The 72,089-nt window shown below is 36.7% G+C and overlaps 2 protein-coding genes and 1 long non-coding RNA gene across 3 annotated transcripts; 1 reads left to right on the top strand and 2 right to left on the bottom strand.

The window, feature by feature from the left end:
• Window positions 1-32,548: 32,548 nt before the first annotated feature.
• Window positions 32,549-35,456, bottom strand: LOC122002035. Its single transcript, XR_006117560.1, has 3 exons — window positions 35,020-35,456; window positions 33,244-33,518; window positions 32,549-32,828 (listed from the first exon to the last, which is right to left on the bottom strand). It is a non-coding gene; the product is annotated as an uncharacterized LOC122002035 (long non-coding RNA).
• Window positions 35,457-51,107: 15,651 nt separating this feature from the next.
• Window positions 51,108-51,944, top strand: LOC121999613. Its single transcript, XM_042554272.1, has 3 exons — window positions 51,108-51,170; window positions 51,300-51,749; window positions 51,933-51,944. The coding sequence occupies exons 1-3, from the start codon at window positions 51,108-51,110 to the stop codon at window positions 51,942-51,944; spliced, it is 525 nt and encodes a 174-aa protein (XP_042410206.1).
• Window positions 51,945-56,709: 4,765 nt separating this feature from the next.
• On the bottom strand, window positions 56,710-57,696 carry LOC122002033 (chlorophyll a-b binding protein of LHCII type 1-like). Its single transcript, XM_042557060.1, has one exon. The coding sequence runs from the start codon at window positions 57,620-57,622 to the stop codon at window positions 56,819-56,821; it is 804 nt and encodes a 267-aa protein (XP_042412994.1). The 5' UTR covers window positions 57,623-57,696; the 3' UTR covers window positions 56,710-56,818.
• Window positions 57,697-72,089: the final 14,393 nt, after the last annotated feature.

The raw sequence follows: 72,089 nt of genomic DNA, 5'->3' as shown, positions 1-72,089 counted from the left end.
AAGCCTTAATTAACAAATAGGTTTAATCTAGATAAGATTTTGAAACCCAGTATAGGTTCTTTCCTACTGAATTAATCAAAAACTTAGGGGGTATATAATTTTTTGGAATTTTTCTAAGTTGTCCTTGATGTTTTCTTATGTACTAGTTTAATTTTTAATAAATCTTAAGTTTTGACTTTTGAAAGTTTGGCTTTAAACATGCATTATCATTTTTCAATTTTTTGATTTCTATTTTTATTTTTTTATTTTCTAATTTTATATTATCATATAATTGTAGGGGTCATTCTTTTGCTAAATTCAATTTTAATTCAGCATTTTCTTTTTCTAGTTTAACTAGATCTCTAGTAAGAATTTTAATGAATTTAAAAGACTATTTGGGAGATAAAGCACGTACCTCACTTACCTCAATTTCTGATGCTCCCCCTTCATTGCAACTTTCTTCTTCTGATCCTCCCCCTTCATCTATGCTCACCTCTAAGCTGGTCCCATCTTCTTCTTGATGGTTGGCCATTAGCACTAGTCCCAAGAAGGTTGCTACCTCGAAATCAAAGGATGAAGAATCATCACATGTGGCCTTCATGGTCTTGTATTTGGAGGAAGTTGGTTTTTTGTGGTTGCCCTTTTCGTTGTCCTTTTTTTTCAATTTTAGGCAGTCATCCTTGATGTGCCCTTCTTCGTTGTAGTTGTAGCATCGAACATTCCTTTTGTTTCGATGATGTCTTCTTGACTGCGATTTAAACTTATTAGACTTAAGAAATTCATTGAACCTTTTTACCAGTAGAGTCGTTTCGTCTTCATCGATGGATGTCTAGGACTCTTGAACTTCCGTTCTTGCCTTTAGGGCAATGCTAAGATTGTTCTTTTCTATTCCTTTTGAATCTCCAATTTGAGATTCGTGAAATTCAAAAGTAGAAAATAGATTTTCTAACGTACTTACCTCAAGATCCTTGGATATATAGTAGGAGTCTACTATAGATATCCACTCAGGTGTTCTGGGGAACGTATTTAGAGCATACCTTTGTGCGTCCCAATTTGTTACCGTTTCTCCAAGGTTTGTTAGTCCGGTGATCATCTCTTTGATTCGTCCATGCAGTTGTATAACTGACTCTCCTTCTTTCATCCGAAGGTTCGTCAGTTGATTCCGGAGCATGTCCTATCTCGCGAGCTTTGTCTCAGAAGTTCCTTCGTGCAACTCCAAGAACTTTTCTCAAAGCTCCTTCGCGGAGTTGTAATCTCCGATCTGATTTACTTCCTCGGGTGGAAGCACACTCAACAAGTCGAACTCGGTTCGTCCATTTGCTACGAAATCTACTTGCTCTTTCTTGGTCCATTGAAATTCCCCCTTTTCTTCTCCTTGGGGGTTTTTGGGACCTACAAAATCATATTTAATTATTAATAATATTTCAAAATTGGTTTTGAAAAATACCTCAATTCTTTTCTTCCACGACGCAAAATCTCCCTCGAATTTAGTTGGAAAGATTGTCGGTCCGGCCATCGTCTTGATCTTGTTGCTTCAGACGGCGGTTAGTCCTTCTGAGGCGGTTGGGCTCTGATACCACTTGTTGGCGTAGCGGGCCAGCAAGAGGGGAGGGGTGAATTTCCTGAAAAAGAAAAAGATACCCTCCTCGATCTTTCAACTCTTTAACTGCAACAATAATAAAATAATAAAATAAAACTAAAGAAGACTCATGGTTTTGACTTGGTTACAACCTGGGTGATTGTTAATGAAGGTGATTGTTAATGAAGGTGATTGAACAACTCACTAAGAATCTTCTTCTTTGAAGGCGGAGAAGCCTTTTACACACTGAAAGCTCTTAAGCGTTACTAGAAAGTTAGTACAAGAGTTTAATAATTATTTCCTAGCTCCAGGGGCCTTTTTATAGCTCTTGGAAAGTCTATCTAAAGGCTTGAGGGCACCTCCCAAGGGGTGGAGGGTGCCTCCAGCCGAGGCGAGTGGATAAACTTTTATCCACTCGCAAACGATCAATTTGACCAGTTTGGAGGCACCCTCAATGGCCTTGAGGGCACCTCGGACGCTATGGAGGGCGCCCTCAAGGCATGGAGGGTGCCCTCCCGCCTGAAGAGGCGGAGGCGCCTTCAACACTGCATTGAGGGGGCCTTCAGCTTGTTTTTTTAGCTCCTTTTCTTCCTCCGAAACTCCGATCGCTTGGGTGATTTCGGCCAACCGAAATAGGGCTCACCCGAACCCAATTTCCAACCTTCTCCTCGAGCAGGCTTCCACTCTAGCTTTTCATCCCTCCAACGTCGCTTACGTTCTTCTTGTCCACCGGTGTACTCTTCCGTAGCTCTTTCGTCCCTCGGACGCACCTAGCCTGTCGACTCCCTTCCCATGTCGGTCTTCTCACGATCTACATCTTCCTCTCGACTTCCTGCACTCCTAAGCTCCTGCACACTTAGACACATGGATCAAAACCAAACAGGACCTAACCTAACTTGGCTGATCACATCAAAACAACCACGGAGTTCAACATGTAGGATGTAGGTACAACAAGGCAAAGCCCAAGTGTGATCTTGGCAAAGGAAAGTTCAAGTGTGATCTTAGTAAAGGAAAGTCCAAGTGTGATCTTGGCAAAGGCAAAGTCCAAGTTTGGAGGCTTGGCGCTGTAAGTTCAAGTGTGTAGTCTTAGTAACATAAGTCCAAATATGACTTGGCAAGGTTAAAGTCTAGGAGCAAGGAGCTCTTGGCAAGGTGAAGTCCTAGAGGTGAGGAGCCTCTTGGCAAATGAAAGACCCTACAGCAAAGGATAAGGTCGAAGGAAGCTTTTAAAGGCAAGACATGAAGGATGAGGAGACATTCGAGGGATGCAAGGCTGATAGAGGAGGCTAGAAGGCAAGGTCGAGGTTGTGCGGCCGAGGATGAGTGCATGAGAGATTGTACTAGAGGTAAAACTCTAGGTTTAGGGTTTACCAATTGATTGGTGACTTTACCAATCGACTGGTGGGAGCGAATAGAGGATTATGTTTGCTCAAACAGATGTGGAGTAGTCTACTGGTCCAGTGATTAGTTGACGAGTAATGAGCCATTGGATTGTAATGGTCGAATTTCCACAGAGGATAGTCGTCTGGTAGTGAAGACACAGCTTTATATAATGGAACTCGGGGTGGATGGCTTAGATGATGGAATTAGAGGTGGTTAATCACTAATTAGAGTCTCCAAGCCCTCGTGATCCAAGTACTCTTGAACGAACCATGTTAAACGAACATGGTAGAGTTTGTCTTCTTACTTTGTGATTTCATTATTCCACTACGCAACTAACAAATTGTAGAGAGATAAGGAAGAGGTTGATCATTTATTCAACCCCCTTCTATCCGGGTCACGATCATCAACAATAGTGACTATTAGTATAAGCAATCTTTTTACCTGAAGTCACTACGGTTCTCTACATAAGAAGTTGTGTATTTTAATATCTACAAATGCCACCTATAACAAGGTCGATTATAAAGTCGTTCACTAGGTATGCAATAAGTTATGTGGAGGGGCATGAGTGATGTAGATGGAATAATCTATTCTATATAACAGAAGTGATGTCTATGAATCCCTTGATTAAGTTGGATTATTGAAATGTATGACCATGCTCAAATAAATCAATATGAGATATTAAGCTTATTTAGTTAAGTAAGTCTACATAGAGATCAAGAAACACATATATTGTAAGTGGATGGCATGATCTATACCTCGTAAATCAATCTAGATATCATGGACAAAATGACTAAATTATACAATAAAATAATCATAGATAGGTTAGGTCAAATCTACAACATTCTCGTCACTTGGGTAGTCATGATGTATTACTAGATGTCACTTATTATTTGTATCTTTAAAATGTGATTTTAGAGTCACTATCAACATTACAAAAACCTATTTGGTCACATACAGAGAGTGTATTGATTTGGAGTTTGTTTTATTTTAGTATGACAAAAATAAAGTGGGCCTAAGTATTGAGTCCGAAATTTATTTTGGATCTTAAACTTATTATATTAATGGGTTAATCTAACTGAATCTTAAACTTGTTGACTTAATGGGTTAATCCAATATGAGTTTGAATTTTTCATTTGAGTTTATTTCAAATAGGTCAAACTAAATAAAGCCCACATTTTTTATTAACGCGTTGTAATTTGGAGACCGTCTTATTAGATAAGACTTCTAGTTGAGTAGGTTACAACACGTCTTATTTGATAAGATCATGTAAGACCACGTCTTATCTTTTGATAAGATAGCATGTGTATATATATATATATATATATATATATATACACACACACAAACCTGCGATGTCTCGGATCGATGAGCACGTGAGAGGGAGGGTGAATCACGTGATTTTAAAAGTATTTTCTTTTTCAATTTTATAAAAGTGAGTGTGCAGTAGAAATAAAAGAAGAAGAAACAAAAAACAAACATAAGAACACAATTAGTTACTTGGTTCAGAGTCTTCGGCAACTCCTACTTCAAGATCCAGATCTCTTGGATCTATTGATGGGTAATTCACTATTGATCGAATGAGTACAAGAATAAAGGACAGTGTAACAACCTACACAGCCTTAGCAATAACATAGACAACTTAAATTAAATTATTACCAACATAGGATTGTCAAAGTTGAGAGCTCAGGTGTTGGTGTCGGTCTGCCGATAGTGATCGGATGTAGCAGAGCAGTAGCGTGATAGTAGCACAACATATTACACATAGTCGGAGCAGCAGAAGGATCATTGAAGCTTTTTATTGAGCTGTCTCATGTTGTTGGTTGAACAGGGCATTTATAGAGTGTTGAGGGTAACTCCACCTCATTCAAGGCGCCTCTAACCTCAAATCTAATCTCATGGAAATCAAACTCTATCTGCTCTGACGCCTGTAGTTTCTATCTGCGTGAGGGCGCCTCCAAGAACTCTGAGGTGCCTCCAATGCATCTTCGAGTAGCCTCTAATGTGCTCCAGGGCGCCTCCCTACAACGAAGTTTTATCCTCGAATTTCTCTGCACGAGGGTGTCTCCAACTGAGCTTCGAGCCGCCTCCCCGTAGCTCCAAGGCGCCTCGGATACTATTCATCTGAGGTAAACTTTTGTCATTCAATCCTACAAGTTTATGTTAGTCCAATAAAAAAAATAACTTGCAAAACAGAGTTCACATAGTTAAAATAAAATAATTATTAATTAGATTCTGTTTTTCCAACACCATAATCTAATTATGGTCTTATTTTAGACATCCGAAATGACTCTAAGCTGGACCGTACCTAAAGTCTCACCGGGACTCGTTCTCACTGGATTACTCTCCTCCGGTGACTTACTTTCACTTACCATTTGCAGTCATTCGACTTTCCTCTTGACTCATCAGGTCTATAGACCCAACTAGACTTCGGCCAACTGTCAGGTCCCACAGACCTAACCAGACTTCCTGCTACATATATGATCACACCTTGACCTATCTGGATTTCATGGCAGTTATTAGATCTTGATACCTAACTAGACTTCAGCCTGGTGTCAAGTCCTTAGACCCGTCAATTCCTACACACTCGGTAAAGAGGTTATATAAATATAATACCTAACTTTAATTCATTTATCATTTATCAAAACTTTACTTTGACTGTTAGTGTTAACTGTACCAACAATCTCTCTATTTTTTATACAATGACAACCTGAGTTAAAGTTAAAAAAAATAGAAAAATAAAAAACAACACTAATATGTATGAGAAAATAATTGAAATTATGTTGTTCTCTTTACTTTGTTTTTGGGTTATGATTTTTTATTCTTCTTATAGTAAATTCTTACCCTTCCCTTTTCAAGAAAAATAATAGGTAAATCTTTTCAAGAAATCTTTTAAAAGATTTTCCAAAAAAAAATTGTCAAGAAATTTTTCTAAGTATTTAAAAGGAATTTTACAACATATTTTTCAAGACATTTTTGAAAATGATTTTAATGAAGTTTATCAAATTAATTTCAAGGCAATTTTCAAAGTGTTTTTAAACTAATTTTCAAAGTATTTATCAAAAAAAATTTCAAGTAATTTTTAAAATAATTTAGAAAGTATTTTTTTAAAGTGAGTTTTGAAAGTATTTTTAAAAACATTTTTCAAAGAAAAATTTTCAAACTATTTCAAAATATATTTTTTTAAAGTAATTTTCAAAACATTCTTAAAGCTATTTTCAAATTAATTTTCAAAGAAATTTAGAAAGTATTTTTTTAAACATTTTCAAAAAAAAAATCATCTTTTCAAAATCTTCAAACATAAATTTTACAAAAATATTCAAAATAATTTTCTTTTAAAATCAATAATTTTAAATAAGGAAATTTAGAAAATTGTTGGCAAGTTTAAATTTTTGAAAATTATTTTTCTAAGCAAATGGTTTTCAAGTCAGAAAATTTTTAAAAATAGATTTGATAAGAACTTCCAAATAAGAGCATTTTTTTTAAATATTTTTCCAAGTAAATTCTTTTCCTAAATATTCTCCCCCTTTAGTTGACATTTCCCCTGAATTTGATATTAGAGTTTGAGTTTGTTTTCAAAGCACTTCCTCCCTCTTAACCTAAGGTCTTAGTATTCAGGTATATATATATATCTTACTATTTTATTAAAAATCTCTCCCCTTTACTAACTAACTTTGGTGAAGCTTAAAATGTATTTACGTTAATGTCCTTTTTTCTATTTACACTACAAATAATTCCAAGGTTTATTAGTAATTCCACAAGCGAAACAATCAGTGATCTAGAGTTCGAGACTCAGCTACAGCGTATTATTATGAATTTTTCTCATCATTAATTTTCTCTGGTTGTTTTATATAAAAAAAATATAGTTCTTTTTAATCCCATATCTTAGAATTGACAACACTATGATCAAAAAAGCTTCTATAAATATTTTAGGCCGACGATGTTAAAAAATATACTTTTCTTAGTTTTTTTTTAAGTAAAACAAGTATAATATTAAATTAAAATAATTTTTTTCATAGGGAACCCCGTTGCAGTAATCATTATTGCATGAGTCTAATGAATCATACCCAAATAATTAATTCTTGGTTTATAAGGGTGATACTAGAAAATCCAAATAATTTTAATTAATAGTAATGTAATTTAATTTTAAGTTTTAACCTAAATTTTAATTTAAATTTAAATTTTAATTAATGTTTCTAATTAAAAATTTAATTTCAGATAAAATTTTTAATTAACATTTTTAATTAAAGTCCTAATTTCATATTTAATTAAGGTTTACACATAGATTTTAATTAATTGAAGTTAAATATTGGTTGATTATATTTAACTAATTTTAGGTCTAATTAAAGTTTTAAGTTAGTTTAACTTAAATTAAGGTATTAATGAAAGTTAAACTAAATTTTCAATTAATGCTAACCTAAATTATTAATCAAGGTTAGATGATTAATTTAAGTTAAATTTATATTAAATTTTAATTAAATTGAGTTGAATTTAGTTTAACATTTTAATTAAATTAAGTTAATGTCATATTTTTAATTAAATTGAATTTTTAATTAGGTTAGATGAAGGTTTTAATTTTAATTATTATTTTAAGTCTAATTAACTTTTAATTGTTTAGTTAATATTTGTTTAATTATTTAGTTAAGTTTAATCAAGTTTAATTAAGATTTAATTTAAATTTTATTAAGGTTTTAATTGAGTTTAACTAAGATTTTAAATTTAATTAAGTATCTAACTTTGAAATAAGTTTTCATTTTCAATTAATTTATTTTTATTTTTTTAAATAATTTTTTGGTTTTTTAAAGATAATTTTAAATGAATTTTTAAAAGATTTTTCATAAGATTTTTGAAATGATTTATAAAGGAATTTTAAAATAATTTTAAATGGTTTTTAAAAGAATTTTAAAAATAAATTTTTAAAGAATTTTTTAACAGATTTCTAAATGATTTAAAATCTTTTAAATCTTTTTTTTTTTAAATATTTTTAAAATAATTTTTAGAATAAATTTTAAAAGGATTTTTTAAAATAATTTTTAAAAGTGTTTTTAAAATAATTTTTAAATGATTTTAAAAGGATTTTTGAAATTATTTTTAAAAGGATTTTTGAAATGATTTTTAAAAGTATTTTTGAAATGATTTTTAAAAGTAATTTTTAAAAGGGTTTTTTAAAAATAATTTTTAAAATGATTTTAAAAATATTTTTTAAAAGGATTTTAAAAATAATTTTTTAAAATAATTTTTAAAAATATTTTTTAAAAGGATTTTTAAAATAAATTTTAAAAGAATTTTTAATTTAATTTAAATTTCAATTTAAATTTTTTAGTTTGATTTAATTTTAATGTTTTAAAAATTAAATTGATAAAGTTTGTTTAAATTAACGTTTAATTGAAAATTTGAATTAAACAATTTAATTACTTTTGAAAAAGTTTAATTAATTTAATAAAAAATAATTAACCTATTAATTTAAAATTTTATTTAATTAAAATTTTAAAATTAATTGGTTTTTTATTTTTTTTAAAATATATTTAATTAATTTTTAAAAGGTTTAATTAATTTTAACAAGTTTAATTAAATTTAACGTTTTTAACTTAAGTATTAATTAAAGTTTATATTTTAAGTATGAATGAGTGATTAGTTAATTTGAAAATGAAAGTTTAAGTAGGTTAATTTGATAATTAAAATAATTTTAATCAAAACTTATATTTTGGACCAAGGTGCACCTAATTTCCCAAACAAGCTATATTTTTTAGGTGTCAATTAATTTAGTATCTCCCCTATGTCATGAACTAGCTATCACGGTGTGTTAGGCCCATGCAGTAGTACAACGCAAGGACGACTCTTCCTCATAAAAAATTAATTTAATTTTTATATCAAATATTAAATTAAATTAATTTAATTTTTTATTAACTTTAAATTTTGAATTTGCCTGATTATCATATTTAATTTTAAATTTGTTAGATTTATTTTTTATTTTATCCTTATATTTATATTTTTATTAATTAATTTAACTTTGTTTTGGATAGAATTTTATAGCTTAATATTCTAATATTTTATTAAGAAACTTATTAATTGTATCCATATTGATTTCGTCATTTTTAAGTTTTAAATTTGAATTTATCTTAATATTTGAGTGAGTTAAGTTATTAATTATTTCTAAATTTTTAGTATTTAAATTCAAATTTGGTGAATTAATTAAATCTGAATTTTTATTTAATTTCATAATTTTTGAATTAATTAATTTGTTTGAATTGATTTGGTCAATGTTCTGTTTGACCAAGTCAAAGTTGATATAGAGTCTTGATTGATTTGATCAAAATCTAGATTATTTTAATTTTGAATTTTTAATTGGCATTGGATATTTCAAATCTACTAAATCATACAAACCTAAATTATCATGTAGATTTATAGAAAAATTTTCTAAACTATCATGCACATTATTTAAATCGCTACTGATAGAAGTATTTTGGTAAATTGTACTAACCTCAAGCATAAACCCTAATTCTATTGACTTTTCTGTCGATTCGGACTTGTGTCTTGGCTCGACTCTAACTTGATCCTCCATCTTCAATGACTCCTCATGAAGCTCGGTTAACTGGATCTAAAGCTCGTACGCATTCTCAAACTTTTCTAATTTGCATAATACATTGTTAGATAAAATACTACAAATTAACTCAATTACCTTTTTATTCATTTCTAAGTCTTGAGAGGGTTTTTTCAATATTAACATATTATCAAAATTTTCACTTCCCAAGAACCATTCCATTCCTTACCTCCAGTAGCTTAAATCTTCTTGATCGTATGGTGGAGGTTCATGGATGCTTCATCCTTCTTGATGAGACAACGGTATACTTGCATAAAATATATACAAGAAGCAATATGCAAGACTTTTGTCTTGGAACAAGTAGTGTGGGAGAAATTTAATGCGAAAAAAACTGAATTAGCTCAAGTGGTATTGTAACAACTTCAAGAAATTTTGAAAAGATAATGAGAAAGTTGTTAGAAGACGTGATTACACCAATTGTGACTCAAGACAAAAAATTGAAAATATAAAATCGGAAGAAAAGCGTGAGAGGAGGGATGAATCATGTAATTTTAAAAACATTTTCTTTTTTGGTTTTATAAAAGTGAGTACGCAATGGAAATAAAAGAAGACATAAACAAAAAGCAAACACAAAAACACAATCAATTATTTAGTTCGGAGCCTTCGTCGACTCCTACTCTAAGACCCAGGACCCTCTGATCTATAGATGGATAATTCACTAATGATCGATGAGTACAAGGATAAAGGATAGTATAACAACCTACATAGCCCAAGCAATAATATAAAAACTTAAATTAAATTATTACCAACACAGGATTGTCAAAGTTGAGAGCTCGGGTGTTGATGTCAATCTGTCAGTGGTGATTAGATATAGCAGAGCAGTAGCGCGACAACATCACAGCAGATTGCACGTGGTCGGAGCAACAGAAGGATTATTGAAGCTTGTTATTGAGTTGTCTCATGTTGCTGGTCAAATAGGGAATTTATAGAGTGTTGAGAGCACCTCCAATCTCATCTGTGGTGCCTCCAACCACAAATATGATCTCGTGGAAATAAGACTATATGCTCCGGTGCCTACAGTTTCTATCCGCGCAAGGCTGCTACCAAGCACTGTGAGGCGCCTCCAATGCACCTCAAAGGCTCCTCCAATGAGCTCTAGGGCGCCTCCCCATAGCGAAGTTTTATCCTCGAATTTCTTTGTGTGAGGGCGCCTCAAATCGAGCTTCAAGGTGCCTCCTTGCAGCTCCGAGGCACCTTAGACACTGTTCATCCAAGGTGAAATTTTGCTATTCAATCCTTCAAGTTCATGTTAGTCCAATAACAAAAAATAACCTGCAAAACAGAGTTAGCACAGTTAAAATAAAATGATTATTAATTAAATCTTATCTTTCCAAGGCGAGCATCTAGTCATGATCTTAGCTTTGACATCCGAGATGACTTTAATCTAGACCGCGCCTATAGTCCCATAGGGATTCGTCCTCACTGGATCACTCTCCTTTAGTGACTTACATTCACATACCATTTGCAGTTACTTGACTTACCTTTTAACCTACCAGGTCTTCCTGTCAGTTGTCAGGTCCATAGACCCAACTGGACTTCAGCAACAATCAGGTCCTGCAAACTCAGCTGAACTTCCTGTCAGATATCAGGTCACACCTTAACTTATCTAGACTTCGTGCCAGTTATCAAGCCCTCAAACCTAACTAAGCTTCAGTCTGATCTTATGTCCTCTAGATCCATCAATTCTTGCATACTTGGTAAAGAGGTTTGACAAATATAACACCTAACTTTAATTAATTTGTCATTCATCAAAATCTGAATTTGACCATTGGTGCTAACTGCACCAACACAATAGGCGAGAGGTATATTTTGGAGATTCCAATTACACTCATGAGATGGGTGGCAACGGTGCTTGTGTGGATACCATAAAGGAGTGAACGTACTGATCGTGTGATGCAAGCCCAACCCATGTAGAAGCCCAATATGAGTCTTCAAACTTCAAACGGACATAACTTTTGCCTTGGAATTCAGAATCAGGCTCTATCTGTGTCACATGTGAAAAATTTAAAAACCTACGTTTGTTACCAGTGAAACTAAAACCATCAAATTTTTAGCCCCAAGTTTCGCTATTTAAACCCTTTTTAGAGCCTTTTTTTATTTATGATAATTTTTTTTTTAGGTATTTAGGGTAATTTTCATATTTCTAGTATTTTTTTAGAGAGGATTTGTCTTGATCCGTGTCTTAATTTGAGTTAAGATTGTTAAGTTAATTACTTTTCTTTTTGGGTTAAAATTTATTTCCTTTCTTTACAAGATTAAAATTAAGATATGTTAATTATAATTTCTTTCCTTATTTGAGTCTTAGGTTGTGGTCTATATAAGAGTCATGTTTAGATATTGAGGGATCAACCCTCTAATTTTAACAAAAAGTTTCCTTCTTGGAGGTTCCTCTTCTTATCTTCTTCTCAATTTTCCTCTTCTCGTTAGTCCACAGGATAATCGCTATTCTGTCTAGTGTTAGTTAGTATTAGAGCCTGAGAAGGTCATCAATAGATCTAATGGTGGATCATCATGGTCATAGTCGCGGTCGTAATAATAAGCAGGCTTTGGCGGAGGAAGTTGAGCACCGTGGTCATAATGTCCAGGACATAATGACGATTGAGGATTTAACCTAGTGTATAACGACGCAAGATCTCGAAGATCATGAGATTTTAGATTATGGATTTGAGTCTTCCTTTGAGAACCGATATCATCGTCGGGGCTCACCTAAGGAACGCCGTGGATAAGAGGAGCTTGCTGGAGAATTCGAATTTCGGGATTTTCTTAAATTTTCTAGTTCATTGCTAGTAGAGGACTTCATTGACTGGATCAACGAAGTAAAGTGGATCTTCAACTATAAGTGAGTTCCAAATTGGATGAAAGCAAAGTTAATTGACATTAGGCTCAAAAGGAAAGCACTAGTATGGTAGGAATAGATACAGCACTCTCAGGACAAGTAAGGTAAATCCTAAATAATAGTCTGGGAAGATATGAAGGAAAACATGAAGAAACACTTTCCTTCACCTACATCCAAACTCTATTCTAGCGACTTCACTCATTAAGATAGGGCGCGAGATTAGTTGATGAATATATAGAAGAGTTTTTCCAGCTAGTGACCCGCAATGACTTATCTGAGATAGAGGACCAGCATGTGGCACGTTACTTATGGGGTATGCACTTGGCCTTACAAGATACCCTCAGTCTTCATTCATTCTCGACGATGTTAGAGGCCTTTCAGCGTGCACTAGCTACTGAAAAGCAATAAAACAAGAAACCAGCGGAGAGAGGCGACCACAACAAGCTCGCTCTTAAAATTCTCATCATCCACAGCAGCAACCATCGTAGCAGCCATCACAATGACCATTGTTGTGGTCACCACAAGTTTACTCTATGGCCCCTGTTAGATGCTATCAATGTGGTGAGCAAGGACATATAACTCACCAATGCATGAAGCCCTCTTCAACTAATCTAAAGGGAAAAACTTGTTGATCGAGGAAGAAGCGATAGCAGATACAACAGTAATTGGATATCTGATGTATGAAGCATCTGACGAAGTGATGTATGGTAATAGTCATGAGACTTTAGTCATTCGTAAGAGTCTGCTGGCTCCTAAGGAAAATTCGGGGGATAATTGGTTAAGAACCAATATTTTTCATACTACCTACACCATCGTAGATAAAGTCTGCAAGATGATAATTGACAGCGGTGGTTGTGAGAATGTAATATCCGTAGAGGCTATCCAAAAATTACAACTGAAGATAGACCTTCATCCTAAACTCTACAAGTTATCTTGACTGGATAAAGAAAGTGAGATAATAGTAGACTGATGATGTCTCATTTCTTTTTTAATTGGCAAATTTTTGATAGTACTTGGTGTGATGTGGTGGTCATGGATGCATGTCATGTATTATTAGGGTGACCTTGGCAGTATGATCGCAGTAGTGTTCATGATGGGTGGAAGAATACCTATACCCTTAACATCAAAGGAAAAAAAATTATGTTGGCTCTACGGCAGGAAGGAACTACTCCAATTCCGATAGCTAAAAATACTAATATGCTTTCTATATCTAGGTTTTTAGATGAAATGGAGCAAGAAGTTGTGTATGCTTTGCTACCATGCCAAAGCATTACTTAGACCATGGATGTTGAGTTACCAGTCAAAGTACAGCAGTTGCTAGTTGATTTTGATGAGCTGATATCGGAGGATCTTCCTTCTAGGCTATCACCTATGCAAGATATCCAACATCAGATTGACTTTATTACAGGGTCGAGTTTGCCTAATCAGCCAACTTACCGCCTTAGCCCTAAGGAAGTGGAAGAATTATAGCATCAAGTAGTGGAGTTACTAGAAAAGGGATACATGTGAGAGAGCAAAAGCCCCTGTACAGTTCTTACCCTACTAGTATAGAAGAAGGATGACTCATGGAGTATGTGTGTCAATAGCAGAGCCATCAACAAGATTACAGTGAAGTACATGTTTTTAATTCCCCGCTTGGATGACATGTTGGATCAGCTATCAGGTTCTAAGTGTTGGAACCCTATGATAGTTTTGATGTGATCAACCAGGTTAAGTTAGGTCCTGTTGTATTTGACCATTGTTTCTAAGTGTGTAGGATCTTAGGAACATAAGAAGTCGAGTGGAAGATGCAGCTAGCCAGAAGGATGACACGGGAAGGGAGTCAACGGACTTGGTGCATCTGAGGGACGAGGTGCTGCGGAAGAGTACACCGGTGGACGAGAAGGATGCGCGCGATGTTCCGAGGGATGAGAAGACAGAGTGGAAGCCTGCTCTAGGAGAAGGCCAAAAAATAGATTCGAGCGAGCCTATTTCGGATGGTCGCGATCAACCAGACAATCGGAGCAGCAGAAAAGCAAAAGGAGGTTGGAATTGTTGTTGGAGGTGCCTTCAAAGTGAATTAAAGGTGCTCCGCACCTTCACTGTGGAAGGCGCCTTCCATGGCTGGAAGGCACCTTCGATGAATAGTATGAAGGTGTCTTCTAGCCCTATGGAAGGTGCCTTCGACCAGGCAAATTTTAGTTGTTGCCAAAGGATAAAGCTTTATCCTTTGGCGCCTAGCTGGAGACGTCTTCTAGCCCTATGGAAGGCGCCTTCAAACCACGGATAAGATTTTCCAGGGGCTATAAAAGGACCCCTATGTTGGTTGCTACTCGGAAAACCTAATGATTCCACTGTAAAAAAATTTTGTACAAAGGTCTGAACCTTTTCCTAGCTACCATGTGTTCTTTTAAATTAAACTTAGATCGCCTGCGGAACTTAACACGTTTGATCCAAAGTTTAATCTATTTGTTCTTTTAGATTTAGACTCGGATCTCCTGCGGAACTTAACACGTTCGATCCAAATCACCTGAGTTATTAATTTCATTAAATATTAGTTTCCAAAATTGGCTTCCAAGATTGCATGGCGAGGCACATGGCCTTCTTGGATATGGGAACAACCACCACCGCCTAGACAAAGCCTTTTAAGGAAAGTTAATATTTAATTTCCTTAAATAACTTTAGGTCAACCAAAAAGAACAATCAAATCACAAGGAAAAGAAAAACAAAAGAACACAACATCGAAAACAAATTCTAAATACTAGAATCGCATGCCTCTTGTATTTGGTATTATTTCCAAAAATAAATAGTATGATGCGGAAAGGAAAAATACTAGTTATACTTTTTAGAAAGACCTCTTGATCTTCTACCGTATTCCTCTTCTAATCTCGGACGTTGTGTGGGCAACGATCTTCCAAGATGAGGACCACCTAGCACCTTCTTCTTCTTCCTTCAAGTTTCGGCCAAGCACCAAAATCCAAGGATGAAGAACTTTTTCCACCAACTATGCTCCAAGGGATGCAAGCTTTCTCTCCTTCTTCTTCTTCTTCTCCAAGTAGTATCCGGCCACCACAAAAGCACCAAGCAAGGAAGAGTTTCGGCCACCACAAAGAGGAAGAGAGGGAGAGAGGATGGTTGGCCACAACACCAAGGAAAAGAAGGAGAGAATAATAGAGGTTGTGTCTCATGAAGGCACCCCAACCCCCTCTTTTATATTCCTTAGCTTTGGAAAATAAGGAAATTTAATTACAATAAAATTTCCTTAACTTTCCTTGACAACAATTAATTAAGAAAAATTAAATAAAATTTTCTAATCAATTATATCATGGCCGACCACCTCAATAAGAGCAAACAAGACAATTTCAATCAACAATTAAAATTCCTTATTTGTCTTCGAAAATTTTAAAAAATAAAATTTCCCTTTGAAATTCCTTCATGGTTGATAAAAAGAAATTTCTATAATTTTAATTTTTCTACATGTGAATAATTTATAAAGAAGAAAAATAAAATATCTTTCCAATCTATAAATAAGGAAAGAGATCTAATCTCTTTCTTTAATCTTTTGTAGATCCTTTTAAAAGAGATATTTTAATTTTTAATCTCTCCAATAAATTATATCTTTCACATAAGAAAATTTTAAAATTAAAATTCTTTTAAATTTAATGGGGGTCGGCCACCTAAGCTTGGGTTCAAGCTAGGGCCGGCCACCCATGAACCAAGGCTTGGCCGACCCTAGCTTGAACCACAAGCTAGCTTGGCCGACCCCTACATCATGGGTACGATGGTGGGTATAGGTGGGTATAGTACTCTATAAATAAGAGGCTACGATATGGACCGAGAGGAGGAATTGGTTTTGGTCTCCCGATAAAATTAAGCATCCCGTGTTCGCCCCGAACACACAACTTAATTTTATCAATAATAATTCATTCCACTAGAGAACTATTATTGAACTACCGCACCAATCCCAAATTATATTTTTGGGCTCCTTCTTATTATGAGTGTGTTAGTCTCCCTGTGTTTAAGATGGCGAATGTCCACTAATTAAGTGAGTTACTAACAACTCATTTAATTAATATCTTAATCCAAGAATAGTACCACTCAACCTTATCATCATGTCGGACTGAGTCCACCTGCTGGGTTTAACATGACAATCCTTATGAGCTCATCTTGGGGACATTATCAACCTAGATTTCTAGGACACAGTTTCCTTCTATAATCAACAACACACATTATAAGTGATATCATTTCCCAATTTATCGGGCTTATTGATTTATCGATCTAAATCTCACCCATTGATAAATTAAAGAAATAAATATCAAATATATGTGCTTGTTATTATATTAGGATTAAGAGCATGCACTTCCATAATAATTGAGGTCTTTGTTCCTCTATAAAGTCAGTATAAAAGAAACGACCTCTAATGGTCCTACTCAATACACTCTAAGTGTACTAGTATAATTTTATAGTCAAGATAAACTAATTCCTAATTACACTACGACCTTCCAATGGTTTGTTCCTTTCCATTTTGGTTGTGAGTTACTGTTTATAATTTATAAGGTACTGATAACATCATCTTCTGTATGTGGCACCACATACTATGTTATCTACAATATAAATTAATTGAACAACTACAACTAAATGTAGACAATTTGACCAAATGTGATTCTTTATTTAAAATAAATGTTTACAAAAGCTTAGGCTTTCAGTATACACTCTAACAATCTCCCACTTATACTAATGACTAAGCTGTCATATCTTCTGCCATACATCTGATTCCCATTCCCTCCACATGCCAATCGAAAGCTTTTGCTGGAAGGGCCTTAGTGAAAGGATCTGCCAGGTTATCTGCTGATGCAATCTTGGCGATGACAACTTCTCCTCGCTTCACGATATCTCGTATCAGGTGGTACTTGTGCTCTATATGTTTACTTGCCTTATGGGCTCGTGGTTCCTTTGAGTTTGCAACTGCACCGCTATTATCACAATGAATTGTGATGATTTTGGGCAAACCAGGAATCACATCTAAGTCCATTAGAAAGTTCCTGAGCCATACTACTTCTTTAGCCGCCTTAGAGGCTGCTACATACTCAACTTCCATGGTTGAGTCTGAAACACATTTCTGCTTAACACTCCTCCATGCAATGGCTCCACCTCCCAAAGTAAACACATAGTCTGATGTAGACTTACTGTTGTCCCTATCTTATTGGAAATCTGAATCCATGTAACCCACAGGGAGCAAATCGTCTGCTTGGTAAACTAGCATATAATCTCTGGTCCTTCTCAGGTATTTTAATATATGCTTTACCGCAGTCCAATGCCCTTGTCCAGGGTTACTCTGATATCTGCTAACCATGCCCACGGCAAAACAGATATCAGGTCTCGTACATAGCATTACATACATTAGGCTTCCTACAACTGAAGCATAAGGAACTGCTCTCATGTCCTCTATCTCCTTTGATGTCTTCGGAGACATCTCTTTAGATAGAGCTACTCCATGTCTAAAAGGTAAGAAACCTTTCTTGGAATCTTGCATGCTAAAACGAGCAAGGATTGTATCTATATATGAAGCTTGGGACAAATACAATATTCTTTTCTTGCGATCCCTTATAACTTTGATCCCAAGAATGTGTGCACAATCTCCTAAATCCTTCATATCAAATTGTTTGGACAACCATACCCTTACATCCGATAATACCTTGACATTGTTGTCAATTAACAAAATATCATCTACGTATAGTACAAGAAATACCACCACGTTTCCGTTACACTTCTTGTATATACAAGACTCATCCGGATACTGAATAAATCCATATGACGGATTACTTCATTAAACCGGATGTTCCAAGACCTTGAAGCTTGCTTTAGTCCATAAATAGACCGATTGAGCATGCATATTAGATGCTCTTTGCCTTTTTCAATGAACCATTCTGGTTGCTTCATATGGATATTCTCTTCAAGACTTCCATTAAGGAAAGCTGTCTTGACATCCATTTGCCAAATCTCATAATCCATATGAGCAGCAATAGATAAGAGTATCCGGATAGACTTAAGCATGGCTACCGGTGAAAAGGTCTCCTCATAATCGATTCCCTCTTTCTGAGTGTACCCTTTCGCAATAAGCCTAGCTTTGAAGGTTTCTACCTTCCCGTCTGCCCCTCTTTTCCTTTTGTAGATCCACTTGCATCCAACGACTTTTACACCATCAGGTGGTTCTACAAGCTCCCAGACCTTATTAGAGTACATAGACTCCATTTCAGAATTCATTGCCTTTTGCCAAGATGCTGCATCTATATCTTGGAGTGTTTCGTCATATGTTCGGGGATCAGGTTCATGTTTACCCGGGATCAAGTCCGAAGACTCTCCCAAAAACATGAATCTATCAGGCTGCCTAACAACCCTCCCACTATGACGAGGCACAGTCTGTGGTTGTGTATCATGTGTGACACGTGTTGCAGTCTCTTGTGGTACTTCATCTTGTACTGTTGGTACTGAAGTAGATGTGTCCTCCCTAAGTTCTTCTAAAACAACTTTGCTACTGGGCTTGTGATCCATTATATAGTGTTCTTCTAAAAACTGGGCCTTGGTGCTAACAATGACCTTCTGGTCTTTAGGACTATAAAATAAACCACCTTTCGTTCCTCTGGGATATCCCACAAACATGCGAACTTCTGTACGAGATTCTAACTTATCAGCATCTGGTTTCAGCACATGTGCTGGACTACCCCAAATCCGAATATGTCTTAGACTGGGCTTTCGCCCATTCCACAATTCTGTGGGAGTAGAAGAAACTGATTTAGAAGGTACTAAGTTCAGAATGTACACTGCTATTTCCAGAGCGTATCCCCAAAACGAATTTGGTAATTCTGAATAATTCATCATCGATCTAACCATTTCCATAAGAGTCCTATTTCTTCGTTCTGCCACACTATTCTGTTGGGGTGTACCAGGTGCAGACAGTTGGGATTGAATCCCGGCCTCTGATAAGTAATTCCTAAACTCTCCTAAGAGGTATTCGCCACCACGATAAGACCGTAGTGTCTTGATACTTTTACCTAGTCGTTTCTCCACATCAGCCTTGTACTCTTTGAACTTATCAAAGCACTCGGACTTGCGGCACATTAGGTAAATGTATTCGTATCTTTAATAATCGTCTATAAAAGAGACAAAATATTCAAAACCACCTCTTGCCTGGACAGACATAGGACCACACAAATCAGAATGAACTAATTCTAACACTTCTTTGGCTCTATACCCCTTGGCCTTAAAAGGCCTCTTGGTCATTTTACTTTCTAAGCAAGATTCACAAGTCGGAAAATTTTCCAACTCTAATGAACCCAAAAGTCCATCGGCTATAAGCCTCTGAATCCTACTTAAGTTAATATGACCAAGCCTTAGATGCCAAAGATATGCTTGGTTCATTTCTGAAGGTTCTTTTCTCTTATTTGAGTTAGAAGATGAGTTATAAATTTTTATGTTTTGCTTTGTGGGAGAAATTGGATTTAAAGTATACAAATTGCCAACTAATGCACCAGAACAGATAATCACTTTATTTCTCTTAATAACTACATCGTTACTAAAGGAAACTGAATATCTATCCAAAAACAGTTTAGAAACTGAAATTAAAGTCTTTCTAAAACTGGGTACACAAAGATAATTTCTTAAAACCAAATTTCTATTCCTATTAAAAGATAAGTAGACATCTCCCACTACAACAGCCGCCACTTTAGTAGCATTGCCCATGTAGACGGTAATCTCTCCTTCAGTTAGTTGTCGGGTTTCCTGGAACCCCTGCAAGGAATTGCAGACATGATCAGTGGCTCCCGTATCTACACACCAGGTGCTGGTAGATAACACCGCTAAACATGTTTCAACAACTAGAGCATGAGATATACCTTTGTTGTTCTGATTCCTACGAGGACAGTCCGCCTTCCAATGCCCTGACTGCTTGCAGATGAAGCACTTGCCCCTCGACTTCTTCATTCCAGCTTTAGGTATTGTACTCTGAGATTTATTCACTTTCTTTGCTGAACCAACTTGTTTCTTCTTCTTCTTTCCTTTCGGTTCAGAAGTAGAACCATTTTCAGCATAGTGAATATGAGAATTGTGACGAAACAATCCTTCTGCTGCCTGAAGTTCTGTCAGTAGTTCCGCCAATGAATATACCCTTTTGTTCATATTGTAATTCAGGCAAAATTGCTCAAAACTTCTAGGTAGTGTTTGGAGAATCATATCGATCTGGGTTTCCCCATCAATTTCTCCTCCAAGGTTCTGTATTTCGTTCAGATAAGCCATCATCTTTAGGATATGATCCCTCACAGGAGTACCCTCTTGCATGGTGGCTATCATTATCTTTCTCATGGCTTCTTGTCTAGAAGCCCGATCCTGATGACCAAAGAGTTCCTTGAGATTGTTCATAATATCATAAGCTGTTGGTAAATCTTGATGCTGATGTTGCAATACATTTGACATTGAAGTCAAAATGTAACACCGCGCCATCTCATCTGCCTTTACCCATTTCTTATGATATTCAATCTCCTCTTGGGTAGATTCACCAGTGGGTGCATCAGGACAAGGCTCAGTCAGTACAAACTTATAGCTTTCAGCAGTAAGAACAATGTCCAGGTTCCTTTTCCAATCTATGTAGTTAGGACCAGTAAGTCTATTCTGTTGTAGTATGATGGACAGTGGGTTGAAAGTCATCCTAAGCATCACAAATAACTTTGGATCAGAACTCTAAATTTAGAATAATATTAATTCCTCAAACAATACTATTTTAAATTAACCAACACCTCAAAACACCGTGAATTTTGTATGTCATGATAGTGTGGGCGTATACAAATTCAACATTTGTAAAAGGAGGGTTTTAACCCATTAATTTTATTATCCTGTCAACCTAACTTTTTGACAAATAAAATTAATAGTTGGTATCCTTTGGTCACACAAATAATAGCAGTGACTCCGATGGGGAGGATACTATTAGTTGTGCCTAAGTGTATACCATTACTTGACACTAAGTCCATTAATAAGATTGTACCCTTCTGATGGGGAAGATCACATGCTCTTAATTAACTTCCTATAGTCATCCCAAATGGATGTTTGTTCTAGTGATCCACAAACAAGCTCATCCGATATGGAGGAAGGCACTCAGAGCCAACGCGCAAGCTTGTTTGCATCACTTACAAACCAGTAATGGAGACCGTGGAATTTATTTAAAATCCCTCTCCCACTTAGTTATTTATAAATGAGGAATTTTAACTATGTTAGCCTACTAAACATGTATACTAACATGCACACACAGCACAATATAAAAGCAATAAATAGAAAATCTAATTTTCAACTATTATGACTTTTATCTATGGTTGTCCTCCATGTGTTGTAATCCCAAGTTGCTGCCATATTTGGCCACCGCCACCGGGTCTAGCTGTCGCATCCATCTTGCTCCTTGTTCCGCTACGCCTCTGGTCCTCAAAAGGTTCCACGCCTTGCAAGATTCGATTCGCGACATAAATAGAATTTTATATTTTTCGATCCTATATTCCTCGAAGGAATGTACATGTAAACTAGATCGAACATAAAATAAAAAATTTACATCCATCGATCCTATATTCCATAAAAGGAATGTACATGTAACTAGATCAAAAATAAAATACTAATAAAACTAAATACAGCTCCTGCTGTATTTTATAATACAATCATGCACACACATATAAATGCCCTTGACATGTCCAAGGGTCGAATCACACACATAATAACTAAAAGTCATAATAGTTGGATCCTGCATCCACAAAGTTAGCACATCCTACTATTAACCTGCCTAAATTATGTATGACATGTGCATAATTAAACTAATACCAAATACACAGAGGCAAAACCCTAGCTCTGATACCAATTGTTGGTTGCTACTCGGAAAACCTAATGGTTTCACTGTACAAAAATTTTGTACAAAGGTCTGAACCTTTTCCTAGTTACCATGTGTTCTTTTAAATTAAACTTGGATCGCTTGCGGAACTTAACACGTTTGATCCAAAGTTTAATCTATTTGTTCTTTTAGGTTTAGACTCGGATCTCCTGCGGAACTTAACACGTTCGATCCAAATCACCTGAGTTATTAATTTCATTAAATATTAGTTTCCAAAATTGGCTTCCAGGACTGCATGGCGAGCCACATGGTCTTCTTGGATATGGGAACAGCCACCACCGCCTAGACAAAGCCTTTTAAGGAAAGTTAATATTTAATTTCCTTAAATAACTTTAGGTCAACCGAAAAGAACAATCAAATCACAAGGAAAAGAAAAACAAAAGAACACAACATCGAAAACAAATTCTAAATACTAGAATCGCATGCCTCTTGTATTTGGTATTATTTCCAAAAATAACTAGTATGATGCGGAAAGGAAAAATACTTGTTATACCTTTTAGAAAGACCTCTTGATCTTCTACCGTATTCCTCTTCTAACCTCGGACGTTGTGTGGGCAACGATCTTCCAAGATGAGGACCACCTAGCACCTTCTTCTTCTTCCTTCAAGTTTCGGCCAAGCACCAAAATCCAAGGATGAAGAACTTTTTCCACCAACTATGCTCCAAGGGATGCAAGCTTTCTCTCCTTCTTCTTCTTCTTCTCCAAGTAGTATCCGGCCACTACAAAAGCTCCAAGCAAGGAAGAGTTTCGGCCACCACAAAGAGGAAGAGAGGGAGAGAGGATGGCCGGCCACAATACCAAGGAAAAGAGGGAGAGAATAATAGAGGTTGTGTCTCATGAAGGCACCCCAACCCCCTCTTTTATATTCCTTAGCTTTGGAAAATAAGAAAATTTAATTACAATAAAATTTCCATAACTTTCCTTGACAACAATTAATTAAGAAAAATTAAATAAAATTTCCTAATCAATTATATCATGGCCGACCACCTCAATAAGAGCAAACAAGGCAATTTCAATCAACAATTAAAATTCCTTATTTGTCTTCAAAAATTTTAAAAAATAAAATTTCCCTTTAAAATTCCTTCATGGTTGATAAAAAGAAATTTCTATAATTTTAATTTTTCTACATGTGAATAATTTATAAAGAAGAAAAATAAAATATCTTTCGAATCTACAAATAAGGAAAGAGATCTAATCTCTTTCTTTAATCTTTTGTAGATCCTTTTAAAAGAGATATTTTAATTTTTAATCTCTCCAATAAATTATATCTTTCACATAAGAAAATTTTAAAATTAAAATTCTTTTAAATTTAATGGGGGCCGGCCACCTAAGTTTGGGTTCAAGCTAGGGTCGGCCACCCATGAACCAAGGCTTGGTCGGCCCTAGCTTGAACCACAAGTTAGCTTGGCCGGCCCCTACATCATGGGTACGAAGGTGGGTATAGGTGGGTATAGTACTCTATAAATAAGAGACTACGATAGGGACCGAGAGGAGGAATTGGTTTTGGTTTTCCGATAAAATTAAGCATCCAGTGTTCGCCCCGAACACACAACTTAATTTTATCAATAATAATTCATTCCACTAGAGAACTATTATTGAACTACCACACCAATCCCAAATTATATTTTTGGGCTCCTTATTATGAGTGTGTTAGTCGCCCTGTGTTTAAGATGTCGAATGCCCACTAATTAAGTGAGTTACTGACAACTCATTTAATTAATATCTTAATCCAAGAATAGTACCACTCAACCTTATCATCATGTCGGACTGAGTCCACCTGCAGGGTTTAACATGACAATCCTAATGAGCTCATCTTGGGGACATTATCAACCTAGATTTCTAAGACACAGTTTCCTTCTATAATCAACAACACACACTATAAGTGATATCATTTCCCAACTTATCAGGCTTATTGATTTATCGATCTAAATCTCACCCATTGATAAATTAAAGAAATAAATATCAAATATATGTGCTTGTTATTATATTAGGATTAAAAGCACACACTTCCATAATAACTGAGGTCTTTGTTCCTCTATAAAGTCAGTATAAAAGAAACGACCTCTAATGATCCTACTCAATACACTCTAAGTGTACTAGTGTAATTATATAGTCAAGATAAACTAATTCCTAATTACACTATGACCTTCCAATGGTTTGTTCCTTTCAATTTTGGTCGTGAGTTACTGTTTATAATTTATAAGGTACTGATAACATCATCTTCTGTATGTGGCACCACATACTATGTTATCTACAATATAAATTAATTGAACAACTACAACTAAATGTAGACAATTTGACCAAATGTGATTCTTTATTTAAAATAAATGTTTACAAAAGCTTAGGCTTTCAGTATACACTCTAACACCCTAGACCTAGGAAATAGACAATAACTCCTGTATTCTTTTCCTAGCAATAGTCTGAGCAATTAATGAGTGTAAGAGACTTCTCCGTCTTCACCGAAGGAGATTTTTAGAGCTTTCATTGTCCTTGGATTAACAACCACCTAGGTTGTTACCAAGTAAACCCTACGCCTCTTCCCTCATTTTCTTGTTGTTTATTTTAATTATAATATTGCTGTTAATCTGAGTTGAACGATTTAGAAAGGTGTTTTGTTTTACTTTTTGATAGATAAACTTAACCTCCTCTTGCTGGCCCTAATTGGTCTAACAAGTGGTATCAGAGTCAGACCGCCTCATAAGGACTAACCGCCGACTGAAGCAATGAGGCGATGGCGGGTGCAAGCATCCACCCACCAAAATTCGAGGGAGACTTCACGCAATAGAAATTCCAGATGGAGATATTCTTTAAAATAGATTTTGAGATTATGTTAATTATGAAATATAGTTTTGTAGTTCTGAAAGACAAAGAAGAGTACCAGTGGACGAATGAGCAAGCTGATTTCGTGGCGAATGGTAAAGCAGAATTTCATCTGCTTAGCGTCCTTCCACCCCAGGAAGTTAATCGAATCCAGCTCTGGGAGAAGTTCTTAGAACTCTATGAAGGCACTTCGAAAGCAAAGTTAGTAAGGTGAGACATCCTCCGAACCTAGCTAACAAAACTACGGATGAACAATGGAGAAAAGGTAGCGCAATTTCAAGCACGAATCCTAGAACTCATCACTCAGCTCAACAATCTTGGAGAATCAGTAACAAACCGAGATTCAATCTGGTATGTGCTCAATGCCTTCCTAAGAACTCCATAATGGTCATTCTTAGTAGATGCATACTACATCTCTAAGGATTTCGAGGTAAGTACACTAGAGAATTTATTTTCCACTTTTGAACTTCACAAAACTCGATGTGCATATTATAAAGAAATCGAAAAGTCGAACAACAATCTTGCCTTGAGAGCCAAGAAGGAAGGTTCTGACTTCGAAGAGTTGATCGACGAAGATGAAGCGATGCTACTAGTAAGAAAATTTAATAAATTTATTAAATCTAATAAATTTAAATCACAGACGAGAAAGCATTATCGAAACAAAAGGACGGTCCGATGTTAAAACTACAATGAAGAAGGGCGCATCAAGGATGACCGCCCAAAATTAAAGAACAAAGACAAGGAAAAGAATAAGAAGCCAGCTCATCCCAAACATAATCTAAAATCCACATGGAATGAATCGTCGTCCTCTGACTCTGAAATCAAAGCCTATGCCGGACTAGTCCTAATAGTAGACCATCAAAAGGAAGACGAAACCAGCTCAAAAATGAGCATCGACAAAGGGGGAGGATCATCAGAGGAAAGATGCAATAAAGGAGGAGCATCAAAACTTAAGGTAAGTGGGGTACACGTTCTTTCACCCGAACAATCTTTTTAGTTCATTAAAGTTCTTTCTAAGGATTTAGTTAAACTAGAAAAAGAAAATAATGATTTGAAAAGATAATTAGCAAAAGTATGCCCATTAGATTTGTTTGATAATTTAAAAATAGAAAATGATAAACTGAAAACAGAAATAGAATACTTAAAAAATCGCGCATGCTTAAAAATTTAAAATATTAGGAGATATAATAATTTGAACTGGTATATTAGACATCACCAGAGACAAATTAGGAATATTTCTAAAAATTATGTACCTCTAAAATTTCTAATTAATCCAATAGATAGGAACTTATATTGGGTTCCAAGATCATACCTAGACTAAAATTCTTTTATTTATAAAAGAGTTAAATTGAATATTGTTTTTTCTTTATTTTTTAAAAAAGTACAACTTTATAAAAAATTTTAACCATTCTGTTTATTATTTTATTAAGTACCCCTCAAAATTAACTTCAAAACTTTCTAACTTTTTTATGTTATTTTTCTATTTTTTTTATGTGATCAAAGGAGGAGAAATAGGTACATAGGTACAAGTTTAGGAGGATATTTTTTAGGAGATTTTAATTTTTTTTTTATTTTGCAAACTTTTAAATTTTGCAACATTATACTTAATGTTATTATTGCAATTTCTTTACAATACTTTTATTGTATTGTTTTACCCTAACTTGAACTTGAATTGATGTACATCAAAATGAGGAAGATTATTGGAACCCCGTTGTAGTTTTGATGTGATCAACCAAGTTAAGTTAGGTCCTATTATGTTTGACCCTTATGCCTAAGTGTGCAAGAAATTAGGAACACAAGAAGTAAAGCAGAAGACACAACTAGCGAGAAGGATGACATGGGAAGGGAGTTGACAGGCTCGGTGCATCCGAGAGACAAGGTGTTGTGGAAGAGTACACCGGTGGTCGAGAAGGACATGTGTAATGTTCTGAGGGACGAGAAGCCAAAGCGGAAGCCTGCTCGAGGAGAAGGCCGAAAAATGGGTCCGGGTGAGCCCTATTTCGAATGGTCGCGATCACCCAGGCGATCGAAGTAGAAAAAGAGCAAAAGGAGACTAGAATTGCTGCTAGAGGAGCCTTCAAAGTGAATTGAAGGCGCCCCCGTACCTTCATTGTGGAAGGCACCTTCCATGGCTGGAAGGCACCTTTGATGAATAGTAGAAGGCACCTTCCAACCCTATGGAAGGAGCCTTCGACCAGGTTAATTTTAGTCATTGCCAAAGGATAAAGCTTTATCCTTTGGCGCCTAGCTGGAGGCGCCTTCCAACCCTATGGAAGGCACTTTCAAGCCATGGATAAGATTTTTCAGGGGCTATAAAATGACCCCTGAACCTAGGAAATATACAACAACTCCTGTATTTAGGGCTATAAATGAACCAAGCGTTCGTGAACAAGCTTTGTGTTCAGCTTGATAAGAGCTTGTTTATGTTCGTTCAATATACATAAGATTAATTAAACAAACAAGCTTGAACAACTCGTTAAGCTAAACAAACAAGCTTGAACACATATGTGTTCAGCTCGTTAACGTTCGTGAACAACGTTCGTGAACAACGTTCGTGAACAATGTTTATGAACAACATTCGTGAACAATGTTCATGAACCATATTTATTAATAAAATTCTTTTCAATATGCTAAATAAATAATAAAATAAAATAAATAAATTTAAATTATCAATCTTAATAACCAATCAAACAATTAAAAGTTTCAAACAATCAAACAAGCTTGAATTAAGAGCTTGATAACATCTAAACGAACCAAGCTCAAACCAAGCTCAAGCCAAGCTCGAACCAAGCTCAAGCCAAGCTTGAATTGAGAGCTTGATAACATCTAAATGAACTAAACTCAAGCCAAGCTTCAAACAAGCTCAAGCTCATAAAAAAATAAACCAAGCCAAGCTTGAGCACTCATTTCAAAAGCTTGGTTCATTTTAAGCTCGGCTTGGCTCGGCTCGATTATCTTATCAAACAAGCTTGAACACCCCAAAGCTCGGCTCGGTTCGTTTACAGCCCTACCTGTATTCTTTTCCTAGCAATAGTCTGAGCAATTAATGAGTGTAAGAGGCTTCTTCGCTGATCCTGTCTGAAAGCTGCGAGATGAAGCACTGGGGAATCTGGACGAAGACTCCGATGAAGATGAATACAACGATAAATCTGAAAAAACCAAAGCAGATCTGGAAGAACTCCGATGAAGAATGCCCTCTGATGAAGAAAACAGTGGATCAAGGCTCTGATGAGTGATCTCCTCCCCTGCGCACTATGAGACCAACCAACAAAGTATTAGTGACCTAAGACCGGGGTGGGAATCCCTGGCTAGACCCTCCGACGCTCAAGTCAGTTATCTTGCCCCTAGGAAGAAGAAGAACAGTAAACTAAAGTAGAACTAAGGTTTCAATGGTGATGTTGCACGTACCTAGCCAACGGAGAGGATTTCCCTTTTTATACCACCTCATCTAACCTCTGCGGTCATGAGGTGGACCCCAGTTTATTAGAGTTTGTTAGGAGATGATGTAAGCATTACTTGCAATAATAATTTTAATAAATCTTTTTTGTACCCCAGATGTACCTTCTTTGTCGTTTAACAAACCTGCAGAAACTTCCAGAAACTATTTCCCGCCACATTTAAACAAGTTGTCATATAATTGTATCATATTATTCATATATCACATATGTTTGATTAATCACTTAAGCTTATCCTTTAGGTAGTAAGAATATCTTCTGTTACTCATCTAATTATGTTTAAGAGATCTAATAAGTCTAAATGCCTTTACACTCGGTCGATCCTTTATACCCAGCCGGTCATATATGCTCGTCTGGTCTTAACTTACCAGGCGTATACTAACACTCTTGTTCGATTATCCTTCGTTCGGCCAATCATATATCCGAGACTGCATAAGGCTAGATGCCTTTACACTCGGTCGATCCTTTATATTCGGCCGATCATACATGCTCGTCCGGTCTTAACTTACCGGGCGTATATGAACACTCTTGTTCGGTTATCCTTCGTTCAGCCAATCATATATCCGAGACCGCATAAGGCTAGATTCCTTTACGCTCAGCCGATCTTTTATACTTGACCAGTCATACATGCTCATCCGGTCTTAACTTACCGGGCGTATACAAAAACTCTTGTTCGGTCGTCTTTCATTCGACCAATCATATATCCGAGACCGCATAAAGCTAACTGCTTTTACACTCGGTCGGTCCTTTATACTCGGTTGTTCCTACATGCTCGTTCGATCTTAACCTACCGGGCATATATAAACACTCTCGTTCTCGAATTGCCTGTTACACTCAGCCGGGTTTTGCCTGGCCGAACGTATATAAGCGCATAAGCGCTCGCTCGGCCTTTGGTCAGTTACTAATATATCTTTTCTACTTTTCCTGACGTTGTCCCCTCCTTCACTCACCAAGCCAATCATCCGCCTTCATAACCAGTATCATAACCCGTATCACCCGCCTTCACCGAAGGAGATTTTTAGAGCTTTCATTGTCCTTGGATTAACAACCACTTAGGTTGTAACCAAGTAAACCCTACGGCTCTTCCTTCATTTTCTTGTTGTTTATTTTAATTATACTATTGCTGCTAATCTTAGTTGAACAGTCAAGAAAGGTGTTTTGTTTTACTTTTTGATAGATAAACTCAACCCTCTCTTGCTGACCCTAACTGGACTAACACTAAGGTATTCTAAAAAATTGACATTAAAACCAGATATTTCCATATTAGAATAAGGCCTGGTGATGAATGGAATACGACATTCAAGATGTAGCATGGGCTATATGAATGAATAGTCATGCCTTTTAGACTGTCTAATGCGTCCAGTACCTTCATGAGGTTTATGCATCAAATCTTGTGGCCCTTTATAGGAAAGTTTTGTGGTGGTATACTTTGACGACATCCTCATTTACAGTCCGACATGGGCATCACACTTTGATCATCTCTGTGCTATCTTCGAAAAGCTAAAAACGGAGTGCTTATTTGTAAACAAGAAGTGCTCTTTATTTACTACATCAGTAACTTCCCTCAGCTTTATTGTGTCTACTGATGGTGTACATACAGATCAAATAAAGATAGATACACGCTTGGAGTGGCCTCAACCGAGGACCTTGCACGATGTTAGAAGCATCCATGGTTTAGCTTCTTTCTACCACAAGTTCATTAGAAATTTTAGTACTCTGATTGCTCCTATCACTGAGTGTCTCAAGGGAAGGGATTTCGAGTGGTCTGAAGAAGCAGAGACTAGCTTTCAACATGTCAAACAAAACATGACCGAAGCACTAGTTCTGGGCCTTCCTGATTTTGATAGATTATTCGAGGTCAGCTGTGATATATCCGACATAGGTATCGAGGGGTATTCTGAGTCAATCAGGGTGGCCAGTTGCTTTTTTCAGCGAGAAGCTCTCTGGGTCCAAGAAAAATCATTCTACCTATGACTTGGAGGTTTATACCATTGTGCAGTCCTTGAGGCATTAGTGACACTACCTAGTACAGAAGGAATCCATTCTATTCACTGATTATTAAGCATTAAAGTATATCAATGGTCAACACAAGATGAGTAGGCGGCATGTAGTGGGTGGCTTACTTGCAAGAGTTCACCTTTACACTAAGGCACTAAGTTGGAAGTCTGAACCATGTCGCAGATGCCCTGTGACGCATTCTTCATTACTCACCACCATGAGTACTAGCATTATGGGCTTTAAGGTTTTTCCAGATATGTATGTAGCTGACCCATCATTCAAAAGGATATTCTAGGAGGTACATGATGGTTACTAATATAATTTTATTATGCATAATGGTTATCTATTTCATGAGTTATGGTTGTGTAAGTACCTCGTGGTAGTTTTGATGTGGATAACCAAATCATGTTAGGAGCACAGGCGGTCGAGTAAAAGATGCAGCTAGCGAGAAGGGTGACACTAGAGAGAGCTGATGGGCTCGATGCATCCTAGGGATGAGGTGTCGTGGAAGAGTATGCTGGTGGATAAGAAGGAAGCACACAATATTTTTGAGGGATGAGAAGCTGGTGCAGAAGGTTTCTTGAGAAGGCTAGAAAATGGATTTGGGTGAGCTCTATTCCGGATGGTCGAGATCACCCAACCAAGCGAAGCCAGAGCAGAAGACCTAGACAAGAAGTCAACTCTAAGTTGACTCTGGTCCTAGCGGTTGGATCACCCGGGGCAGCCAGGACGCCTCGGGTGCGTGCCCTAGTCAAGGGCTAATTCAGCCTAGTCCAGGCGCCTGAACTAAAAACTTTATCAAGTCACCAACTGTTGCGATCTGTTGCGATGTGGATAAAGTTTTATCCATGCCCAAGCGCCCAGAACCCTTCCAAACGCCCGGATCAGGGCTCTAAATATAGCTCTGATCCTAGTATCTAGACAGAACACTTGTAAATGATTCTTCTTCTGTCTAGTTTTGTAATTGAGTGCTTTAACTGCTGCAAGAGGCTTCTCCACCTGAAGGAGATTTATAGTAACTTTCAACATCTTGGATTAGCAATTCCCTATTTGCAAATCAAGTAAATATTTGTGTCTCTTTCTTTTTAGTAATTAGCTTCTTAATTATTTTGTACAAGTGTTTATTTTAATCAAACTATAAGTTTCAAGAAAGGTGCTTTATTTTCGTTGTGTAGGGTAATTCACCCCCCCCCTTGCCGACCACAAGGGACCAACAAGTGGTATCAAAGCGAGGACGCTTCAGAAGGACTAACTACAAACTGAAGCATAAGAAATGACCACATCTAGCATCTACCCACCAGTGTTTGAGGAGAGTTCGCGGTTTGGAGATGCCGAAAAGCGAAGAAGGAAAAGAACTAGAGGAGCATCGATGGACTGAGAAGTAATGCAACGATTTTATGGTAAATGGTAAAGCTGAGTTCCACCTTCCGAGCATTCTGCCTGCTCATGATCTTAACAGAATCAACAACTACAAGAGTGCAAAAGAACTTTGGTAAAAGTTTTTGAAGCTCTATGAAGAACCGGAAGAAGCTAAATCCAACTCTTCGATGGGCACCGAGTCATTGTCAGAAGAATCTGAGATTGAGAAAATTATCGCACTACAACAAAAATAACTTTTCGCAGCGCGCAAATTCGCTTTCCGCAGCATACATTGCATGCTGCACAATTGAAAGCTGTTAAAAATCCTAGCTTATTGACAGCGTGCAACGCACGCTGCAAAAAAACACATTCCGCAGCATGCAACGCACGCCGCGGAAAACACATTCCGCAGCATGCAACGCACGCCACGGAAAACACATTCCGCAGCATGCAACGCACACTGCGGAATGTATTTTCCACAGCATGCAAATGTATACTGTTAATATTCTAATCCACAACATGCAAACGTACGCTATTGATGTTCTTATCAATATTAAAACAATAATTTCATTGACGAAAATGATAAATCAAATTTTTACAACAAATTTAGTGCAAATTTAAATCTAATCCACACACACAAAATTAATAAAAGTTATTACTTATTATTATACCAAATCAAAAGGTCTGAAATCCAAAATAAGATACAAAATCTCTAACAAACTAACTAATACATATATAACAATGATTAAACTTTTAATCCACATAAATTAGTAGAATATGTATCAATCATAGAACTAACAATGCTCTCGAACATATCTTCATCAGACTGATCATCACTTATGCACATTATAAAATCTGTACGCTTTCCAATGCTTGACATGGTCTACAAAAGATTTCCGGCAACTACACCTTTGCTTATCCCCTGCAAATAATCCCCACATTATGATATACTTAGATATGTGTATTCAACTTAAACAACATAGCATGAGAAAAAAATTAGAGTTTAGAATCTGACATCTAATTATTTTGATCTCATAATAGATAATTCAAAGCATGGTCCCTTGTAAATTCACTAATATGCATCTTTTATATGGAAATGACCTGTGTTAGATGTATGCTTGTGCGACACATAATATAGTCAAATCAATCTTAAACATGCACCTTTACTTGATTACGGAGTTACTAGGAATGTGACATTGGAATCAATCTTAAACATGCTCCTTTACTTGATTATGGAGTTACTAGGAATGTGACATTGAGAGTGGTTATTTCTTCATATGAGAAGAAAAAATCTCTAACAAAGTTGGTAAAACAATGAACATAATTTAGCCACATACCTGGGCCTTCACTTCAACTATATGTTGGCATCTTTTCACAACCATAGGCTCATTAGCAAGCACATTTTCTAGGTGATCCAGGAGTTCTTTAGTCTGACAAGAGATAAAATCTGGATCAGCATATTGATGATGCCAAACTAAGTCCGTATCTTTGAACTCACTGTAGGATCCATCTGTTGCCTCAGTGTCCAGTTGCATTACAGGTTCTGCATTTTTTTTTCTAGTCAAAATCAGTAGTTAGGGTGAAAGACTCCCATGGAGAATCCTTATTCCACCTACGGGAGAAACACCGCCATCAAAGAGTATTAGTATCAAACAATGCTGAATAACATTGACATAATCATAAATGCCACCTCAGGATTTGGCATCTATTTTTTAACTCATAAAAATATCCCCAACCACATCATCTGATTTGATTAAACTAAAAATGGCTTCAAAATTAAATCAAATGACAAAACAACATTTCAGCATAAAATCACAAATTCAAATATAGGTACTACTAAGGATTCAGCATCTATTTATGAATTATAAGATCCAACATATCTACAACCAAATCATCTAATTTGATCAAACTTTGGATGTCTTAAAAATTATATGGAGTGTCAGAACATCACCAGAGTAAATTTGCTTATAATAATAATCACACATCAACACAATCCATTGAATACAATCTAGATCTTCATGCAACACTTCTATCAGCAATAGCCATTTATGATAGAGTTAATGCAATCCAACAAAATTAGGTATTGGAAAAGTAACATGCAATAATACATATAAGTTTCAGCAAATACACAATCAATATGATCGATTCATCCGTAAGTCAGAACAATTCGCATATAAATAACATACTAGCATGCAATTAGTATTAGACTAATTATTGTTAACTTGTTATCTCTAAATGAAGTGAGAACTAGCAAAATTAACTAGTATATAACAATGTAATAAGGATGCTAAAGGAAATCACCTTGATGGACCATATATATTTCTGTATGTCATATTCATCGGTTGGCTTTGTTTAAGGGATATGATTTATAGAGTTAACACTAAGTTTTCTCCATTAGTTCTAACTACAGTTGGGTTAACCAGTCATGCCGTATCGCACTCAATTCCATCAGATGCTACTGCTACCAAACTTAATTGTGGAAATTCTGGAGAAATTTCAGTTGTTCTATGAACCTTCCAAGGAGCTAAAGTGGATGCAGTCTTGAAGCAACATCTCAAAGTCATAGATAAGTTCTTGTGCATATGGGTTTCCATGGCTATATGTATCTATTTTTTTTAGATGTAATACATGGTATTCATGTTACTTCTTGAATAATTCATGTTTTAATACCATGTGTTCAATCATCAGAGAAGAAAAAAAAAACTATTGTCTCCATTCGCCCAAAGAAATAAAACCTTATTTACAATTAAGATATAAATTGGTCTACATTTCCATGCACTCTAAAATATATTCATATAGCAAATTAGCAGTCAATTCTGCAGGCCCTCAATCATGATAATGCCAATAAACATAGCGGTTAAGATGATAAAGATGATCAACCCCACTTACCATTTTTCATCATCAACAACTTATTCTTACAAAAAATGCCCTAACTTTCAAAATAATAATTTTTGGAGTCACATGGTCCTCCTAAAATGATCTATCATTGGGAATGCATGTAATGGACACAACACCATAGAGCTGATACAAACTCAAGCACAAAAAATTGTCCAAAGATAATAAAAAGTATGTCTTAAGATCATATGCAAAGAAACGAGACAAGAATGTCAGACCATGTTATTGCAGAAGATGATGAGGACGGCTGTAGCGACGACGTACATTGCTGCGACAGCAAATGGTGCGGGAGCAATCACGAGAACACGATTAGTGGAGCAATCGTGGGAGAGGAGTCGACGGGGAAAAGAGTCAGAGGAGAAGGGTCGGCATAGAGAAGAGTCGACGGCGAAAAGGGCCACAGAAGGAGCAGTCAGCGGGGAGAAGAGTCACCTAGGAGAAGAGCCGCAAAACGAGGAGTTATAGGGAAGGAGTCGTCGAGGAGCAGAAGAGGAGTCGGCAGGGAGCAGAAGAGAAGGGAGCAAGAAAAGAGTCGGCAGGGAGCAGGGAGGGGAGAGCAGAGAGAAGAGAGCAGAGTCGGGGATGAGAAAGAGGGGAAAAACCTAGATAAGGAGAGAAATAGGGGGAAATAAGATGGAAAAAAAGTTTGCATTTCTGTGTAGTTTTATTCGCAGCCTACTATATGCCATTGATAGTAAAGGTGATGCATTAGCAGCATACCGATTTTGGCACGCTGTTGTTGTTATTAATCATGCACAGCGCATGTTAATATGCATGTCGTAAATAAGAATATTAACAGCTTACTTTTAATGTACGCCGTTAAAACCTAAATGCAAATTTTATTTTCCTTCAAGTGTATATTATTAACAGTGCATATTAATATGCATGTCGTTAATAATACTATTAACGGCGTGCTTTTAATGTGCGCTGTTAATAACATGCTGCGAAAAGTTATTTTTGTTGTAGTGCGGAACAACTTTTATAGCCAAATATCTACCTGAAGACAAAGAAAGCTCGTCCGAGATGAGCATCGATGAAGGGGGAGAATCTTCAAAAGAAAGCAGCGATGAAGGGGGAGCATCTACCGACGAAAATGATACGGTAAGTCAAGTATGTAAACTTCCTCCAAATCAACTGTCGATTGCATTAAAATGATAAGTAGATCTTTGTGTAAAACCAGATTCAAGTATGTCAAATCAAAGAAAGAATATGCACGCCTAAAAGAAGAAATTGAGAAATTAATAGATGAAAATATAAAATTGAAATGTTAGAAAAAGATAATTTATGCTTGAATCTTTCACATGCTCCAGAAAGAAATTCTGAATATCATCGGGCTTAACTGGTATTTTAGATATCATAAGCGTCAAATTATAAAAGTAGAAAGACAATCTATTCCTAAAAAGTTTTTGATTAATCTGGTTGGAAGGAACCTATAATGGATTCCATAAATCATGTTTAAATTAAAATTCATTATGCATGCTCAATTTTTAATTTTATTTTATTATTTTTTTGCTTAACATTTAAAAATTGTCTAACATTTTTCGTATAAATTCTTTTTGAAATTAAGTAGATATTGATTTTTCTAAGAAAGATAATTTTTTATAGAAAATTTTTTAAAATTTTTTGTTCATTATATTTATATTTTTCAATTTTAAAAAATTTCTTAGGGTTATCTTTATGAACTTTATTTTTTTTTTGTGAAACCTTATTATTTTCTTTATCTAATAAAATTTTTCTAAATTTTTTATTACTGTTGGTGAATTTTTTATGAATTTTTTATCTAAATATAAATTTTTAATATTAAAAATTATTAAAAATCTATTTTTTTTATGTAAAAACACTTGCTTCGTTATATTTTTAGAAAATATTTCAAGATTTTTTGAACTAAGAAATTATTTGTAACATTTTTTCAAGCAATTTCATCTTGTTGTAGAAAAGAAATTATTACTGCATAAATTAATTTCACCTTTTTTTTGGAAATTTTTTTTCTAGTTTTGGATATTCCTACTTAACTAATGTAAAAAATTTTAAAATTTTTGAATAATTCTAAAATTATTTTTTTTAAAAAAATAATTTTAAATAGTAAAAATCCAGATTTTTGAAATTTAAACTTGTTGATTTTTTTTTTTGAATACTAGTCGCTGTATTTTTATCCCTTAGACTTTATTTTAAATTTATTTTAATTTACTTTCATGGCATACCCCTATTTTTAATGTGATCAAAGGGGGAGAAGTAGAAGTTAAGTATAGAGGGAGGGTAACAATCTTGATTTTTGCATATTTTTTTAATTGCAAAAATTTTACTTGTTATTTTTCTATTATTTCTTCTTTGTTTGCCTTAACTTAACTTGAGTTGCTCACATTAAAAATGGAGAGATTGTAAATATCCCATGGTAGTTTTGATGTGGTCAACTAAGTCATGTTAGGCCTTGTTGTCTTTTTGATGCCTTGTGTTTAAGTATGTAGGAACTTAGGAGTACATGCGGTCGAGTGAAAGACACAGGTAACGAGAAGGACGACATGGGAGAGAGTCGACAGGCTCGATGCGTCCGAGAGACGAGGCACTACAGAAGAGTACGTTGGCGGATGAGAGGGAAGAGTGTGATGTTTTTAAGGGACAAGAAATTGGAGCGGAAGGTTGCTCGAGAATGTCGAAAAATGGGTTCGGATGAGCCCTATTCCGAATAACCAAAATCACCTAAGCAAGCGGAACTGAAGCGGAAGACCCGGACAGGAAGTCAACTCTAAGTTGACTCTTGTCTGGATGCCCAGAGTTATTTCGGGCACCCAGACTCTGGGCGCCCGAATCACCGAGGGTAGCTAGGGCACCCGAGTCGAGGGCTAGTTCAGCCCGGTTTGGGTGCCCGAACCTAATCCAAGCGCCCGGACTAGAAACTTTATCGAGTCACCAGTAGTTGCGATCTGTTATGACGCTGATAAAATTTTATCCACGCCCGAAACCCCTTCCAGGTGCTCGGATCAGGACTATAAATATAACACCGATCCCAATAGCTAGACAGAACACTTGTAAATGATTCTTCTTCTGTTTAGTTTTGTAATTGAGTACTTTTATTGATGTAAGAGGCTTTTCCATCTAAAGGAGATTTATAGTGAGCTTTTAACGTCTTGGATTAGAAATCCCCTGATTGCAAATCAAGTAAATCTCTGTGTCTCTTTCTTTTTGTTAATTAGCTTCTTAATTTTTTGTACAAGTGTTTATTTTAATCAAGCTTTAAGTTTTGAGAAAGGTGCTTTGTTTTCATTGTGCAGGGCAATTCATCCCTCTCTTGCTGACCATAAGGGACCAACAAGTTGTGCATTCCAAATTTCTCTCTAAGGCAATAGATTATGAACGAGCTTCATAATGAGAGGAACTTTAGATGTGATAAGATATTGGCCTCTATCCCTATCAATTTCTATTGGCTCAAGTTGACCAACGATGTGGTTCACTTTACTGATCAATGTTTTGTATGTCGATGGTCTAAAGGGTTCTAACCAATTTAGGCTTGTACACTCCCCTACCCATTTCTGAAGCTCATTGGCTTGATGTCAACATGGATTTCATATTAGAATTACCCTGCACCCAGTGAACTCAGACTCAGTTCTTGTTGTCGTTGATAGATTCTCAAAGATGGCGTATTTCGTAGCTTGTAGGAAGACTATGGATGCTGCTCGGATTGCCTATCTTTACTTCAAGGAGATCGTGCGATTACATGACATTCCTTGGTCTATGACTTCAGATCGAGATACCAAATTCATTAGTCACTTCTGGAAGAGCTTATAGGGGAAATTGGGAACACAGTTAAACTTTAGCAGTGCTTATCATCCTTAGATAGATGGGCAAACCGAGGTGACGAATCGGAGTCTAGACAATCTTATAAGATGCCTTATAGGAACTAAACCAAAGTAGTGGGACTTGGCGTTACCTCAAGCAGAGTTTGCCTACAACAAATCAAAAAATAGTACCATGAGATTGAGTCCTTTTGAGATTGTTTATGGTTGAAATCCATCATGAGTTCTACACTTAGCCCCTGTTCCATGTGTAGGGCGAATTAGTCTTAAATAAGATGAGATTATAGAGCATCTTCAAGGTATTCATGAGCAGGTGAAACTGACAATTATGAAAAGCAATACCAAGTATAAGGCTCGGGTCAATCATCATTGTCGATAGATACTTTTTGATATTGGAGATTTTGTCTGGGTTGTATTGACTCATGATCATTTCCCTGTTGGAGAATATAATAAGGTAAAGGATCAAAAAATTGGACTATACAAGATACTACAGAAGATTAACGACAATGCCTATAGGTTACACCTTCCTAGCCATCTGAAGACTTCTGATGTCTTCAATATGAAGTACCTAACTCCTTATTCCACGGTTGCCAATAAAGTTAATATGAACTCGAGGGCGAGTTCTTCTCAAGCTAAGAAGATTGATGTAAGCCTAACTTATGTTAAAGCCCAATATGAGTTTTCAAACTTTAAACGAATATAACTTTTGACTCGGGACTTGGAATCAGACTCTATCAGTCGCCATGTGTGTAGAAATTTGAAAACTTATGTTTCTTACTGATGAAACCATAATCGTCAAATTTTTAGCCCCAAATTCTATCATTTAAACCCTTTTAAAGGTCTTTTTACTATTTTTTGGTAATTTTTATTTTTTGAGTATTTAGGATAATTTTCATATTTCTAGTATTTTTTAGAGAGGATATATCTTGATCCGCATCTTAATTTGAGTTAAGATCGTTAAGTTAATTACTTTCCTTTTCGGTTAAAATCTATTTCCTTTCTTTATAAGATTGGAATTATGATCTATTAATTATAATATCTTTCCTTATTTGAGTCTTAGGTTGTGATTTATATAAGAGTCATGTTTAGATATTGAGGGATCAACCCTCTAGTTTTAATAAAAAGTTTCTTTTTGGAGGCTCCTCTTCTTGTCTTCTCCTTAATTTTCCTCTTCTCATCAACCCACAGAATTATCGCTATCCTGTCTGGCATCATCGTGCTTGGTTAGCTTGAGTCTCTAGATTCCCAAAGATTCTACACATCTAAGAGTAACATTCCAAATCAACAATGTAATTAAAATTCACATGGATCTATGATGGATTCATTTTCCATTGTATTTTATTGTTTAATTTTTATATGAAACCCAATAAAAAAATAATAAACTCAACTAGTCTTGGGATACTCAACTAGTCCTGGGATGATCAGTCAGACCCTACGGAATTTTTTTACTGACTATCAGGATAAATCAAAAAGTGCTCATGGTGGACAATCAAGAAATGTTTGTGTGACAACCTGGAATCCAATAGATGGATGCGGAGGTGGAGATGATGACACAAAAGTATGTAGATGTGGTGGCCATCAAAGTGGAGGGTATAGTTCGACTTGCATAACGGTGTCTGACTTATGTGCATGAGAGCAAACAGTAGAGGGCGCATCTAAAGTTATTTTTGGAGAGGTTATTTCCATACTTAGTCACTATAGGTGTAGTGGATAATATAAGTAGAATGAACAAGATTCATTCTCCTCATATGAAGTATATGCTTGGATATTTATAGGAAGGATTTTAAGAAATACCTGAGAAGATCATGCCCATAATCTCTTAAAAATCAAGGACTATATCCTATCATTGTAGTTGTTAATCCCGATTTAATGGCCACTTAATTATGGTGACCAAAAATGAAGATTGTAAAGGAACCTATAATTGCAAGGGTGATAACAACTCCGTCAAGGAAAGACCTTGATATGAATCGAGAATGTGGCCTGTTGTGCTTGGAATAAAGAAGTCAAGATAGTTTGTGAGAAAGCTCTTCTGAGAGATGCAATGTGATATTTAATTATACTATATATATATATATATATATATATATATATATATATATATATATATATATATATATATATATATATATATATATATATCGACTATGCTATTCGCCGTACACTCATGCGCTCGTGCACGATAGTGGCCTAGGCACTTGGATCCAAGCGCCTGGATTCCTGCAATAATTTTTTAATTTTATTTAAGGATATATTATATATATTTAGGGTTCAAGATTTTAGGATTTATGAGTTGGTTTATAATGAATCTGAGTCAATAAGATTTTTCCTCTAGAGTTCAAATTTTCCTTTTGAATTATAGTGTTCAAAATTAAAAATTTTAGATACTCACAAACATATATATATATATATATAGATCATTCGCCGTGAACTCATGCGCTCATGCATGATAGTGATCTAGGTGCATCGATCCAGACGCCTGGATTCCTACAATATTTTTTAAAATTTTATTTTAGGGTATATTATATATATTTAGGGTTCAAGATTTTAGGATTTAGGAATTGATTTATAATGAATCTGAGTCAATAAGATTTTCTTTCTCGGGTTCAAATTCTCCTTTTGAATTATAGTGTTCAAAAAAAAAAAAAAATATATATATATATATATATATATATATATATATATATATATATATATATATATATATATATATATATATATATATATATATATATATATATATTGTGCTATGCTACTCATGCACGATAGTGGTCTAGGCGCCTTAATCCAGACAAAATTTTAGGGTATACTATATATATTTAGAGTTCAAGATTTTAGGATTTAGGAGTTGGTTTATAATGAATTTGAGTCAATAATATTTTCCCCTCTATGGTTCAGATTTTCCTTTTGAATTATAATGTTTAAAATTAAAAATTTTAGATACTCACGGGGTATATTATATGTATTTATGGTTTAAGATTTTAGGATTTAAGGACTGGGTTATAATAAGTTTAAGTTAATAAAAATTTTCCTGTAGTGTTCACACTTCCCTTTTAGGTTATAGTGTTCAAAATTAAAAATTTTAGATGTTTCCTATTTAAAGGAAATGTTATATATATATATATATATGGATTCACTCCAAGCGCCCAAAGTCTGTAGTAGTTATTAATATTATTATTATTATTATTATTTGGGGGTATAATATATGTATTTAGCATTTAACATTTTAAAATTTAAGAGTTGTGTTATAATGGGTTTTAGCCAATAAGATTTTCCTTTAAGGTTCAGACTTTTCTCTTGGGTTATAGTGTTCAAATTAAAAATTTTAGATACTCACAGGATATATTATATATATTTAGGGATTACGATTTTAAAATTTAGAGGTTGGGTTATAATGAGTTTAAACTAATAAGATTTTCTCTTTAGGGTTTAGACTTTTATTTCAGGTTATAGTGTTCAAGATTAAAAATTTTAGATACTCACGGGGTATAGGGGTTCTTTTTAGGAAATATTGTATGCCCATTTCTTATCCCACATCACTTCAACTTAGTTAGGAACAAAAGTTGTCGATGTAGTGGCCTCAACACATATATTAAAGTGGTGTTTGGTTTATGGATTTGGAAATGAGGGAATGGATTTATTTCCAAACTTTATATTTGGTTAATGAGAATGAAAATAAAATTTTAGAATGAAACCTAAAAATTTGGGTATTGATGAAATCCACCTCCTCCTTTGGGTTTTGATGTGAATGAGAATGAGAATTAAGTTTTAAACGAAAATACCTTTAATATATTTGTTCAATTCATTACAAAAAAATAGTCTATTAGGGACGACGGTTTGCAACGAATTTAAAATTTGTTCCAAACTTTCCAACAAAATTTGCAACAAAATAATAAATTGTTCCGAATTAGCAACAAATTTACCAACAAAATAAATTCGTTGCAAATTAGCAACAAAAGATAATTTGTCGCTAATTTTGTTGCAAGTTAACAACAAAAAATAAAATTTGTTGCAAATTTTCCAACGAATATTTAGTTCGTTGCAAATTTTGCAACGAATATTTTGTTCGTTGCAAATTTTTGCAACGAATATTTAATTCGTTGCAAATTTTTGCAACGAATAGTATATCCGTCGCAAATATAGCAACGAAAGTATTATTTGTTGGAAATTCCCGACAAATATATAATTCATCGCAAGTTTATAGCAAAAATTTGAGGGTAGAGTTTCCAACAAATCTTAAATTCGTTGGAAATGTTTCCAACAAATCTGCTAATTCATTGGAGATTTCCAACAAATTTAGGATTCGTTGGAAACATTTCCAAAGAATCTGCCAATTCGTTGGAAATTTCCAACGAATCACAGATTCGTTGGAAATTTCCAACGAATCACAGATTCGTTGGAAAGTATGCAATGATTTAAAAACACGTTTGACCGACCTAGAGACCTCAGAATCGGATGAAACAAGTTCCTATATGCTCCTCTTGGTCTCCTGATTCTATAGATGTCCTCAAATATTTTTTTTGAATTAAGATAAATTTTTTACATCAAGGTCAATTGGATGAATTTGAATTTGATCATAAATGTGTTAGTGTTTTAAATCAAAATGGAGTTTAGTTGAACTTGGTGGATTTAAAAAATGATGTTCGAGTGCTCAGAACGAGAGGAAATCAGTTTGTTGGGGAGCGTAAGGTTCTCGTGTTTATATCCATGAATTAAAAATAATTACGGAGCTAATTTATTTTGATTTGTGAATTTTTAAACTTAAATTTAATTTTTCAAACACATTGGGAGTTGAAAAAAAAAAGAAAAAATATATAAAGTAAAAAAAATATTTGAGGGCACATATGAAGTCAGGATAAATAGAGGAGCACACAGGAACTGGTTTCATCCAATTCGGAGGTCTCTAGGTCGGTCAACCGTGATTTTAAGAATAGGAAGGGTTTCCAACGAATCTGAAATTCGTTGGAGATTTCCAACAAAATGGCAGATTCGTTGGAACTGTTTCCAACGAATCTGCCAATTCGTTGGATATTTCCAACGAATCGCAGATTCGTTGGAAAGTATGCTATGATTTAAAAACCCATTTGACCGACCTAGAGACCTCGGAATCGGATGAAACAAGTTCCTATGTACTCCTCTTGGTCTCCTGATTCTATAGATGACCTCAAATATTTTTTTTGAATTAAGATAAATTTTTACATCAAGGTCAATTGGATGAATTCGAATTTGATCATGAATGTGTTAGTGTTTTAAATCAAAATGGAGTTTAGTTGAACTTGGTGGATTTAAAAAATGATGTTCGAGTGCTCAGAACGAGAGGAAATCAGTTTGTTAGGGAGCGTAAGGTTCTCGTGATTATATCCATGAATTAAAAATAATTACGGAGCTAATTTATTTTGATTTGTGAATTTTTAAACTTAAATTTAATTTTTCAAACACATTGGGGGTTGAAAAAATAAATAAAGTAAAAAAAATATTTGAGGGCACATATGAAGTCAGGATAAATAGAGGAGCACACAGGAACCGGTTTCATCCAATTCGGAGGTCTCTAGGTCGGTCAACCGTGATTTTAAGAATAGGAAGGATTTCCAACGAATCCCAGATTCGTTGGAAAGTATGCTATGATTTAAAAATCCATTTGACCGACCTAGAGACCTCGGAATCGGATGAAACAAGTTCCTATGTGCTCCTCTTGGTCTCCTGATTCTATAAATGACCTCAAATATTTGAATTAAGATAAATTTTTACATCAAGGTCAATTGGATGAATTCGAATTTGATCATGAATGTGTTAGTGTTTTAAATCAAAATGGAGTTTAGTTGAACTTGGTGGATTTAAAAAATGATGTTCGAGTGCTCAGAACGAGAGGAAATCAGTTTGTTAGGGAGCGTAAGGTTCTCGTGATTATATCCATGAATTAAAAATAATTACGGAGCTAATTTATTTTGATTTGTGAATTTTTAAACTTAAATTTAATTTTTCAAACACATTGGGGGCTGAAAAAATAAAAGAAAAAATATATAAAGTAAAAAAAATATTTGAGGGCACATATGAAGTTAGGATAAATAGAGGAGCACACAGGAACCGGTTTCATCCAATTCGGAGGTCTCTAGGTCGGTCAACCGTGATTTTAAGAATAGGAAGGGTTTCCAACGAATCTGAAATTCGTTGGAGATTTCCAACAAAATGGCAGATTTGTTGGAAACATTTCCAACGAATCTGCCAATTCGTTGGAAATTTCCAATGAATCGCATATTCGTTGGAAAGTATGCTATGATTTAAAAACCCATTTGACCGACCTAGAGAACTCGGAATCGGATGAAACAAGTTCCTATGTGCTCTTCTTGGTCTCCTGATTCTATAGATGACCTCAAATATTTTTTTTGAATTAAGATAAATTTTTTATATCAAGGTCAATTGGATGAATTCGAATTTGATCATGAATGTGTTAGTGTTTTAAATCAAAATGGAGTTTAGTTGAACTTGGTGGATTTAAAAAATGATGTTCGAGTGCTCAGAACGAGAGGAAATCAGTTTGTTGGGGAGCGTAAGGTTCTCGTGATTATATCCATGAATTACAAATAATTACGGAGCTAATTTATTTTGATTTGTGAATTTTTAAACTTAAATTTAATTTTTCAAACACATTGGGGGTTGAAAAAATAAAAGAAAAAATATATAAAGTAAAAAAAATATTTGAGGGCACATATGAAGTCAAGATAAATCGAGGAGCACACAGGAACCGGTTTCATCCAATTCGGAGGTCTCTAGGTCGGTCAACCGTGATTTTAAGAATAGGAAGGGTTTCCAACGAATCTGAAATTCGTTGGAGATTTCCAACAAAATGGCAGATTCGTTGGAAACATTTCCAACGAATCTGCTAATTCGTTGGAAAGTATGCTATGATTTAAAAACCCATTTGACCGACCTAGAGAACTCGGAATCGGATGAAACAAGTTCCTATGTGCTCCTCTTGGTCTCCTGATTCTATAGATGACCTCAAATATTTTTTTTGAATTAAGATAAATTTTTTATATCAAGGTCAATTGGATGAATTCGAATTTGATCATGAATGTGTTAGTATTTTAAATCAAAATGGAGTTTAGTTGAACTTGGTGGATTTAAAAAATGATGTTCGAGTGCTCAGAATGAGAGGAAATCAGTTTGTTGGGGAGTGTAAGCTTCTTGTGATTATATCCATGAATTAAAAATAATTACGGAGCTAATTTATTTTGATTTGTGAATTTTTAAACTTAAATTTAATTTTTCCAACACATTGGGGGTTGAAAAAATAAAAGGAAAAATATATAAAGTAAAAAAAATATTTGAGGGCACATATGAAGTCAAGATAAATAGAGGAGCACACAGGAACCGGTTTCATCCAATTCGGAGGTCTCTAGGTCGGTCAACCGTGATTTTAAGAATAGGAAGGGTTTCCAACGAATCTGAAATTCGTTGGAGATTTCCAACAAAATGGCAGATTCGTTGGAAACATTTCCAACGAATCTGCCAATTCGTTGGAAATTTCCAACGAATCACATATTCGTTGGAAAGTATGCTATGATTTAAAAACTCATTTGACCGACCTAGAGAACTCGGAATCGGATGAAACAAGTTCCTATGTGCTCCTCTTGGTCTCCTGATTCTATAGATGACCTCAAATATTTTTTTTGAATTAAGATAAATTTTTTATATCAAGGTCAATTGGATGAATTCGAATTTGATCATGAATGTGTTAGTGTTTTAAATCAAAATGGAGTTTAGTTGAACTTGGTGGATTTAAAAAATGATGTTCGAGTGCTCAGAACGAGAGGAAATCAGTTTGTTGGGGAGCGTAAGGTTCTCGTGATTATATCCATGAATTAAAAATAATTACGGAGCTAATTTATTTTGATTTGTGAATTTTTAAACTTAAATTTAATTTTTCCAACACATTGGGGGTTGAAAAAATAAAAGAAAAAATATATAAAGTAAAAAAAATATAAAGTAAAAAAAATATTTGAGGGCACATATGAAGTCAGGATAAATAGAGGAGCACACAGGAACTGGTTTCATCCAATTCGGAGGTCTCTATGTCGGTCAACCGTGATTTTAAGAATAGGAAGGGTTTCCAACGAATCTGAAATTCGTTGGAGATTTCCAACAAAATGGCAGATTCGTTGGAACTGTTTCCAACGAATCTACCAATTCGTTGGATATTTCCAACGAATCGCAGATTCGTTGGAAAGTATGCTATGATTTAAAAACCCATTTGACCGACCTAGAGACCTCGGAATCGGATGAAACAAGTTTCTATGTGCTCCTCTTGGTCTCCTGATTCTATAGATGACCTCAAATATTTTTTTTGAATTAAGTTAAATTTTTACATCAAGGTCAATTGGATGAATTCGAATTTGATCATGAATGTGTTAGTGTTTTAAATCAAAATGGAGTTTAGTTGAACTTGGTGGATTTAAAAAATGATGTTCGAGTGCTCAGAACGAGAGGAAATCAGTTTGTTAGGGAGCGTAAGGTTCTCGTGATTATATCCATGAATTAAAAATAATTACGGAGCTAATTTATTTTGATTTGTGAATTTTTAAACTTAAATTTAATTTTTCAAACACATTGGGGGTTGAAAAAATAAAAGAAAAAATATATAAAGTAAAAAAAATATTTGAGGGCATATATGAAGTCAGGATAAATAGAGGAGCACACAGGAACCAGTTTCATCCAATTCGGAGGTCTCTAGGTCGGTCAACCGTGATTTTAAGAATATGAAGGGTTTCCAACGAATCTGAAATTCGTTGGAGATTTCCAACAAAATGGCAGATTCGTTGGAAACATTTCCAACGAATCTGCCAATTCGTTGTAAATTTCCAACGAATCGCATATTCGTTGGAAAGTATGCTATGATTTAAAAACCCATTTGACCGACCTAGAGAACTCGGAATCGGATGAAACAAGTTCCTATGTGCTCCTCTTGGTCTCCTGATTCTATAGATGACCTCAAATATTTTTTTTGAATTAAGATAAATTTTTTATATCAAGGTCAATTGGATGAATTCGAATTTGATCATGAATGTGTTAGTGTTTTAAATCAAAATGGAGTTTAGTTGAACTTGGTGGATTTAAAAAATGATGTTCGAGTGCTCAGAACGAGAGGAAATCAGTTTGTTGGGGAGCGTAAGGTTCTCGTGATTATATCCATGAATTAAAAATAATTACGGAGCTAATTTATTTTGATTTGTGAATTTTTAAACTTAAATTTAATTTTTCCAACACATTGGGGGTTGAAAAAATAAAAGAAAAAAATATATAAAGTAAAAAAAATATTTGAGGGCACATATGAAGTCAGGATAAATAGAGGAGCACACAGGAACCGGTTTCATCCAATTCGGAGGTCTCTAGGTCGGTCAACCATGATTTTAAGAATAAGAAGGGTTTCCAAAGAATCTGAAATTCGTTGGAGATTTCCAACAAAATGGCAGATTCGTTGGAAACATTTCCAACGAATCTGCCAATTCGTTGGAAATCTCCAACGAATCTGCCAATTCGTTGGAAATCTCCAACGAATTGTGGATTCGTTGTGAATATCCAACAAATAATATTTTTGATGGAAATTTGTTGGAAGATCCCTAATTACATATCCTTACCCGGCCCGATTTCTTCTCCTCACATCTTCTCTTGACCTAATTTTCCTTACGGCGGCTGCGGCAATTTTTTCACCTTCTCTGGACTGGTAAGCCACTCTCGTTCTAGCCCTTCTTTTTTTCCCGTTCTCCCGGCGTCTCCTTTTTTCCCGATCTCTCGGCGTCGCCTGGCGGCTCGCGGCGCCGCGAGCGGCCGCGCCTGGCCGCGACTGGTGCCTGGTCGCGTGTGGCCGTGAGTGGCTGCGAACAGCGGCGAATGGCAGCTCACGGCGGTCCCTGGTAGCTCAAGGTGCCGTCTAGCCCCTCGCGCTGGCGCCTGGCCTTAGCACCTAATGGGCATCATTTCGTTAGAAGAATGAGTCAAGGTAGCTCAAGGTGCCATTCGCTTAGGTACGCACTGAATTCCTTTCCTAGAAATACCAAATGGGCATCATTAGTAGATGCCTTTTACATTTCTAAAGATTTAGAAAAAATTTCGTTAGAAGAATTCTTTTCAACATTTGAAGTGCATGAGTCAAGATATGCTGGAATGAAGGAGCCCAAGAACAACGTCGCCCTCAAAGCTTCGAGAGACGAACCAGAGTCGGAATCTTCTCTCGACGACGAGGAAATGGTAATGATGGTAAGAAGATTCAAGAAACTTTGTAAATTCAGATCTACTAACCATCCGCAGGGGAAGAAGAAAAGGACGATCCACTGCTACCACTGCGACGAAGAAGGGAACGTCAAGGACAACTGCCCCAAGCTGAAGAACAAGGACAAAGAGAAGGGTAAGAAGTCTATCCAAAAGCAAAAGGCCCTAAAGGCGATGTTGGACGATACGTCGTCGGAGTCGGAAGTCGAGACATTCTTCGGACTTGCTCTAATGGAAAGTCATCAAGACGACGACTGCGAGTCAAGCTCTTCCGAAATGAGCATCGAGAGCATCGATGAAGGGGGAGCCACGTCGGAAGCAAGCAGCAGTTCAGGGGGAGAAACAGACAACGAGCTCGACAAGGTAAGTCAGGTACGTTCTCTTCCTCCCGATAAACTTTTTAAATTTGTTAAGTTATTAACTAAAGACTGATGTAAATTAGAAAAAGAAATAAAAAATTTAAAAATAATTTTAACTAAATCATGTACTTTAGAAGAATTAGATAAATCAAAATTGGAGAATGAAAAATTACAATTAGAAAATCAAAATTTGAAAATTCAAATAGACAATTTGAAAAACTATGCATGTTCACCTAAAACCAATTTTAGAAGATTTAATAATTTAAATTGGTACTTTAAATATCACCAGGGACAAATTAGGAATATCTCTAGAAAATATGTCCCTAAGAAATTTTTAATCAATCCAGTAGGCTGGAACCTTTATTGAGTTCCTAAATCTTGCTTAGTCTAAATATTAATAAAAATTAGCGCTTTCAGTGAGAAAATTAAACAATGAATTTCTCTATGAGACTTTGACTAAGGAAGTGGTTGTTGCTCCAATAACCAAGAAGGTCTACTGTCTCGCCACGACCTGGAAGCCAAAATATTGAAATAAATGTTTAATTAACTTTCTGTCAAAGCATTAAAATTAGAATTAATTAATGCTTTTAAAGTTTTTCAAACATTTTTTTTCAAAATATTTTTATAGAAAAATACTTTTACGTGAAATTTTTACTTAGAAAATCTTACTTATAAAAATCTTAAGTTAGAATTTTTTTTATAATTTTTGCAAATACTTAAATTTTTTTTAAAAAAATAATATTTTTTTAACTTAGAAAATTGTTATTTTTATTTTATTTTTTTTTCAAAACCGTCTAAGTTAGAATTCTTTCTTATAATTTCACTTAGAAAATTTTATTAAAATTTTACTTAAAATTTTTCAGAGACTGTTTATGTAAAAATTATTGCATGTTTTTAAGGATCTCGTAATTTTCTAAGTCTTTAACCCTTAGATTTTTTTTTAAACCCCATTTTTTTTGTGATCAAAGGGGGAGAAGGATTAGTATAAGTCTAGGGGGAGGTAGACCAAAATTTAACTTGTTTTATTTTTTTACACTTAATTACAAATTTAGTTAAGTTTATTTCATGTCTATTTTTACCCTAGCTTAACTTGGGTTGCTCACACTAAAAAGGGGGAGATTGTTGGAACCCCAAGGTTATTTTGGTGTGATCAACAAGTTAAGTTAGATCCTGTATGTTTCTAACCTTGTGTCTAAGTGTGGAGGAGCTTAGGAGCATAGGTACTCGAGCGGAAGACGTAGCTAACAAGAAGGATGGCATGCGGTGTGTCCGAGGGACAAGGTGCTGCGGAAGAGTACATCGGCGGACGAGAAGGAAGCGTGCGGTGGTTCCGAGGGACGAAAGCCGGAGCGGAAGATTGCTCGAGGAGCAAGAGATACAGCTAGCGAGAAGGACGGCACGCGGTGCGTCCGAAGGACAAAAACTGCGGATGAGTACGCCGACGGACGAGAAGGAAACACGCGGCGATTATGAGGGATGAGAAGCCGGAGGGAAGCCCGCTCGAGAAGATCGGAAGTTGGGTTTGGGTGAGCCCTTTTCTGGATGGCAGAAATCACCCAAGCAAGCAGATCCGGAGTTGAAGACCGGGACCGAGGCGAACTGAACTGGAGCAGTGGTCCTCGGATGAAAAAGTCAACATCTGTTGACTTTAGGCTCTGGGGCGCCCGTAACCCTTCCGGGCGCCCGGACCTGATTTGTTGACCAGATCACGTCAAACACGATTTGAACGTTGGGGGATAAAGTTTTATCCCCCCAGGGTGCCCGGAACCCCTTCTAGGCGCCCCGAACGAGGAGATGAAGGCATCCACGGTATCTTGCTCGTTTGACCAATAGGGCATGGACATCGTTGGGTTGTTCCCCATGGTGACCACACAGTGAAGATTCTTGCTCGTCATGGTGGATTACTTCTCCAAGTGGGTGGAGGTCGAGCAGTTGGCTAAAATAAGTGAACAGATGGTTATTAAATTCATCTGGTAGAACATTCTGTGTCGGTTCGGCATCCCCTGCCCGCTCATCTCAGACAACAGAAGGCAATTCGCTGGTTGGAGACTTCGGGAATGGTGCTAAGGCTATGACATCCAACAGGCCTTCACCTCAGTGGCCAACGCCCAAAGCAACAACCAGGTAGAGGTCACCAACCGAGAGATCCTCAGAGGCCTACGAACTCGACTCGACCATGCGAGAGGCAGCTGGTTCAACGAGCTCCCTAGCGTTCTGTGGGCCCTCCGTATGACTCCCAAGGAGATAACCAGCGTCACACCATTTCACTTAGTGTACGGCGGTAAAGTGGTGGTCCCCATGGAGGTCGGAGTAGAATCCAACTGGCTTCATCTCTACGATGAGGGGAATGCTGAGCGGAGGTACATGGAGCTTGATTTGGTGGACAAGACATGGGACAAGGCTACCATTCGACTGATGGCATACCGACAGCGGATGAAGCAGAGCTACAATCGAAGGGTGATCCCAAGATCCTTCCAAGTTGGCGACCAGGTTTGGAAAAGAATCAAGCTGGTCAGCGAAGTCAACAAGCTCGAGGTACCATGGGTGGGACCTTATATGGTCGTACAAAAATTCCGCTCGGGAACTTATTATATGGAGAACAAGGATGGAAGGCAGCTCGAGCGGCCATGGAGAGCGAATCATCTCCAACCCTACAAGGCCAGATAAGAGGCGCGCGAGTGAACATTGATGTAATCCGTGTGTGTTTTTGTGATGCAGAATGGATATTAATAAAAGCACAAGTATCCTAGACTCTTGAGCCGATCGACCTTGTTAAAAGTTAAGCGATGACTATAAACTCTTGTCTACGCATTACAACAGTCGAGCGACAATGTTAAACCCCTATCTTTGTCAACCGTCGAGCAGTGGCGTTAAACCCCTATTTTCATCAACCATCGAGCAGCGATGTTAAATCCCTATCTTCGTCAACCATCGATCGACGACGTTAAACCCCTGTCTTTGTCAACCATCGAGCGATGATGTTAAACCCATGCCTTTCTCAGTGGTAGAGCGACGACCTTAAACTCATGTCTAAGCCTATCTAACGGTCGAGTGGCGACCTTAAACTCCTGCCGTCCTCAGCGGTCGAGCGGTGACCTTAAACCTCTGTCTTCCTCAACGGTCGAGTGGCGACCTTAAACCCCTACCTTCCTCGACGGATGTGAAAGTGGGTAGCTCGTCACCAATTGGAAAAGACACATTTACAAGTAGAAATGTCGAAGCGAAGACACAAAGCAACAGAGAAAACTCGCCGAATGGGCGATTAAGCATTAACACTTCAAAAAATCTTACAAGAGCATGGAAGGCAATACAAAATCAAGCAACATTCCCACAAGCGAGTTCACTCGAGGTAATCTAAAGAATCGTCGGACAGCAACTCGGTCAGCATGTCCCGGCTAATGACATTGCTTGTCAGAGTAATCAGAATGTAGCCGCATTCCCTGAGTTGGCCGAGCACCCCGTTGATCGCAAGGTTGAAGAGGCGGAGAGCCCGATCGGCGACCTTGTCATTAAAAATCTCCGAGCAGAGGTAGGCCTTCTTCATCAGCTCGAACCTGCCAGACTCGGCTCCCTGATAAGTTTCGAGGCCCAATCAGGATGCTTGCAGCTCCTCCTTCAGTTGGGCCAGCTCCTCATCCATGGCATCAAGATGGGCCTTTGCTGCAGACCGATCATCCAACCTGCCCTCTCGCTCGGCATTCAGCGAGGCCTTCGCATCCTTCAGGTTCTGAGCCAACACCCAAAACTCCTTATTTTTGATTTCCAAGTCTTCTATAACTCGGAGCTTCCTGGTGTTGATCGAGTGGATCTTCGCTTCGAAGGAGGTGGCCTGTTTATTAAGCCGAGCCAGCTGTGTTGCCAACTCGGCACTCTTGCCCTTCTCCGCTTCAAGCTGCTCAGAGCTCTTATTCAAATCGGCTCTTAATTGAGCCATCTCAACGTTTATCTGCTCCAGTTGCGCCTGAGAAGCAGATGATTGGCCGCTCAGAGCACGAAGCTGTTGGACTTTATGCTCCAAATAAGCAAGCCTATGGCACATGGTCAAGCTTTCCACCTAGTACTGCAATGATGATAACCGTATATAAGCCGAGCGGGAAGGGGAGAGAGAAGAAAGAGAAAAAGAACGGTATACATACCCTAGTAGACATTTGGTGTGGCTATTAGCCAGTTCCCCTGGAGCTATAATCGCTGCACGGGCTCGGGCATCAACCCATATCTGTGCGAGAAGCCCTTGGATAATTATTTGATGCTCGGGGGTGAGGGACGCTGGGTCATCCAGATTCCGGTACTCGTTAGTTGGTAAGTGGATGATTGTCGTTATTGATCTCTGGTCGCTCGGACCAGAAGGTGCAGAAGTTGCCCTGTCCATGTGTTGTGAGGAGACTAGCCAAATGCGGGACACTTGTGCTGTCGGCAAAGGAGAGGGCATGAAGGCGATCGGTGGCGCGCAGATAGTCCCCTGAGGCAGCCCGGACAGCGAAGGCGCCCAGTCAGAGGATAGGGACGCAGGGAGTTCCCCGATTCCCTGCTCGAGAGGTGGAATAGAAGTCTCACCCCGCTCGGATGAGGGTCGAGAAACAACCGTCGTGGGGTTCTGCAATGCCGAAGTTGTAGATCAGGATGACGAAGGGGTCTCTTACATTGACGAAGGGGCTCGTCGGATGTGGCCGAGTCGAAGGCGATCAATATAGGGACCATTGATGGCTGAACAAGCGGAAGTTTCGTTGTTACAACCGCTGCATCGCTCTCAGCTGTCCGGCTCTCCCCAACTCTGCTCCCCAACACTTGGGTTCCCTCCTCGTTGAGCGGATCCTCATTGGAGGTGACCTGCTGCAAACCACGGCTCTCTAGCTCGGCTATGGCCATGACATTGATGTCTACATCTGTAAGCTTGCACTTGCCGACCAGCCAAGCTCACAATATGATTCGAGTTGCACAAAAGGAAAAAAAATCAATTAGATTCAAAGGTTGTGAGAAAAAAGAGCATACCTAGGCTGGATGGAAGCTTTGTGCGGATCATGCTCAGTCCGAACACGTAGAGGACGCCCTCCATCAATAACTTGTGGATATGGTACTTCTGACCGGCCAAGCTTGAAGCTGCATGGTGGTAGTCCAATCAGCTCTTGTAATTCTTGAGCTCCGGAGGGTTTGGCACTTCTAATTGCCTGATGGTCGGAAAGTCCGATTGTTTGGGAAAGCGCACATAAAAGAAGTAGTCCTTCTAATGTTTGTTGGAGAATGACATCTTATCAAAAAAAAAAAAATGACGCTCACTCGGGCTTAGAAGAGAAAAGTCCTCGGCTCGGACAATTTAGGATAATAAAAATAGTGGAAGAGCCGAGGAGTAAGAGGAATGTCGTGCAGGCGGAATACAATGACGACCCCGCATAACAGCCGAAAGGAGTTCGATACTAACTGGTGGAGAGAAATGCGAAAATATTTACAAATGGCAGAAAAGAAAGGGTGGATTGGGAATCACAGACTGGCGATAAATTGGTCCCTAAAGAAACACAAAAAACCCGGTGGTGGTTCGTTCGGGCGGTTGAAAGCTGAAGGAAGAACGATCTGATAGTCGACGGGAATTTTGTAAATGGCTCTCAAACTCTCAACATCACCGTCGTCGAACTTAGACTCGATGGAGGTGTACTAGAGCCCAAGAATGGCGGCGGGGGATAGGGAGGAGCTCGCCATCGAAAAATAAAAAGATTGAAGAAGTGCGACGCAAAGATCCAATTGAAAAGGGAGGAAGCTTACTGAAAGATCGTCAGAGAGACAGAAGGAATGAAAGGTCGCCGGAGAACTCGAGGACAAAGGTGCGCGAAGGGAGAAGGCGATGCACGCGAGGTTTATAAACCCCACGATCGTCTTGAGTTGTTCGATACAGGGTTGCGAAAAACTAGGAGAAGATCCAGCCGTTGAATTCGAAAAGGCGTCTGTCACGTCGCCATCTGATATCCGCCTGCCACGTCAAACGTGCGGCGGCATAAAGAAGGACACGTGGCGCTCAGCCACCGGACGACATTAATGAATCCTAATTAAAAAGCATGGTCGTGTGCTCAGTCATAATGATTAGGGATTTGCATGGTCTCCGAGAAATTTGGATGACGTCATGGCGCTTGGTCGAAGAGCGCAGGAAAAAGATTTTTCCCAAGTGTTGCTCCACCTTGCCCGATCGGCAGGAATAAGCGGGCATCACAGCCAAACGACTGAAGCTCAGTTTTCTTTGAAGAGCTTAATCCGAGCAGAGTTTATATATATCAGTCTGACAAGGCGTGGCCGAATGGCAAAGGCGTGGGAATCCTCAAGGGCTACACTGGTCCAGTTAGTCGAGCTTGCAGCCTCCTTCGACTAGACTTGAGGGGGAGGCTTGTGATGCGACGATGGAGGGAAGCCTACTTGGCATAGGGTCAATTGCCACGATAGGGGTCAAAGTCAAGGTGGTCAACACCTGAGTGTCAAAGGGCTGAACGGAAGATAATTGCAACGGTCAGTCGGGACAATCAAGCCCCGATCGGAAGGATACGGGTCCGAGCTAACCCCCACTCAGGCTCGGGATGATACACAAGATAGCTGACGCTCTATACAGAGTGGCAGGACGTCACACGGGACCTGGCCAAGGACGCAGCGAAATCCCGACTGAGTGGCTACCCCGCTCGACCAAGCCACGGGACCTAGCTAGGGACGCGGCGAGGTCCCGACCGAGCGGCTACCCCGCTCGGTCCAACAACGGGACCTAGTCATGGACGGAGTGCAGTCCCAGACGAGTGGCTATTCCACTCGGACAAGTAGTGGGACCACTATAGTATCTCTCGACATTCTTTTGGGAGATAGTATCACTGACACGAGGCATAGTTGACAGGCGGATCGTACGACCGAAGCTTCTACTGTCATGTCAGGGATATGCATGCCCTGTTAATGTATTATGTTAGGGGTACTTTCCTGACAAGATCCCTTCATGGGGCATATGGGAAAGTGTGCCTATGCCTCGAGAAGCGCACACGTCGTCCACCAGAACTCTATATAATGGGGGGGGTTCTTCACCGGCGGATGTACACGTTATTATCGAATTCCACTGTTGTTATTGTTGCTCTGCTTCTCTATATTTTTTCGGTGACTGACTTGAACGTCGGAGGACCAATGTCGGAGATCTTTTTCCTAGCTCGACACTGACACCGTTTGTTTTGTAGAGTGCCGTGAAATCCATATCCGATCAGCAAAACTATCACCTTCTAATTTTCTAGTTTCACGGTTTCGAACAGATTGATGTTTAACTTTACCTTTTGTATGTTTTTTACAATCTGTATTATATTTCTCATTCCTTGATGTTTTTGCAATCCAGATTATGTTCATTCCTTGTGTAGAAACGAAAGAGTAAACCTGAAAACCATTACATAGTCTGTAATTACACGAGTTGCAAGATGACAGATTTTGATCACTTCAACGTAGCACTAGCAATCCATGCTCTTGAAACAGTCCATACGAGTCAAACATCAAGTACAAAAACAGAGTCACTTACAAACTTCCATTAATTCGCTCACAAATTCCAATTCCAATTGCATGGCACGTTAATGTACATCTCACTTTACAATCTCAACACGGCGTTTTCATTTGCCGGGAACAAAGTTGGTGGCGTAGGCCCATGCGTTGTTGTTAACCGGGTCGGCCAGGTGGTCGGCGAGGTTCTCCAGCGGCCCCTTTCCGGTGACGATGGCTTGCACGAAGAAGCCGAACATGGAAAACATGGCCAGCCGCCCGTTCTTGATCTCCTTCACCTTCAGCTCCGCGAAGGCCTCAGGATCGTCGGCGAGACCCAGAGGGTCGAAGCTCCCTCCGGGGTAGAGCGGGTCGACCACCTCCCCCAGGGGGCCGCCGGCCACACGGTACCCCTCCACGGCGCCCATCAGCACCACTTGGGACGCCCATATGGCCAGGATGCTCTGCGCGTGGATCAGACTGGGGTTGCCGAGATAATCGAGTCCGCCCTCGGAGAAGATCTGTGACCCTGCCTTGAACCAAACCGCCTCGCCGAACTTGACGCCGTTGCGGGAGAGGAGCTCCGGGAAGACGCAGCCCAGCGCGCCCAGCATGGCCCACCGGCAGTGGATCACCTCCAGCTCCCGGTTCTTGGCGAACGTCTCGGGGTCAGCGGAGAGGCCGGCAGTGTCCCACCCGTAGTCGCCAGGGAATTCGCCAGTGAGGTAGGACGGGGGTTCGCCGGAGAAGGGACCGAGATACTTGACGCGGTCAGCGCCGTACCAGGGGCTCCCCGACACCGCTGGCTTGGGTCTGCCGCCGGTCTTCCTCATGGTGAACCGGCCGCCGCCGCCAAGGCCGTCAGAGAGTGAGGGGGCGAACTTGACGGGCTTGCCGACGAAGGACGGGGAGGAGATCGCCATGGTGGAAGCCATTTGAGCAGATTGATGGAGGAGAGGTGCTTGATCAAAGAAAGGCTTCTGCTGCTTCTGGAATTGGAATCGGAATTGGGGCGTCGTTTTAAAGCCCAAGGCCCTCTGATTTCGGTTATCTTGTGGAATCTATATCTCTTCCCTCATTGGCTGGAAGCTTCGCGGGGTGAGATCGTAGCAAACGTGGCGGAATGGTAATCCTGGAATCTGAGCCACAGAGATCGCTGGGTACTTTTCTATCTTACGTGTCTTTTGTTGATTGGGTTCCCCAAATTTTTGGGGTTTCTAACGAAGATGATTTCTAACATCATGATTGATATCTTTCTTAAGTTCGAATAGGCCCAGTGACCTTGATGCCATTCAATGAAATAAACATCGCCTTCATTATCGTGATTTCTTCATCTTCTGTTTATATATATATATATATATATATATATATATATATTACATGAGTGTTTGGTAAAATTATAATTTGATTATTAAATAATATAAAAATTAACCACTAATAATTATTTCTGCCAAATTCGTAATATAAAAATAAATTTATCTATAACAGAATTTTTAAATTTATATCACAAAGGGTATATATATATATATATATACAGGGTCCGAAATATATACTTGTTATATACATTTAAAAAAAATCACTCATCATCTTAGTCACTCTTTGTCATCCTCTATTCACCTTCTAGTCCTGTGAATATCGATTGATTGCTTTAATAAATTTTAAGGTGAATTTTTAGCCGATATAAGATTTTTAATTAATTGGGTACTTGATCTCCTCATACTAAAGGTTGCTATATTAGGATAAATATCATCCAAGATTTATCTCCTTCTAGAGAATATAGGGTCACCCTAGAGAGACTACTAAAATGATGACTTCACTTTTGCTATAGCAAATAAATATCAGTCATTACTATTATTAGAATGCAAGTCTAGTTGGAAAATTAGTTTTTGGTGACTAATAAATTAAATAGGGATAAGATGACTATTTCATAAATAATGAATAGACCGTCGTAAATTAATTTCTCAAGTGAATAAGAAATTAATGGCTAATGAAATATGGTCCGATATGATCAAACGAAAGTTTGATTCACACATAAGTTCGATTCATGGATGAGATTACATAAATGCTAACGTGAGTCTGCACTATTGAGGTGTGTGAAATTATAATTAATTTCATTGATTGATTAATTAATTAAAAGATGAATCATGATTGTAATATTAATTAATTAATTAATATTTATAATAGATTAAATAATTAATTAATCAGATTAATCAATTGAATTAATTAATGATAATTGATAAGATTTAAGTGAAAAGATACACTCATATCTTTTCACCTCTTGGAAGAAATCTTTCACCTTTTGGGAGTAATCACTCATCCTTTTAAAAAAACTCACATTCTTTTGACTCAAATAACTCAATTCTCAAGTTATAAATTTTCATCTTGAGTTCTCTTCTTTCTCTCCTCTCTTGAAAGTCTTAAGGTTTAAAAAGTTTGATAGGGCTCGACATTTAGAGTGCTCCTATTTCGAAACGTAAGTCATATCTTGGGAGATAAATGTCGATAAACCATAAGCACCTGAGCGGGACAATATTATCTTAAGGAAAGAATGTCTAGCTTTTATCTTAACCTTAATACTCTTATCCTTAAGATAAGCTTACTCAAAGGGTACCTCAATAACCAAAAGCAACGTCGAGAGTATAAATGGGACAAGGTCCACGTTGTCATATTGAGCTCCATTGGTTCAAGCCATTGACTCATTATCGAGATAAATAACTGGGCCCAACTGTTGGATCGAAATCAACTAGATCCATCTCATATATATATAAATTTTCAACAATCTTAAGATGATATTGATGGTTATAACGACCGTGGATCCCACTCCTTCTAGAGAGAAATAGGAGAAATTTTTCGTAATCATCTTCATGCGATGACAGTAAGAAAGACATTGTATTACTTGAAGAAAATGTAACTTTTAAGGTTACTATCAAAAGATGTCATAGCGCATCTAAAAGTGAACCTTAAGCGATGGGAGAGTTATTCTCAAGGAAGAATAAAATTTTACTATACGAGAATCATACCTTAAAAGGATAGACGATAAAATTAATTATATCATGGGTATAATGTAACAATGATGGTCTAAGGCTTTGTGGTGGTATTTGACTAAAACACAAAGTTAAAGATAATAAATTTAAACTGTCCAAAAAGAGGGCTAATGAAAGTCTTCATATAGAAGATTAAGCTCACTTGGCAAAAAGTTAGATTTGAGTCTAACTCAATGAGACCTAAGTGGAGGTCAAAATAGATGATTTAGAGCGATTGTATCACATGTGTTGCAATTGACTATGAAATTGAGTCAAGTATCTCTCGAAGAATAAATGCAATCATGGTCATCACTCTAATTAGACTACTATAGCTATGGCTCGATGAGATTAGAAGACCAAGAAATATATATTTCTTGAGTTGAGTGTCTCTCAAAGAGTAAATACAATCCTTATCAACACTCCAACCAAACGACCATAGTTTTGGCACGATAAGATTGGAAAATCAAGGGATGTATGCTTTTTCAGTTGAGCGTCTTTTGGTCAGCACTCCAATCAGAGGACTATAACTTTGGCTCGACGAGATTGGAAGACCAAGAGATGTAGATTTCTTAAGTCGAGTGTCTCTTGAAGAGTAAATACAATCTTAATTAGCACTCCGATCAAACAACCATAATTTTGGCTTAGTGAGATTGAAAGACCAAGGGATGTATACTTCTTGAGTCGAGTGTCTCTTAAATAGTAAATGCAATCTTAGTCAACACTCCAATTAGACGATTGTAGCTCTAGTTCAATGAAATTGGAAGACCAAGTGATGCATATTTTCTAGATTGAGCACTTGGAACAAGTGCAATCTTGGTCATTATCCTATTAGATGACCACAATTTTAACTTGGTGAAATCAGAAGATTGGAGTTAAGACTTGTTTTTAAGCAAGATTAACGCCCTTAAAGTGTTTTAAAAAAACACTAGAAATGTGGTTGGAAAAATCAACTAGGAAAGATCATCTATGGTGGTTGAGGGAGAGAATGTAGTATTGCTTAAGGAATGTTTCTTGAGAAAGATCAACAGTCAATAATCGACTATATCATATTCACCTCAATTCAATAATATATAATGACTAAAACATGGAGAAGATGATAAAAGCTATATTGATAAGTTTTGGATTTGTCTTGAAAATTACGGAGGAAGTTGTCCTCTCGGCAAATCACAAGCCTTAGTGAGCTAAAAATAAAACATCTCTATAAGGCATTAAAAGGTCATGAACCTTCTAATAAAAAATGTAGATCCGCTACATTAACGACCCCCTAGTACTGGCCCCACGGATATGGAGGGAGGTACATGCAGGTACACAGGTGTCAGGCGCATGGTGGGGTAAACCCCATGTCATGAGTTCTTGAGAATCGATCCCTGGCCATTACGCTAGAGATGTCATGCGTCCACCGTCTGTGTTACTCCCTGGGGGCTCATGAACCTTCTAATAAAACATATAATGTGGGGGTGAACCAATAAATGTGGAGGTATTTAGATATAAATATCTAAATTGAGTGCTCAAAGAATTAATTGCATAAAATGCATCGATACGTGCCAATGTATATGATACATTATGATATCTAAGAAATTATGAAAATAGCACTTGTGCAAAATGGTAAGTCTTGAAATGACTTAATACCATTAAACCAGTAGATCTCTACTAGTGAAATTTTCATTGAATATGGAGAATTGTGCAGATCCGCCAGTTTAAAAAGGCCTATTGAGAGATCAAATATATTGCATGTCTAGGGGAATGAGTCTGAAATTCAACATTTAAATCGAGTGGTGATAACTCAACCATGTTGATTGGAGATCCCAAGATTATGGTTCAAAGAGGACAACTAAGCTACAAGGTTCAAGGCACCTAGGAGTAATTACTCCAACTTACTCATCGATACAAAAGGTGCGACCTATAAAATGAGTAAAGGATGAACAAAAGTTCTTAATGATATCTATTTTATACCACAAAAGGTATGATAGGGTATTACAAGATACTATTAATAGGAGATCACCTATATAAGTATGAAGATAGACCGTTTCAAGGAAACACTTATGAATCCCAAACTTTATCCATGGCCAAAACAGACATGATAGAGAACTAGTAAAAGCGTAGGGGCTATTGTGTAGATATGATTGTCTTGGTTTACACCAATGCACTATAAGAAAAATGCTCATAGACAGCGATTTTTCACCGATGTCTATGACAAAATCGACCGGTGTCTATGAAGGCGTTGTAAAAGGTCTGACATTTTAGACACCGATTTATAACCGGTGTAATACCACTTAACGACACCGGTTTCTAAATCGATTATTAACCGGTGTAGTATCACTTAATGACAACATTTCAAAACCTATGTCATTGAAGTTAAAACTGTTGTAATAATACTTATTTTTTCCTACTATTTGTAAATTATGATCGAGCAAGAGTATGAAATTGATATGATCTCCAATAGTATAAAATTAAGCTAATATTATAAATTCACTAAGCAAATCACAAATAAAAATGTACTGATGTATTTAAACACACCAAGTCAATATCCACCGATGTAACCAACAAATAAATATTCTTCTTGCAACATAAAAAGCTAATAGATATTGTAGAGATACACATCAAGTTAATATCCGCAGATTACATTCCATGAAAATGTGTGCATCCTCCAAAACTTTCAAAAATCGAATATCTTTCCTACTCAAATGTAACCTAGCATGCATTCAGCCCACTCGAATCGCACTTCATCAATTTCAACTGTAGAGTACTTGATTTGTATACTATAAAAATACATAAATAATTATTAGTAAAACCAAATACAAATCACTTTACAAAGAGATAGTTTGAATGTACCAGCTGACCTTAGTGCTTGAATTACTAAAAGATTATTGATCAAGTACTTTCTTTAATTTGGTACTAAAATATTGTTCGAAAATTTAACAAGTTTTCCTTAGGGCATAACTGCTAGGACAACTAGTATATTAGTAAAACAAGGAATCTCTGAATCAAGTTAACACCAGCAGAGATTAGTCACACCTTAGATTTTAAAAAAAAAAGTTTATTCAGAATCAATGTGAAAGATATGGCAAGTTTTGAGTTTCAACTAGCTACTAAGCACTAATGTTCAAGTATAATGATATTTAAGTAACCATTGGATTTAAGTCTAGTGGTTCCTCAAACTAGGTGCTAACCATGTATATGCTCTAATAGGGCTGGATAGGCATGGTGGTTTGGTTAGTTGGAAGCGCCAGAAAACTATAAGCAGGGAGTCCTTCCATATAAGAACTAGTCACATAAGGGGGCCATGATGTAAGCCATGCAGAATATCCACCAGACAAGTGTGGTCCTGTTGTTGCAGAAAATATAGTATAGCCATAAATTGAAGGCCCCAACCCAAGAAACATGGCTATGATATTGTTAGGCTAAGGATGATCATACTTGCACTCAATTCTAAATTTACAAGATCCAGTTTTCATGAAGTAGGAACATGACTTCATATCCTACTAAACCAGATAAAATACCCATTAACCAAACTCAAGTAAACAAAAGAGATGGTTCATAAAATAACTCTATAAATTTCAAAATAAAGAGCCAAGATAAAAATATATTAATACCTTGTACAGTGGTAGACCAAAAGAATTCAACAGGGGTAAGTGGATTGTGTTGGTGCAATTGACCTCTAGGGTTTCGATGTTTGACAATGCACCCAAGTCTAGTCAGTTTGACCAAGGGTTAATCCAAACAAGACTTGATGTTTGGAAGAGAGTAGATGACTAGCAAGGGTAAGTCCTAACCGAAGGATAGGCAAGTGAGTGAAGCTAGGTAGTGGAAGTCCTAGTGAGTGAAGTCGGACCCTAGTGAGTGAAGTTAGGTGGTGGAAGTCCTGGTGAGTGAAGATGGGCCATAGTGAGTGAAGCTTGGTGGTGAAAGTCCTGGTGAGTGAAGCCGGGCCTTAGTGAGTGAAGCTAGGTGGAGGAAGTCCTGGTGAGTGAAGCCAGGCAATGAAAGTCTTAGTAAGTGGAGCTAGGCAACCCTAGGGAGGTGACCCTGGATAATGTGTGACCGACTAGTTTTCGGTCGACCGCGCACGGTCGACCAGACCAGCGAATCATAAAATATGTTGACGCCATTTTACTTTACTATTTTATATATTGTACTAACCTAGTGTGCAAGAGTAAACAGGTATGAGGAAGTCCAGATAGGTCAACGGGTCGATTGGATAGCTGGCATGAAGTTCAGACAAGTCGACAGGTTGATCGGATGTCTGGCAAGTTGGTAAATTAAGATAAGTCAATGGAGGAGAGTGATCTTGTGAGCACGTGCCTCGGTTAAGGGGACAGTAGGCGTTGGTCTAGTTCTTAGTCTACCATATCTAGACTGATACCTTGACTAGTTCTTAGTCTAGGGAAGATATGAACTAATTACTACTCTTTAACTATAATTATGCTAATACTTGTTTTGCAGGTTTATTGAACTAACATTGTTTTACAAGACAAAAGACGGAAATTGCCTTTGGGTGAATAGCACCCGAAGGTGCCTTCCATGGCTATGGAAGGCGCCTTCGTACTGTTCATAGAAGGCGCCTTCCATGGCTATGGACGGCGCCTTCCGCAGGACAAATTTTGGTCAAACTTACGGATAAGTGTCAAGCTATTCGGGATCAATTTTGCCTCATTGGAGGCACCTTCCATGACTATGGAAGGCACCTTCCATGCCTTTTATAAGACTGTCTTGAGAAGGCATTGAAAAACAACTAATATACGAGCTACTATGTATTCTTTTGAGGTTCTGACTGCTTCGGGCTCCTGCTACAACTCTACTACAAAGCTGCTGCTCCCGACGACTGCTCTGAAGACTTCCAATCGCGGCCGGCAGACCGGCATCGGCACGAGCGGTCCCACTTTGATCTTTAAAGTGTTGGTATTTTTTTAATTAATTACTGCAAAAGGACAAGTGTAGTGTGTTGCACTTGTTCAATATTCTTTGTACTCGATTTCCTCTTCCGGAGGTACCGGAAAAGGTTTCTAGTGAATTACTCATTGATAGGTTCACGGGACCTAGGTCTTGGAGTAGGAGTCACAGAAGGCTTCGAACCAAGTAAAACCGCCCGTATTTTTCTTGTGTTCTTTGTTTTCATTTTCTTTTTCTGCTGCATTCGTATACTTTGATTTCAAACGACAAAATGAATTTTTAAAACCACATGATGATACTTGTGAATTTTAACCCCCCCCCCCCCTCTTCTCTCACATGTGATCGATCCAACAGATTGCATGCTTGTCTTTTGGATGATGATACTTGCAGATTGTACCATACTTACAAAACCCAGTTTTGAGGAAAAACTACAAGAGAAAATTTAAGAAAACCAAATGTAAACAAAGAAATGGAAAAAAAGAACCATGTTCCATTTGATGAACTGATAGAAAAGAAAAAGGTTTCGATTGATTCAGCATATTGCGTTTTTTGAGAATCCTTAAATATATTCGATATATGGAGAAAGACAATAAGATGGTCTACAAAATCAAAGGCAGGTTCCTTATATGAACTAAACAGATTATTCTTGAAAAATTTTTACAAAGATATTTACCTTGAGAAAATACTTCTTTTATGACAAAAGAGAGTATATAGATTAAATGATATCAAGAACTTGCTACTTCACAGATTCCTTGCCAATTTCGTTATGGTTGATTTTGGTGTCCTCAATCTACCATATCTAGATAATTCAATCTGTTGGTATATGTATCCTTACTGAAAGTTCAATGTCAAAAGCATACTCAAGAACCTAGGAGAAGAATCATCCAGTACCACAGGAATTTTTTTCTTTCGTTTGGGTACACCATGGTTACAAATGATTAATCATTGAAAATTAATTTTCTGAAGATTCATTCAATCAACATGAATATTCTTGTAGATATGGAATCCATAATTAGCAACCACAGTCTCGTACTTCTACTTCAAAATGGCAAATATAATGTGTTTGTAGAAGTCACATTCAAAATGACAGATACATGCTATGCAAACCATCTTTTGTGTGTGTGTATTCTCATTTCCCAGTAGTTGATTTTACTGATATGAAAGAATTATTCAACTTGAAAAATGAATAAGATGAAGCAGATGTTGTATAATTCCAAGTTAAATCAGAAATAAATTTTATTAGAATAGCAAAAACAACAAACCTGGCAGTCAGGCTGATCCTCTTGGGGCAATTCATCTCTATTCTTAGTTTCCTGCACAAAAGGAAGTTAGATGTTATCAAACTAACTTACTATTGATAGCAATAAAAGCTTCACCATCACTCATCGCTGATATCACCTCTTTTGTGGAACTAGGATGGTTATACTTGAACTTGCTTCCAAAACTATAGGAGCCAGTCCTCAAGTAGTGTTGGCAATCTGGTTCACCAGGCCATCGAGGATAAGGATTCAGACGACCATCAAAGTCGTCCTTCCGATCCAAGTCCTCAATCGTAAAATTCTTCATGGGCTCTGCACCCAAAAAGGAGGGTATCAAATTCATATATATATATTCATAGATGGATTCTTTGATTGCTTTCACCAAATTTCATGTAACGCTATCTCTAATCAGATTCGTGCGGGCAACTTGCCATCCCCTCCTTTTCAACAATTTTTTTTTTTTTAAAAAAAAGGAAAAAAGTTTTCCTTCCCTTCCCTGAAAGGAACCAAAATGAAAAGAAAAACAAATAAAAAGAGGAAAAGATCAAAGTGGAGAAGAAACAATAACCTTCGAGGTCCTTCGGTGAGACATTGGATGACGAGTCGGAGGGGGAATTACCCCTGTTGCCAGTCATCAAGGATGGAATCAGAGAATCCCTGGCGTTTTCCTACTACACCAAGGATTAGGACCTCCGACGAGAGTAAAATTAACTTTTGCCTCCAAAACCACAACTCAGATCGTCGATTTCCACCGCGTAGGCCGAGAATTGATGGAGGAAGGGGTCAAACAGAGATGGTGGTGGCGGTAGTAGACAGCGGAGTGGGTTTGGTGTTGACGGCGCGGTATAGGTTTTGGGGGGGAGGGAAGAGTTGAAAATTTTTACTAAGTATAGATAGGAAAACTTAATTAGTTTTTGTTAATTAACACCGCTTTTAACAGTATTTTTTACTATACAATTTCGTAGATAGGACAAGAAAGCACTCATAGATACCAAGTTTTAAAAAATACTATTAAAATCAGTGTCTATTATCGAAAAAAGAGAGCTCATATACACCGGCTAAAAAAACGGGTGCATATGAGCGAAAATATGTGCTCAAAGACATCATTTTTGAAAAAACTTGTCTAAAATACTCAAAAACATCAAAAATTGCTTAAAATTGTTATTGTTCCACTAGTGTTCAAAGCCACAAGCTACCACTCATGATGCGATAGTCTTCCGATGAAACTCTTGTTTGAGACTTGAAATTTATCCATAATTTTTATTTATATGGGGAATTATTGAAAAATTAGTTTTTGCTGCCAGTTAATTAAATAGGGATAAGACAACTTTTTCATTAGTAGACCGTCGTAAACGAATTTCTCTAGTGAATGTAAAATTAATGTCTAATAAAAGGTTGATTTGATATGATTAGATGAAAGTTTGACTCACACGTAAGTTGGATTCATGGATGAGATTACATGAACGCTAACTTGAATGTGTGGAACCATTCAGGTGTGTGAAATTATAATTAATTTTGTTGATTGATTAAAAAAAGTAATCATGATTGTGATATTACTTAATTAATTCATTAATATTTACAATAAATTAAGTAAATAATTAATAAGGTTAATTAATTGAATTAATTAATGATAATTGATAAGTTTTAAATGAAAAGACACACCGTATGTTTTTTCACCTATTAGAAGAAATCTTTCACCTCTTGGGAGTAGCTCTTCATTCCTATAAAAGGAACCTCATTCTTTGATTCAAATCACTCAATTCTCAAGTTATGAATTCTTCTCTTGAGTTCTCTTCTTTCTCTCCTCTCTTAAGAATTTTAAGACTTCAAAAATTCGACAGGGTTTGAGATTTGCAGTGCTCCTATTTCGATATGTAAGTTATTGTATCTTGGAAGATTATTATTGATAAACCATAAGCACTTGGGTGGGGTAATATCATCTTAAGAAAAGAAGGTCCAGCCTTCACCTCGACCTTAATACTCTTATCCTTAGGGATAAGTTGACTTGAAGGAGTATCTCAATAACTGAACGGGGGTATCGAAAGTATAAATGGGATAAGGTCCATATCACTATATCAAACTCCACTAGTTCAAGTCATCAATTCATTGTCAAAATAACTAACCGAGCCCAACTGTTGGATCAAAACCAAGTAGATCCATCTCCTATATATATAAATTTCCAACAAGTCCAACTATAGCAAATACTTTCAACTATAAGATGGAATAGAATGGTCAAAATTTTGGATTTTATTTCTATGTTTAGTGTACTTGCATGTTAAATTTTTTTAGTTGGCACTAGTGTCGGGCTTATACCTACTAATCCAGGGGTGACCGGTCTAGTTTCACGAAAATTTTCTACTGGCTACCAGTTTAAATCAAGAAGCGTACACAGCGGGCAACCCATCAACCCAGCTTTCTTAGGGCAACCTCCCATTAAGGAAAATACCCCCATCAACGCGCTGAAATTGGGACTCAAACCTTAGATCCTTTGAGAAACCGGATAGGTGCTCTACTGCTGCACCATAGTTCAGGGATATTTACATGTTAATTGATAATACACCATATTGCCATTAAAGATTAAACTCAATAAAGTGATCTAAGATATATTTATTATGAGTTTAGTTTAATGTATGTAGATTTTACATGGGTAAAAATTCATTAATTTTTTTTTCGTTATTATTGATGTGGCTTAGGTCTTTACAAACTAACATGTGGTATTAGAGCTTAATTTGTGTTTCATCATTTTCATGGCCATTAGGTTAAGTTTTTCGTTGATTTGTTATTTGTATGCTTGATCAAGTTTTTCTAGTATAACATAATTTTTTATCGTCGAAAATCATATAAGAAAAACCTAAGATATGATTGATTTCCAAGTTTTTTTGTCATTATGTGAAGAACACGAAAAATAGCGGAAGAACCGTTGTGTTTAACCTAATTCTTTGGTCAAATCATAATGGCTAAATTGATTGGCTTGGTCGGCCAATCGATTACCAAGCCTAAAATAGTAAACATAATTGATGGGAATTGATTGATCTAATCGATTCAGTTGACACAAATCGATTGTTGAATTTCTAATCGATTAGGACAATGAGATCGAATAAGGGTTTGATTTTAATCAATTAGGTCAATAGTTTCAATGCTACCTATCGATTGACAATTTTTGTCAATCCATTAACAACCTTTAAATTGTGACAAAATTGATTGGAATCAATCAACCTAATTGATTGATGTCATCAATCGATTAACAGTTAAAAATAGTGATTAATCGATTGGAATCAATTAGGATAATCGATTTAAACCACCAATTGATTAGAAACTAAGTTGTCAATCGATTAATAGCTTCAAAATTACTAAAGGAACCAATGTTAATCGATTGGGATTCATTCCAATCGATTAACAAATGTTTTCTGCATGAAATAGTGAGAATGGAATTAAATAATAATAATAATAAATTGTAAAGAAACTTCTATGAAGCATCATCTTATCTAAGGGTGGTCTTCTCAATTTTTGTTTTAAGATCACTCAATAACATTCTCATCGAATCATGCCAATACTGAAATCGCATATAGTAGGCTTTTAAATCGATCGAGATATACCAATCAATTGATATAAGACATCAATCGATTAGTAAGCCAAACTTTGAGCTATTAAGGTTGATCTATTGATTATCTATTTGGTTAAGGTTCCTAGGGTTTCCTTGGGTCTATCTATATAATGCGTTACTAAGTTAAACTATTGTATCAGCCCAAAGAAAGACACTTTAGGTTGATTTAGTGTATTTTGTGTTAGTAGACGTATATCTATGCTAAGAGTAATTAGTCCAAAGGAAAGTTACTTTTATACCAGATATATGCTCAAGATAGCTTACAACTATGGAATAAAATTTTATTTTATTTAGATCATGCATAAAATATGTTAGCTCAAAGAAAGACATTAAGTGGCTGATTAAGGTTGTTGTGAGTTATGAACCAAAATATAACTTGTATAAAATATCATATTATGCTCACAATGGGTCAGCTCAAAAGAAGACACATTGTATAACCAATTAAAATTTTAGTTATATTAGAGAGTATCGCTAATAAATTATATTTTAGTCCATAAAGTAAAATGCAATATTGTATTTAGTATCTCATAAGGAGCACATTGATATGCAGTTAAATTTTTATTTCAATTGCCTAATATTGTGTTTACTATATCTACTTATTAGTTCTTGGCTTTAATTTAAATTGTGAGCTTAAATAAATTTCTCTTTAATTTCAATGCAATATATAACTGTCATTATTAATAACATCCCAACGTTAATTGGTTCAAATTTTATTGAATGGAAATAATACGTGATTATAGTCTTAAGCTGTATAGATTTAGACTATGCATTAAGGAATGATCACCCTACACATCTTACCAGTGCTAGCACTATACAACAGAGGGCTGAATTTTAACTGTGGAAGAAATCAAATTGCACGAGTCTGAGTATTATGAAGATTTCCATACCAGTACCAATAAAGGGCTCAATAATATGGGGAGGAGATGCTAAGAGTTTCCTTAACCAACTGGTAGACTGATTCACCTCAAATGAAAAGGTCAAGACTACCACACTTTTTTTTAAGTTGGTAATCATGTGGTACAATGATAAAAAAAAATATATAAGGGAGTACATTATGGAAATGTCTAATATAGCAACAAGTCTAAAAGCACTAAAACTCGATATGTCTGAGAGTATATTTGTGTATTACGTCTTGATATCTCTGTCTGTACAGTTCACTCCTATTAAGATATCGTAAATACTCAAAAGGAAAAGTGGACATTGAATGAGCTCATTGAGAATGAGAGATTCAAGATTAAGATATTTGAAAGTGTCCACTTAACATTTGGTTCTCAAAGTGAGAACAAGAAGTGAAAGATGATCCATAACAAAGGAAAAGGAAAATAAATTATAGATTTTTGAGGTAGTGGTGATAAGGAGAACAAGAAATAGGATAAGGAATCTATTTATTTCTTTTGCAAGAAGAAAGGTCATACAAAAAAAGATTATCTCAAGTACACCAACTGGCATGTAAAGAAGGATAAACTTCTCAATTTTATTAGTTCAGAAGTCAATTTAGCAATTGTATCTACTAACACTTGGTGCATAGATACCATAAGTGTCACAATGTAGGGTTTTCGTAGGAGTTGACTTATACTTTGTGGTGAAGATACATTTATACAGAGAATGGAAAGAAGGCTAAAGTCAAGTCGATTGGTGTTTTTAGGCTTTTTTTAGGAATAAATGTCTTTCTGGATTAGAAAATATATTTATTATACCATTTTTTCAATGGATTTAATTTCAATTTCTTATTTGGACAAATTAGGTTATTCTTATTCATTTAGAAATAAAATTTTTAGTATTTTCTTTAATTCAGTGTTGATTGGTAATGATTCCTTGGTTGAGAAACTTTATAGATTGAACACCTTTACTCCTACCGTTGATAATGAAATAATGCACAGTATAGGTACGAAACACAAATTAATCAACAAGAATTCTTCCATGTTATGGCATAGGCTTTTAGAACATATATCTAAACAATGTCTATAAAGGTTAATGTCACATGGAATTTTTGATTCGCTTGACATGTTAGACTTTGATATCTACGTAGAGTGTGTTAAGAGAAAGACGACTAACAAAAGGAACAAGGGAACTAGCCGTTGTAGTGACGTTTTGGAGCTAATACATATAGACATTTATGGAATATTCCCTAAGGTATTTTGGAATAGACACACATATTTTATTAGTTTCTTAGATGACTATTTCAAATTTAGCTATCTATATCTTATTCATGAGAAGTCGCAATCTTTGGACATGTTTAAAATTTTCAAAGCTGAAATTGAACTTCAACTAGGTAATAAAATTAAAGTCGTTTGATCGGACCATGGAGGTAAATATTATGGTTGATATGATAGATCAGGTGAACAAGGTCAATAACCTTTTATGAATTACCTTACTAGTGTGAGATTGTACCTCAATATATCATATCTGATACACCTAGTCAGAATAATGTACCTAAGCATCACAATCAAACCCTAAAAGATATGGCGAGAAGTATGATGATCTTCACTTCTCTACCAAAGTTTTTATGGGATGAGACACTCAAGACTACAATTGATCTACTCAATAGAGTACATAGTAAGGCAGTAACTAAACTCTCATTCAAGATGTGGTTGGGTAGACATCCTAGCATTAGACATTTATATGT

The sequence above is a fragment of the Zingiber officinale genome, chromosome 7A, assembly GCF_018446385.1.
Source record: "Zingiber officinale cultivar Zhangliang chromosome 7A, Zo_v1.1, whole genome shotgun sequence".
Lineage (NCBI taxonomy): Eukaryota > Viridiplantae > Streptophyta > Magnoliopsida > Zingiberales > Zingiberaceae > Zingiber > Zingiber officinale.
This window is presented reverse-complemented; position numbering and strand designations above follow the sequence as displayed.

What these genes read in the sequence shown, in the direction of transcription:
- LOC121999613 (XM_042554272.1), top strand. Translation starts at nt 51,108, where the DNA reads ATGGTGGATTACTTCTCCAAGTGGGTGGAGGTCGAGCAGTTGGCTAAA. An exon ending in CTAAAATAAGTGAACAGATG is followed by an intron (nt 51,171 to 51,299) that starts GTTATTAAATTC and finishes GACATCCAACAG; the next exon opens with GCCTTCACCTCAGTGGCCAA.
- LOC122002033 (XM_042557060.1), bottom strand. Translation starts at nt 57,622, where the DNA reads ATGGCTTCCACCATGGCGATCTCCTCCCCGTCCTTCGTCGGCAAGCCC.